This window comes from Scophthalmus maximus, chromosome 14 (genome assembly GCF_022379125.1).
Source record: "Scophthalmus maximus strain ysfricsl-2021 chromosome 14, ASM2237912v1, whole genome shotgun sequence".
In the NCBI taxonomy this organism is placed as follows: Eukaryota; Metazoa; Chordata; class Actinopteri; order Pleuronectiformes; family Scophthalmidae; genus Scophthalmus; species Scophthalmus maximus.
Window position 1 is genome coordinate 2231144 of NC_061528.1, and position 71725 is coordinate 2302868.

Genomic DNA, 71725 nt, shown 5'->3' on the forward strand with positions numbered 1-71725 from the left:
GTTGGAAGGTGTTGGAAGGTGTTGGAGGGTGTTGGAGGGTGTTGGAAGGTGTTGGAGGGTGTTGGAGGGTGTTGGAGGGTGTTGGAAGGTGTTGGAGGGTGTTGGAGGGTGTTGGAAGGTGTTGGAGGGTGTTGGAGGGTGTTGGAGGGTCGGTCATCAGCGGTTATATCTCCAGCTCGGAGATTGTTGCTCTCGTCCACCTGCTGTGTCTCAGACAAACTGAGGAGGATTCATTTGACGGCATCACGCTGCCGCACTTCCCTTCTTCCACTGTGCGGCCGTTTGATTGGCGATCTGATGCCGTAGATTGTAGAGTTTTGTTCCTGTTCACACAACGTCTCATGTTGTATCTCCTGCAGTTTGTTGGTTTTTTTATAAACTCGGGGGTAAAAGCCACAGGTCATTTCTGTCTAATGATTGTGACAGAATCGCACAGAAGTGCTTCTGCGTTTCAGCTTCCACCTACAAGCTTGCGTCATTCAGGCTCACGTTAGTGGGCGACCACTTCGCCAAAAGCACTGTTCTCACGATCGTGGGAATCGCCTGCAGATGAAACCTCGTCTGACGAGTTGACCATAGTGATTTTTCCTTTCCAGTGTCAAAGCTATTCGAGAGGCATGTTAACAAGATTATTGATCAGATTTGGGAGACAGACGGTAGGAGATGGACCTGAGACCTAGACAATATTACATATATATATGTATTTTTCTGCTCGAGTTGACAGGACGGAGGAAAAAGGGGACGAATGGCGATGATACAGAATTGGCAGATAAATGTGTCGTCTCAGCCGCAGGGTCAGAGTCCACAGAATCCCTTTTCTTTCCTTCAGCTTCCTGGTTTTCCCTTGTGGCTGCGTCTGGACCCTTCACGTGTGTGTGTTCACAGATTCAGTTCAAGTCTTCCCGACAAGAACTCACACTCCCAGAAACCCCCGGGCGCCTGTTGGGCGACATGACGCTCACTTTCTTGCGGGCGCCCTCCTCCGTGTTGACCTTTTCACTTGTCTTCCCTCCTGGATTCTTTGGCTCCTTGAAGCCACTTGAATCGTGTCGCCGCCGTGGAAGCATGACCTACTGAGGAGAGAACTTTGACTGTAAAATAAACCAAAATTTGTTTTCTAACTGAGCACATATTTCATATTAAGTGCTAAACAACAATGTGACCTATAACATTAAGTGATTGAGGACACTCCACCTGTTGATGTACATCCTCCTCTTCAATGCAGAGCTGTGAGCGTGACTGCGTTCAGGCACTTTGACGTGAAAGGGCTTCTGGGAAGAAATCCCTCCATGTCACCATGACAACTTATCCTCCGCCGAGCGACAGCACAAAGTGACCGTACGTGCATTTTTCGTTCATGTAAACCGGCAAAGTTGGACGCTGAGGAGCATCAGGATGTGAGGGTGTGAACGTGATCGGGTCCTGGCTTCGTTTCCACGGCAACGCGTGTCATCGGTTTGACATTCTGGCCACAGGAGGGTTTTTTTTCTTCCTGTGTGGGCGCCATCACGTCGTGGTGTGTCAGAGCTGCAGGTGTGTGTGTGTGTGTGTGTGTGTGTGTGTGTGTGTCGTGTATCACGAGACGTCACAGAACAACAAGCCTTCACTCTGAGAAAAACTCACTGACTGACTGTTCGACATTTGACTTATTTACTTTGTGCAAATGGAAAATCTATTAAAAAATGTTCCTTATTTGACTTGGTAAAAGTCTCAGTAACATTTTGTTGAAGATAAATCACGAGTCAGTCTCAGCTGTCAATCATAACGTTTGGCCCGTTTTTTTTTTATCATCAAAAAACTAATTAAAACCAAACCGATCACAAACATGAAAACTTGAACTTTGAAACTATTTATTTAACTTCTCTGATTTTTTTTTTCCAGCTTGGTCGATGTCTTATCTGCTTACATGGAGGGGGGCGGAGCTGTTGACCTATACTGCAGCCAGACACCAGGGGGCGCTCATGATGATTTGGCTTCACTTTTGTGGAGCTGTGGTGTCGTCCATTTTTTTCTCACACACACACACACGCACGCACGCACACACACACACACACACACACACACACACACACACACACACACACACACACACACCTTTAACTCCTGTAAGACGAGCAGATAAACGGATTTTCCTGAAATACAGAAATGAAACGACTCCTGTTTTCTCCTCTGGTCCTGAGAGGGTTTTTTTTTTTCCTGACATGTCACATTCTCAGGTATTTTCTTTGTGACTCATGTCGCACCACGATGCGACATGAGTCACAAAGGCGTTCAGCATATGAGTCATCGGAGTCGGTGTGAAGTCGGTGCACAAATGAATCAAATACATTATAAAACATCAGGTCCAGTTAATCTTAGGTATTTCTCTCCGCGCGTGTGTGTGTGTGTGTGTGTGTGTGTGTGTGTGTGTGTGTGTGTGTGTGTTCTTCCATGTAATGTTATTAGGTCAGCTGTAATGAAATTACCTGGAGCTCCCAGGACACAGCGGCTCCTTCAGCCCCATTACCGTGGCGACCCGAGCAGCTGTGACAGCATGACGGTAATTTGTGTTTTTTTATTCTTTAAGTCACAGAAAGAAAAAACAAATGAAAAGAAGAAAGACGAGTTTTCTCAACGTGCCCCAAAAAAATGATGTTGTGACAGCAAAGACCCAAACGGCCTCGACCCTGAACCGACAAAAAGGCCACGCCTGTGTCGTGACCGTCGCTTCCAGCGAGTGAACGCAGGTGAACGCAGGTGAACGCAGGTGAACAGCGCCTTTCTCTCCCGCTGTTTCACTGGAAACACAGCGTCGCCACGAGGGCGGTTTCATTGAAAAAAACCGAACCCTTCCTGTGGCTCGTGAGCCGTGGCGCTGCTGAGCGTCTGCCTCCAGCTGGGCCGACTCACGCTGGACGTCCGCGTCGGGAGCTTGGCTTTTTTCGCGCCACAAGCTCCCGAGTCCAAAAGAGGTCGGTCGACCTTTCAGCGGTCACATCGATTAGACGGCCGCGTGACGATTTGGGACAAAGCCAACCGGCCCTTTCGTGGCCCTGTCCTTTTGCCCGGCGACTCAATTGAAGGAGCTGACAGCGCTGACAGATCCACGTTCCAGGGGTTTATCCCTGCTGCGTGCTGGTATTTGGCTCTGTTGACTCCGGGGGCCCGAACTCCTGCATCACACCGTCTTCACCCACACTTCACGCAGCAAACACTTTTTTTCCCCCCCGTTCTTTAAATCTAAAGCAGGAGAATGTGAGGATTGCTCACGGCTACACCCGGGCGTCCAACGTGTTTGTTTGCTGAGCTTTTTAATGTGTGTGTGTGTGTATGTGTGTGTAATAATATGGACACATATTGTACACATTGTGCATCCTTCACTTGGCAATAACCTTTAACTTCAACATTTAAAAAAATAAAAAATAATAATTAAAAAATAAATAAAAATAAATGAAATATAATTATTAACTGTGGGACTGATTTATTTTGAATGTGAACTTTTCACATTGAACTTTTTAGGTTAAATATGATTTTTTTGGGGATATTGTTTGCAATTTTTAGCAATCAAGAAACTTTATTCTCAATTCAACGGCACATAGAGTAGTTGTCCACACGAAATAGAGACAAGACAAAACAAAAAAACCAAAGAAAAAAATGAAGGCAAACAACTGTATGAATTCAAATAAGGGCAAAAAACTGTACAAATTAAATGACGCCAGCATCGAAGAAGTGTCTTCTTCTTGAATTGTCAGCGCTGCCGGGGAACAGGAAACGGAATCACCAAAACGTGTCCCCTGTCGGTTGCTCACATGCCGCCGGAAAATGACAAAAATTACACACTGGGGCTTTAAAAGAAAGAGACTTCAAAATAAATCCTGAATCAGTGAATTGCTGCCACCAAGTTTTTGGCTTTTTGTTTCATCCTGCTGACTGAAAGAACAAGCTGACAGGGGAGAAAGAATGACCTCCTTGGCGTAGGTATACTGTAATTATTAACCGTTTTTACTTCCCTGTTTATCACCGGTGACCACAGTGTGACAGATTCATCACCAGACGCGTCTGTCATCTTTGCATTTAACCTTGCGCCGCTGCGGCGAGTATCGTTCACGCGCCGACTTTACTTCACGCTGAGGTCGACTTCATTTTCCAACACGAAGCAGACGCAGTGAAACTGTCGGCACATTAACCACGCCAGGTTTTATTTCTGGAAGTGTCGCCGCGGCCGCTGCTCGTTCTGATCGCGGGAAATCTGCGTCGTCCTCGTTGTGACATTTACTGCAGTAAGTGTGTGAGAGACGTCCTTCATTGAGCCGTTTGTCCTCCCTCGTGTGTGTGTGTGTGTGTGTGTGTGGGTCGAAATGGTGACATTTAACAAAACTTGTCAGACTTTTGTCTGAAGCTTTGGAGGGAGATGTAGATAGAGCGCTGACGGATGGACCCATCAGCGTCTGTGTTGACGACGGGAGCGTCTCTTCATTCATTTTAATCGTCTCGTGTTGGATTTTTTATCACGTCCATAAACTGATGTTGGTTTTTTATATCCAATGACTCAAAGACGCCGTTTACGTCCTCGGCGGTGAAGCTGCGTATCCGCCGACTGACCATCAATCTGCTCTAAAGGCCGTAAACAAATATAAATTCTTCTCAATGTGCCGCCTTGATCTTCAGGCCATTAAAGTATATGTGTTTGGGGGAAATAACACTGAGGCTGTGGATTTGGTATATAAATAAATATACACACAAATGTACCTCGGGATTTGTATCTGACTGTAAATCAAGAAGTCAGCAAGTATCAACCCACCACAACGTCACTCCTTTGGTTTGCGAGTTGCCTTTTTGAAGCCTCCACTTTGGCATTTTGCCCGACGCCATCTTGTTTTTTTAGTTTTTTCAAAACCAGAAGTAACCGCGTCGAGTCGCCCTCTGCTGGTCATGCGGGACAAATACGCAGAGTCTACGTCTGCGTCCATTTTCATGAACATTCTGATATTTTCACCGGACGGCTGCTTTGAAACACCGAGCGCTCCTGGTCGGCGAGTGACGCTGGACGACACGTGTCCACGTTGCCTTTGGACCCCCAACGATGGATGTTCTTACCGCGCCGGTAAACACATCCATCGTCACACAACCGCGCATGAGGCCCCGGAGACCTGATCCGTCATCGGAGCAGGGCATCCTGCACATATATCCGCTCGCCGCCTCGCACGACTCCCGACCAGAAGTCAAACACTCGATTCGTCACGATACACGAAAGGAAACGGAATCCGTGAAGGATGCGTCGCTCTCCTGCACACGGACGTGATGGATGGGCCGCGCTGTCGATGAAGAGGAAAGTGACCTTCCTCCAGGTTTTTATTACGCCCACCGGCTCCATGAATGCTAATCTGGGCCCGGCCCACACTTCTGACTGTAGCGTCTCTCCAAAGACTATTTCATGTGCTGTCATGAAATCTGGGGAAAGACATTTATGGTTTCCACGTGATCTATTTGATTGACCTACCGCCAGGGAGGTTACGTCTTCGTCCTTGTCCATTTGTTTCCTTTGTCAGCAGAATTGATCGCGCCCCAAAACCACTGAACAGATTTCCACGAAACTCGCAGACAATGACGGGACACGGGCCCAAAAGAACTCGTCGGATTTTGGCACGGATTCGTAAAAAAATGACGTTGATGAACGATGCGACATGGGACACGTTTTTACAGATTCCCCAGGGAATAACGTTGTTTTTTGCGTAATCCCGTTGACAGACAGACAAATAACGCATGATATATTTGATAAAAACAGAACCTCCTTGACGGAGTCAACGACGAGATTCATTCAGAATCCACTTCTCTACGCTCCGAACTTGTCCGACGCACCTTCACGTCCTCGCAGACGACGTGTTTGAGTTTCAATTAAATTTAGCTGCGCGTGAAATTTTAATGCGACCGATCCACACGGGAGCCATTCGGCAAGACTAAATCAAAAAAACCCCCTAATATAGAAGTCATTGAACAGTAAATGGGTCATTCCGTTTTTTCCCGGAAACTGCCCCGAGGGAACGCGGCGGAGAGATGAATCGCTGGAGCGGCAGCAGCCGCCGCTCCAGCTGCAGGCTGATAATCATAATCTGTAATCAATCGCCCGCCTCCTCTTCCCCCGTCTCACATTGGACTCTCGACCCCGAGGCGGACCCGTCATTAACAGAACCCTCCGTCATGCGGTGCGCTCCTTAAAATATTGAAGAACTTCCTGTGCCGTGTCCTTAAATGAGACTTTGGTTCAAATATAACTGCGCGTGTAAATCTAGACGTGCTTCTTCTGGAGCTCCCGAAGCTTTAATCTGGACGCTGCGCCACAAGATCCAGGTTTGTGTGGAGCAGAGTCACCGACCTCAAGACAGATGCTTGGATCCTCGTCTGATCCTCAAACCTCAAACCGTCCCACCGACCTCCTTCAATATATCGCGTCCTGGGCCGAGGCGACGGCCGCGGTCAAGTCTCTTCCTCGTTCTCTACCTTCTTCTCTTTTGTTGGGTGAGGAGGAGAAGTCAACTCGATGATCCCTACATCCTTATTCCCCCCCCGAAGGACGAGCGAGTCTGTTTGAACCCTCTATTAAAAAGGTGACGCCGTCTCTGATGTGTCATCCTTGGCAGGGTTCATCTCGCCCGGGCCCCAGGCGAATTCTAGATCTGGATCTTCTCCATCGAACAGTTACATCCCTCCGGCAGGAACCGTGCCAGTCCGATCACGACCTGATTATCTGACAATGGGCGGCGGGTGAAGCCACTTTTGTAAACAACCAAGATGGCCGCCGCTGACGAACGAGCATTTGACACAAAGTAGTTTGAGTCAGCAACACTGGTTCACAGACATGGTGGAATCATCACCACAGACATCACAGACATCGCAGACATCGCAGACATCACAGACATGGTGGAATCATCACCACAGACATCACAGACATCGCAGACATCGCAAACACCACAGACATCACAGACATCTCCTCTGTGCTGTCACCAGCAGCGAGAGCAACGAATCACGTGACGTCTGTTGAGCAACAGACGTCACGTGATTCGTTGCTCTCGCTGGTCGTACGTCTGTCCAATTGCGTCCGTCGGTAACGCCTCTCGGAAATCGATAAATGAACCGAGAGGTTCCAGACTCATACGCACGTGTTGATGAATCTGTTGCGGTACAAGTCAAACATGAATCAACTGACTAGTCGCTGTTTCTTCTTTATCAGTTTATTTCTTTAGTGAATCTCCTGATGTCGGTCGGCTTCGGTTTTATCTCCAGTCTGAAACATCGCAGGCGTCTTCTTCTTCTCTCCATGTCGTCGCCGTTTTTATCTGAATCTTAATCTTCTGCTGCCAACGATTTCCCCCACAAGCATCTTTTCCTATCTGCCTCCTCTCAGACTGTTTCTTCTTCTTCTTCTGTATCTTCATCTGCCCGAAACCAGAGCGAAGTCTGATTTGTATCAAGTTATGAAGGTTTTATTCTCACCCCCTGACCTGTTTGTTGGTTTGTCGGCAGGATTACAAGAACAGATCTCCAGGATACTTGGTGGAAGGACGGGACATGGAGCGAGAAAGGTCCCATTCAAATTTGGTGCGGATCCAGGATTTGTTTTGGGGTTTTTCTGTGAATACACGCACACACTCTCTAACACACACGCTCACACTCACACACACACGCACACACTCTCTAACACACACACACACATTCTTTAACACACACACACACACTCTCTCTAATACACACACATTATTTAATACACACACACACACCGGCCTCAGTCTTTAATGTGTGATGCCGAGAGCCACGTGTTGTTTACTGTAAACAATGATTCAGAATAATTTGAGCTGAACGTCAATGAACAAATGTTCATTAAAACAATCACACACCTGGTGCCCATGTTCCCACCCGCCTCATTACGCCTGTGAGTGTGTGTGTGTGTGTGTGTGTGTGTGTGTGTGTGTGAGTGTGTGTGTGTGTGTGTGTGTGTGTGTGTGTGTGTGTGTGTGTGTGTGAGTGTGTGTGTGTGTGAGTGTCTGTGTGTGTGTGTGTGTGTGTGTGTGTGTGAGTGTGTGTGTGTGTGTGTGTGAGTGTGTGTGTGTGTGTGTGTGTGTCTGTGTGTGTGTGTGTGTGTGTGTGTGTGAGTGTGTATGTGTGTGTGTCTGTGTGTGTGTGAGTTTGTGTGTGAGTGTGTGTGTGTGTGTGTGTGTCTGTGTGTGTGTGTGTGTGTGTGTGTCTGTGTGTGTGTGTGTGTGTGTGTGTGTGTGTGTGTGTGTGTTTGTGTGTGTGTGTGTGTGTGTGTCTGTGTGTGTGAGTGTGTGTGTGTGTGAGTGTTTGTGTGTGTGTGTGTAAGTGTGTGTGTGTGTGTGTGTGTGTGTGTGTGTGTGTGTCTGTGTGAGTGTGTGTGTGTGTGTGTGTGGTGTGTGTGTGAGAGTGTGTGTGTGTCTGTGTGTGAGTGTGTGTGAGTGTGTTTGTGTGTGTGTGTGTGTGTGTCTGTGTGTTTCTCTTGATTTGATTTGAAGTATTGTTTTGCTTCTCCTTTATTCACAGGACCAATTATCCCAGAGTTTCCCAGCAGCCACTGCAGCAGCAACAGATGTGAATGGAGTCGCCATGACGACGTCCCTCTCACCGTCGGCGGAGCGTCTCGCAGCAGTGAAGTGAGTCTGTGTTTAGATTGTTGTCGTCGTTGAACTGTTCCGATGAAAATCTCAGCTCGACTCGAAAACACTCGACTCGACACGGGAAAAAAAATAAAACATGATTTTACAAACTGAAATGAGACGAAGCGTTTGTCTCTCCGGATTAATCTTTTATCTGTATTTAATCTGTCCTTTTGTGTCATACGGAGGAATATTAGGGCATCAGGAAAATCCTTTTTTCTATTTCTGTTTTTGTATTAGAAGACTAAAGTTGAAATGTTGAGTGTGAACTGTTTCCTCTTCACAAGCTCGTGTGGTTTCTCCTTCTGACTCTTGTCAACGTCCAAACACTGATCAACAAACTGCAGAAAGAATAAAACTGATTCAGAAAAGCCATTTGACCAATGAATCCACACGAGGCAGAGATCGGAGCAACATCAGTAGTTTGCTATGTTTTAAAAAAAATTTTGTCATCAATCGTGAAATTTCAGGTTTATTCTCGACAGTTTGAATTTATTCTTAAATTGCAAAAAGGGAAAAAGAATTTTCCGCTATACTCATGTTTTTTTTTATGCGTGGCCCTAATACTCCTCTGTAGTTCCATCTCTTCCTCATTTCCTCATCTTCGTTTCCTTTCATACGTCTTTTCTTCATTATTTTCTTCCATCCTCTAGTTTCTTCCGTCTCAAACGTGACGCGGTGCTTTAATCCGTCATCCAGCAGCATGTGGCCCCCGCTGGACAGTTGTCCACGTGGACGCTGCTCGGAGGCGCTGTGAACTGGGAGTGAACACAGACTGAAGATGGGCAGGATTAATGTAATCTGGTGGTAAATGTCAGCGGGGGCTCTGCGAGGCGCGGTGAGCTGCTGACGACGGCGAGATGACGACGGTGAGATGACGAAGGTGAGATGACGAAGGTGAGATGATGAAGGTGAGATGATGAAGGTGAGATGAGGACGGTGAGATGACGAAGATGAGATGATGAAGGTGAGATGAGGACGGTGAGATGATGAAGGTGAGATGATGAAGGTGAGATGATGAAGGTGAGATGACGAAGGTGAGATGACGAAGGTGAGATGAGGACGGTGAGATGACGAAGATGAGATGATGAAGGTGAGATGAGGACGGTGAGATGACGAAGATGAGATGATGAAGGTGAGATGATGAAGGTGAGATGAGGACGGTGAGATGAGATGACCAAGGTGAGATGATGAAGGTGAGATGAGGACGGTGAGATGACGAAGATGAGATGTTGAAGGTGAGATGATGAAGGTGAGATGAGGACGGTGAGATGAGATGACCAAGGTGAGATGACGAAGGTGAGATGACGAAGGTGAGATGACGATGGCGAGATGACGAAGGTGAGATGAGATGACGAAGGTGAGATGATGAAGGTGAGATGACGAAGGTGAGATGACGAAGGTGAGATGATGAAGGTGAGATGAGGACGGTGAGATGACGAAGGTGAGATGAGGACGGTGTGAGTTCAGTGCTCACACACTCACACACACACACACTCACTCACACACACACACACACACACACACACACACACACACACACACACTCACACACACTCACTCACACTCACACACACAGACACACACTCACTCACACTCACACACACTCACTCACACTCACACACACACACACAGTGTCAGTTCCGACAGCAACCGACGTTCTGTTTAATTTTGACGACGCCACATATGGAGATGACGGTGGCGTGGATTCGACCGTGTGATCATTTCGCTGCTGTAAATCACAAAAAGACGTGGACCTCACTTGTTGATGAAGGCGATGTTGAAGAGGAAGAAGTTTTGTACAAAAACACACACACACGCACACATTGAAATGTTCTTTTTGATTGTGTGTGTTTGTGGTCGTGTGACCTCTTGTTTACTTGTGGACGTGTGAGATTCAGTTTAGTGAAGCTCTTTCTTTTTTGTGTTCATTAGTTGTTTTATTGAAGCATATGTCACTCAGTCCTCCTCCTCATCCTCCTCCTCCTCCTCCTCCTCCTCATCCTCCTCCTCCTCATCCTCCTCATCCTCAGACAATGAAAGCTGTGTGAAGAGGAGTTCTCTCCGGGGGGAAGCGTCTTCGAACGCGGAGACGTTCTGATGTAAAAATGTGATAATCAACACTTAAAAAATATCCTTGAGCCGCTTCCAGAAATGAGAATCAACAAGAGACCGTTCCCCCTGATTTTAACATTAAACAAATCGACTCGTCGGAAAATATTAAAAGTCAAGAGAAAACTTGCGGCGGTCGAGTTGTCGCGCGGGAAACTCCAGCGGGACTTCAGCAACCAGTTCACGATCAGATAAAGTTCAGAGATGATGATGTAAAACAATAATTGAATTACAACAACACATCTACAGCAAAGACAAAGTACACATCAGAAGGATCTGCATGTACTGCGAAAATGTCACATGTAGTACACTGTGTACTCACTACAGCCACATGTAGTACACTGTGTACTCACTACAGCCACATGTAGTACACTCACTGTGTACTAAGTACACTCACATGTAGTACACTCACTGTGTACTCTGTACACGCACATGTAGTACACTCACTGTGTACTAAGTACACTCACATGTAGTACACTCACTGTGTAGTCAGTACACCCACATGTAGTACACTCACTGTGTACTAAGTACACTCACATGTAGTACACTCACTGTGTAGTCAGTACACCCACATGTAGTACACTCACTGTGTACTAAGTACACTCACATGTAGTACACTCACTGTGTAGTCAGTACACTCAGTGTGTACTCAATACACCCACATGTAGTACACTCACTGTGTACTCAGTACACCCACATGTAGTACACTCAGTGTGTACTCAGTACACTCACAACGTCGTACACTCAATGTGTACTAAGTACACTAACTGTGTAATGCGGGATTTTCCCTGATCAAATATCTTCTGGCTGCTTGAGATAAAAGTCTTTCTTGCATGAGCCTCGTGTCACACGATGTCGAAATTATGCAGCCGCCTGCGCCAAACAGCGCGTCCTCCTCCTTCCTCGCTCTGACCCATTTTCACAGAGTTAAAAATAAACACCAGATCACGAATGCAAATAATAAAAAAAATGAATATGAATAAATTCATCCAAAAAGTCCAATAAACAAAAACAGCGGCAATAAATGTGGGTTATTATAATGGCTGCAACGAACGATTATTTTCATTATGGATTAATCCGTCCATCAAATAATCCATCAATCGATTATTCGTTTGGTTCATAAAATGTCGTAAAATGGTGAAACATGTCGATCGTGTTTCCCCCAAATCCTCGAGATGATGTTTTGTTTTGTCCACACACCAAAGATGTTCAGTTCACTGTCACAGACGAGCAAAGAAACCACAAACATATTCACATTGAAGAAGCTGAAATCAGAGATTTAAGACTTGAACCGATTAATCGGTTATCAAAATAGCCGGCGATTAATTTGGTAGTCGATAACTACGTGATTCATTTTCAAACAAGTCGCTCATCTAGTGTGAATCAGACTCAGTTGCAGCGGAGAGGAGCTGGAGAAACTTCCTCGCTCAGGGGAAACTTTGTGTTTGATTCGCGGATCAATTCGCCGAATCAAGGGGGGAAATCTCCTTCCTGCGAAGCTTAGACCTGGCGTGGAGGAGACGATGATCAATAAACCAGCAGAGCCTGAAACGCCGCGGCTCAGATGCCGGTTCTGTACAGTGACATAATCCCTGCGAGGTCTCGTCAGGGGAAAGAGACAGAGAAGGATCAGGAGGCAGCGAATGACTGAAATGTTTAGGATCTTTTCCCCCCCAGGATCTTCTGCTGCCAAGACGCCCCCTGTGGTTTATTTTTGATATCTGCTGCTTTTGTTATGTTGTTCACTCCTCAAAGTCAATATTTAACCACGATAAACTCATACCAGAGCAAAAAACCAATGTTCTCGTCCTAAAGGAGGGTTGAAAACAGAACAACAGTGGAACTCATCTTCATACAGACAAACATATTCGAGGGTTGTGTTCACCTGCAACGCGAAAATTCGCTTCGTGTTTGGTCTGAACGCATCTTAAAGGTGACGTACTATGCAAAAATCCATTTTTCAGTAACCACGCCGGAGATCTGAGAAATCTGCACTTTTCTGGCGAAGGGGCGTGACTTTATCGACACATTTTGGAATCGGTTGACCAATCACAGCAGACTGGGCCAGCAGGCGAATCACAGCAGACTGGAGTTAATCTGGAGGGGGCGGGGCTTAAATAAATCCAGGCGTTTTAGACAGAGATGGGCTGCAGGAATGGGCAGTGTGAAGACACTGAGGCCTTTTCTGAACATCAGCGCATGTGAACCTTTTCAAGTGGTAACGCAAATTAGAAGTATGAACCTGAATATGAGCATAATATGTCACCTTTAAGGTTTCCCACCTGCCTCCGTCCGTTGCTCCTGTGAGGGGGGAGGAGAGAGGAGTGATGCAAGGACGAGAGGTGAAGGGAGGGAGGAGAGAAGCCGTCAAAAACTGTCAGAACAGTCTTTGACAAATGTCGCGACGAGCCGTTCCTCCACCGCACTTGTCCGTCTCTCCTTCTCTCGTTCCGTCTTTGCAGTTTTTCCGAACACCTCTTTCCTTTTCGTCGCCTCCTTCCCTCCTCCCTTCCTTCCCCTCTGATTTGTAATTAATCCCCTCTTCTGCCTACGCCCGTCTCCTGAGGGATTTGTGAGGAATCCTTTAATTACCTTCTGCTTGCTAAAACCACTCAGAAACTTTTGACTGCCAACAACAGCCTCGCCCGAGACGACCGAGGAGAGTCTGCAAGGACGTTCACTTTGGACAAAAATGTGTCTTATTAACGTAATTAGTATGTTTCTCTTGTCGCACGTTGGGGGGGGGGGTCAGAGTCTCCCAGGAAGTGAAGTATTTACTGTGAGTCGCACCGAGAAATAAAACGTCCCTGTTGCTGATCTTCATCCCCTGTTCCTCTGGTGAGTCGAGAATATTCAATGATCCGCGGTTTGAATAACTTATGGCTCGATTGAAACACGCATATAAGAGGAAATGTGTGTGTATTTAAAGCGGAATGATTTGGTGTGTGTGTGTAGCAGGCTGGTGGATTATGACCCACCCAGAAGATTATAAACTCGCAGTTCAGACTCCCGGGAGGTTTCACAGGCGGAGGATTGAGATGATGGTGTGTGTGTGTGTGTGTGTGGGTGTGTGTGGGTGTGGGTAGTGTTCAGATCAGAAATATGTCAACCTTAAAATGTGTTATGAGGCTTCAGAACTCAAGGTTGTAGGGTTTAATAAGTCAAGATACAAGTGCCGTCTGTGAACGTGCCTCGTTTCCTTTAAATTAAGAAAGTGTTGGATAATAGACTGTATATATAAAGACGATCAGTGACTATATATTTTTAAATCTACAAACATGTTTTTTCATCAGCGGGATAAATAAAACTCTCACACACGAGTGTTATTATTTCTTTTTTTTTACTTTGATTTGAAAGCAAGGAGGAAAACCAAACTGTTCCCTACAGTCGACATAGAAAAGAAACGTGACTGTCACCATCAAACATTCAGACAGAAACTAGTGTAGTTGTAAAAAAACCCACAACAACAGGTCAGCGGAAAGTTGCTGACGGTCGTCACATCACCGCCAAACGGAACGACACAAAGACTGCGGCTACTGTACGTCATCGGAGAGCTGAGTCCTTTAAAGAAAAACAAAAACCAAACCAAGACGATCAAACCAAACTCCACTGGGGCCGGGCAGCGTCATCGCAACAGAATGTCAATTCTATGTTTGATTCATATTTAATGCCCAAGAAACATTTCCCCTAAAGGTTCATTCCTAATCGTAATCTGAATGCAGTGAACTGCCAATTTGTTCCAGTGGCCAAACACGGTACTGCAACAAAAAAATATCCTTTTACAGACAACACAAGTGGACCTCAATCCGCTCAAGTCTTACGGTTTGTTTTTCTTACGAATGTTTAACTCTGATACTGATTGCGAGAGTTATATTGTCGCCCCCTGCTGGCGGTGATGTGTAAATGATCCACGTCACACGTCTTCCACCCTCAGGCGCATCTGGTCTGGTTTGATTAAGAGGAAACAAAGGGGCAGGGACAGTTTGTGTTTTAGTGACCGAATGATTATATCCTTTTTTTTTTTATTTTTGATGGGTTCTGCGATGTCACGACTTCAGTTCTGTGAGGTTTCTGATGTTGGTTCAGGGTTCGAGTGGAGACACCAGATCCTACGACCCTTGGTGAAACCAAGTCTCTTTTGGTTATGTTGGACGTCTTTTCTGTGTAGAACCTTTTTTTTTTACTTTGGTCGTAATAGTAAAACTTTTCTCAGAGACTTCCAAAAAAAAAAATCTGTTTAACTGTGCTTGACATATCGTCAGTGTCATGACAAATGATTTTGATTTTGCTGTGTGCATTGGGACCTCGTACCTCGACGCGCTGTCCGCCTGTCGCAGCGTCGCCCGGCCGTTTGGACCAAGTCTCATGTCTGACACGCGTCTTGGTGATTCATCCGCGACACAAACCTTCGAGCATCAACAGAGCCCTCGTCCTTCCACCCAGATGATTCTCTCTTTAGTCTAACAGTGAGTCTACTGAATACTTGAACACGTGGCAACCAACTACCAGACCACTTGTTACAGCGAGTAAAGAGAACAACCTCGATATATTCAGAACAGTTCTTTTTGAAAACATGTGCGAATGTGCAAGAACACAACAAACGTTTCACAACAAACACGATTTGCACTTAAAATCCCATTTCACAATCTTCTCTGTGCACCAGGAACGATGACCGTCGCATACATTTATTCACATGTCTGCACAAAATACAAATATAGATTTTATTTACCGTTTGTCTCTCTGTGAGAAGACGTTACTTCCTCTCCGCCTGCTGTCAGACAATGTCGTTATTCCCAACAGAATAAAGTAGGAGTCTTTTTCGAGTCCCGGTGCGTCAAGCTCGTCAGAAAATCCAGTCTCATCGCCGCAGATCCGCCCAAAGTTGAGATGAACCTGAGTGAAACCAGGGAGTCTGAGGTCACTGCAGCCGAGCATCCGGGGAGAATTAAGATGATGTGAAGACTTTCGTCTGAAGAGTTTGTTATGAATGGCAGCGGCGATTTGCCTCTGTTGACTCTCTGTTCGCTTGATGATCAGACTGGAAGATGGTGATCGCTTCCACTTCTTTAAAAAACCTTCCAGGACTAATTTGATTTTGAGCAGAAGGGGTTTGACAAAGCACTGAGACCGAAACCCAGGACATGAAACGAGCTCTGATTGAAGTGACTCTGGGTATAGATGGTTATCAGAATGTCATTCTGTTTATTCGATTGATCCAGACCCGTATTACGAGGATCAGACGCTGATTGGGGTTAACTGGGGACAAAAACTCCTCGAGTGGCTCTGAAGGAGAAGCTTTATACTCTATTCCTAATTTAAATTCATTATAATCTCTGTATTTCTACAATCCTGACTGCGACTTTGGCACTTTAAGTTCAAAACCTTTGCTCCCGAGGATGAAGTGACCTCAGATGAAGATTTATCCGATCCATGATTCACTCAGGACCAACTCCTCAGGGAGGGTTTTATTTTACTGTCACACACAACTTTCATCTTTGTCTCCATGGCTTGTGTCCGACCTGCACGTCTCTGTTTCCCGCCCGGGTAAAGAGAATCCCTTTGCCTCCCCGTACGAGTGCGCAGCTCCGTTGCAGAACTTCCCCAGGTTGCCCAGGGGCAGTTGGGTGGAGTTGTACGCCAGCGGCGGGATGGTGTTCACCAGTATGAGCTGCAGAGGCTTCCTCTGCGGTTGGTACTGGCAGCGGACGTAGCGCTGGAACGCCGCGCGGTACGTCTTGTTGAACAGCGTGTAAACCAGCGGATTGACCGCGGAGGACAAGTACCCGACCCAGACGAAAACGTTCAGCAGACCGCCCATGAGTCCTGCGTCGCACACCGCCGGGTCGCACACCACCACCAGCACGTTGGTGATGAAGAATGGACACCACATGACCACGAAGAGGAAAAACACCACCCCGAGGACCTTGGAGGCCTTCTGCTCGTTGCTGATCGACTGCATGGTGCGCCGGCCGAACAGCGAGCCCGAGATGCTGCCGCGGGCGCCGGCCATGCCGCCGCCGCTCCCCCTGCCGCCGGCCTCGCGACTCAGCGAGCGCCTGAAGAGTTTCTCGGAGGACAGCGACGTTTGCGGCAAAAAGCTCAGGGTGAACGTGGCGCTCCACTTGGGCCGCGGGACCAGCTGGTCCAGGCAGAGGGTGGCCTCGTTCTGCAGGGCGCTGATGGTCAGGAAATAGGTGACGACCATGATGGTGAGGGGCACGAAGAACGCCACGAAGGAGCCGACCAGCACAAAGTTGTTATCTGTCAGCAGGCAGCTGCCGTCCTTGAAGACCTTGGAGTGGTCCCGGAGTCCCAGCACGGGAATCGGCATGGAGATCCCTGCAGAGAGGACGGAGACGGCAGAGAGATGAGAGGACGGATCACAGGCTGTGGTTCGTGTGTGTGTGGGGGTGTGTGTGGAGATTGAAGCAGCTTGGTGAGAGGAAAGCTTTTTGTCAAAGGATTTAGATCCTTTGCCTGAAAGTAACAGAATTCCTCATATATCAAAAGTTTTCTATCCGAACATTGGCGATAAACTCTGGTATTTATAGTCTTCTGAGTCCTTTTTACTGATCTACAGCTCCACTTCTTACTCTTGAACTTTCCGGACCTGATTATGACCGTTCGATCTGCGACTACCAGTCAGTTCCACACAGGAGATCGTACCTGCAGCTCGCCAAAGTTACGTCGAGCGAGAACCGATGTTCAGGATGACAAGTGGGAATCAAAGAGGCTCCATCCAAACTAGGCAGATTAATTCTCTTCCTTTTGAGGTGCATTTGTGTCCACAGGCGAGATCGTGACTGATGTCAAAACCAAAAAGTGTCAACCCACCGTGACGTCGGTTTGAGAGCATTTTGACCAGCGCCATCTTGGATTTATTGGAACCAGACGTGAATATATTTGGAGGTACGTCGGAGGCCGACAACACGGTGAGAATGAGGTCGTTCATTTGTTTCACCGCTTGCGCATGCATATTGTCACGTCTCCTGGAATTCCAAAGATGGCGGACGACGACGTCACATCTCGTGTATTTTCTTCCATTTTACACTTTTAAAGCGCTTAAATACTGAGTTTAACTTTAACCAAGTCAGGGCTCGCTGCCGAGTCGGAGAACTTTTGTCAAGACGTATCAAAGTGAAGAATATATTGGTTTCCAAAACAATAATATAACAATAAGTACATCTTTATAACGTCAACATAGGTTCCCCTCTTCTCTCGCTCTTCCGCCACATTTTGATATCTGCCACTGTCGGAGGACTGAACACAGTTTCTACATTAAAGACCCCAAAAAATTGAAGGATTCACAAGACGATGTCAACAATGTTTTTCAGAATTCAGCGCATTGAGCTGGAATTAAATGTTGGTTTGTTGCAGGATGTTTGGTTTAGAGAAACAGTGAAAACGCATGAATATTTTGGGCTTGATTATGTAATTTGGGACATGTGTACACACACACACACACACACACACACAGGATTCATTCATACGTGAACATAAACCCTCGCTCCTCTGTGCAACAATGCATAAGTCCAGATGTTGCGTCCAATCAGATCAGAGCGTAACCTCAACTCACCGCGGGAACATTAGCAGGCTTCACTTAACGCCTCCTCCTCTTCCTCCTCACGAGCCCGAGGAGAAACCAAAAAAAGTAAAAACATTAACCTGAATAAGTGAATGCTGCAATAATCTCATTGCGCTCGTGGGCGACGCAGCGTAGCGTGGCAGCGAGGCGCGTGGCAGCGAGGCGCGCCTGAGGGCGGGACCTGCTGCTCGCCACGCTGACATCACATTATTCGACTCATCCTCCTGTCGGCTCTGCGGAGCTTCAGCTGGGTTGCATCACACCAGAGTCTTTGGTTTTTTTTTCTTTCTCTAAGGTTTGGCCTGCAGTTATTTTCATGTGCATGTTAAAATGGGCAAAGCTCAGAAATCTGAGTGGGAGAGTGGAACCAAGCGAACCCTCACGTCTCAGAGGCAGGAAACTGAAATGAAGCATCTCAGAGGAACTCGAGCTCCTCTGTCAAAAACAACCACACAACATCCGAACGACACTAATTACAATCAGCTAATCATCAGCTGAACGCGTAGCTGCAGGAGACAACAGGTCTCAGAGAAATGACACAACTGCATGAGTTAATTGGGAGGAGAAGGTCAAACGACGAGCGAATCCCAGTTTATCACGCTGTGGATCTGCAGGAGACGGGAACGCTGCAGCTCCGACACGGCCGAACCCGGAGGCGTTTGGGCCGGCGACTTGTGCTTCAGTCTGCTGATACAGGTCGGTGGTGTTGCCCCGTGAAGTAGCAACGGTAGCACGGCACGTTCTGCACAACACCTGACGCCCTTTTTAAAACTGATGTGCTGTTCCTCTTCGAGACTAAAGTCTCCGACCGATCGGTCGAGCTTGAGGACATCGCGCAGCAGGTTAGTGCAGCGTGACTGATGCTTGTTCTTGGAACCGAGTGCGATATTATAGCAAATGCAATTAATCGTTCAGCCCTAGTTTGTGGTCAATAAAGTTTGTATAAAACACGATGTGTAGGCAAAGGGTTATATCATTAAATGAACAAATGGAGTTGAAAGAGAAGAGAAATCCTCCTCCTCCTCCTCCACACATCGCGCTCCACTCCACCTCGGACTCTGTCGCCAAACTTATTCACAGATGATTATTTCTTTGATCGTTTTTAATTGGGTTTATTATCACAATGTTCCTGTTTTTAATCGACAGACAAGAGTGGATTTGTTTGAATCCCACTGTTGGACTGTGGATTAATATAAACTGGTATATTTGTCATTTTAATATGATTTTTCCCCCATTCACAGCTCTAATTCCATCCTGTGCTGCTGAAGGAGGAACGATCTTTCTCACAAAACTAACTTTCTGCAAAGTTTGCTTCTTGTTTTGTTAAAAAAATATCAGGAACTGTTTCTGTTGTGGTTTGATAGGTCGGTAGGCAGAAAGGTAGGTAGGCATGTAGGTAGGTAGGTAGGGAGGTAGACAAGCAAGTAGGTATGTAGGTTGGTAGGCAAGCAGGTAGTTCGGTAGGTAGGTAGGCAGGAAGGCAGGTAGGTAGGCATGTAGGTAGGTAGGTAGGTAGGTAGGTAGACAAGCAGGTAGGCATGTAGGTAGGTAGGCAAGCAGGTAGGTAGGTAGGAAGGCAGGTAGGTAGGCATGCAGGTAGGTAGGTAGGCAGGTCGGTAGACAGGTAGGTATGTAGGTAGATCGTCAGGTAGGTAGGTAGGTGTACTTTATTGATCCCAAAAAAGGAAATTCCGGTGCAATTGACTCGTACACACATCAAACAGTAGAAAAACCTCAGCCTGGTTCTTACACCTAATAAATTACTAGAATCACTGACTCACGGTTGTAAACTTCCGCCAACAGGTCAGAATGCAGTTTACATCCATGTCCGTCCAAACATATTTTGTTTGTTATACTGTTATAAGACTTTGACGAATATCTATGAGTGTGTATCATTGGTGCGGCTTAATTGAATTGAAAGGACTCTTGAGCATCGTCGGAGTTATGGGCTCTACTGAGTCACCTTCTCTTCCCTGTGGGACTGTTGGACGTCCACGAGTCTCTGCAGAGCTGAAGTAGAAAAAAACTGTCCGATCACAGAGTCACATTAATGGAAAGTGTAATAGAATTAAATCCGTTCATTTTCTTTGAGAGTGTTTAAATGGAGGACGACGTGACGAGCACCCGAAAACTGCTTTACCTGCCAGCGGCTCGTTAAGACGTTCATGAATTTCTCTCTGTGTTTCGTCTGCAGAGGACAAACTACAGTGGAGTGCGAGTGCGGTGAGTTGTTGATGCCGGCAGATGCCTCATTATTCACACACAAAAACAAAGTTTATTTCCTCACAGCTGTTTTTTTAATGGAAAAACCGATCAAACCTTTATCCCCATTGTCGCACCTGTCCCTGGCTCGGGGGAGATTCTCCTCATGTGGGAGGAAACCAAACTGTGACACCTCCGGTGTTTGTGATGCAACAGTTTTTCCGGCTCACGATGAAATATTGATCATGTCTAAAGCCCGTCTCCCCTCCGTCCCCTTCTGATGGTTTCCAAATCCCAATCTTTACAACACCGCTCTGTGCCGTCTCCCATGACTCAGCTCTCTGCAAACATGACACGACAACGTTGACAGCATCAAAAGCAGATAAGGGACATTCTCTTCCTGCTCCTGTCGAGGATTCATTTCCATCACTGTGGATTCGGTCCCACTTTGTTATCCGGCAGCATCAGTTCAGTCATTTTTTTTCTGAAGGAGGATTTGATTTGACCAGGCTGCTCAGAGAGGCCCCTGGTCCTTTTGTCTCTTTGTTGTCATCTTGCATCTGTTTTTTTGTCTCTGTGTGCTCATGTCTCGTCCACTCGTAGCCGTCGTGTGTCTGAAGTTGTTTCGCATCTATTTGAACAATTCTGTTTTTCTTCTGAGGACCACTTTGGGACCGACTGAAGTCATTTTTTGTGTCTTTTGAAGTCACGTCTGATTCTGTTTTTGTGCCTTAAGCCTGTCTTCTCTCGAACGACCAGCAGAGGGCGACTCCACTGGTTGTTTCTTTAGAAGTGTATGAGAAAATGACTCTACGCTTGCGTTCCATTATACCTCGGAACTCTGGGATCGGAAGTTGGCGAGGTTCTTCTGACCTTCTTTGGCGTTCCAGATGCATCTTCCGACTCTGGAGGTCGGCAATTTCGAGTTCCAAGGTATGACGGAAAGCAGCGCTCTTCTCACTTGATTTTTAACGTCAGTAAACATTTTCCTGGGACACACACATCTTCCGAAACCAGAATAACTAAGTTATTCGTCTGCTGAAAACCAAAACAGCGCTGATGACGAGCTGTGATGTTCCGTCCGATCCATTAATCTGAATAAATCTCAGGACTGGGCAAAACTGCCACCCGTAGAAAAAAAACACAGCTTTTCTTGCATTTCATTCATCTGAATTATCTTGCGTGAGAGCATGTCGACTAATAACGAGAAAAACAAATTATTTTTGGGGGGAAATAATTCATCTTCAATCAGAAAATGACAGATGGTTAATGGTTTGATGTTGCAGATTGCTTTTCTGAAATGTTATCAGCCGAAACAGGATTACGTGACTTTCATGCTGTTCTCCGTTTCCCCCCCTGTTTTCACCCGGCGAGTGTAAATAACGTTCGGACAGAGCTAATTTGGTCCGAGCTCGTCTCCTCCCGCCTCCTCCGTCACCGCGGGGCTGCAGGCCTTTGTCTGCGGCACCGTCATTACATTTCCTGCTCATCTGGGTCCGCTGACCTGAGTCAGAGGCCAATTATCAGGAGCTGATTGTTCCCATGCCTCCACAAGAAATTATATATGGAGACATAAACGTCACTCGTGTCTTGAGGGGAAAATTGCGTCTCATGAGGATCTGACTGCTCTGGAGTTTTCTCCACACTTTGGTGAATTTAACTGTTGATAATCTGTGCTGCTATTAACTGGACCTAAAGGATTGTACTACGTCCACTAACCAAGGTTGATCTGTCCGTCTGTCAGTCAGTTGGTTTGTTAGTTTTTTTCCATTTGACGGTTTGTCGATTGGTTTGTCAGTTGGTTTGTCAGTTGGTTGGTCAGTTGGTTTGTCAGTTGGTTTGTCAGTTGGTTTGTCCGTTTGTCAGCTGTTTGGTTTGTTGTTTTTTCCTTTTGACGGTTGGTTGGTTGGTTTGTTTTCCATGAAACTTGATGGGACATGTGCCGAGAAAGAACCCAATTAATGTTCTTATGGATCCAAAAAATTTTCAACACTTTCTTTAACTTGGTGAGATTGTTGGAGAAGCATTTTTTGTCCCCATTTTCACAGATTTCCCAAGGAATAATTAATTAATGATGAAGAAAATTTAAAAAATGATGACGTGATCATGTGAAAACATGACACAGTTCCAAGTTACAACAACGCTCCCCACCGAGAAAGCTTTGAGTATTCACGGGTGGTGATACTCACCAAAAGACATATATCAGGTAAATATCCATGGATAAAAGATCATTAACGTGTGTGTGTGTGTGTGTGTGTGTGTGTGTGTGTGTCCTTACCCACTGAAATCGTCCACACCGCCATGATCTTGATGCGGGCCTTGGTGTGGGAGTTGAAGCGGCTGTGGTGGATCGGGTTTCGTATGCCGATGTATCGGTCCAGGGAGATGGCGCAGAGGTGCATGATGGACGCCGTGGAGAACAGGACGTCCAGGTATATCCAGATGGGACAGAGGTCAGACGGGAAGGGCCACCCATAATCTGCAGGAGGAGGGGGGGGGGGGGGGTCAAAAGTCAAATATCTGTAGAACCAGTGACGAGAGCTCAAAGTGACAGTTTCTGTTAATTTGGTAATTACTCCCATTTTCCTAACATGTCGCCTTTAATGAGGCTCAACAGCCTCCGGAGAGCGAATGACACGGTGATGAATCGGATGAGTCATACACATGAACACGGCCGAAGGCTTTGCTTTACAACAGGCCTCCAACTGAGCGCCCGCTGCAGATACACGCACATCCGCATGGACACACACACACACACATACACACACACACTCACATTTTCCCCAAGTGGGACAGTTAAAACTTGACCCTTGAACCTGTGAGGGATCTGACCTGGAGTCATTGAAGTGAATTATTCTTCACACACACACACACACACACACACACACACATGTCTCTAAATATAGTCGTGTAAAAAATGGGTCTTGAAAACAACTCAGCCGCCGCTGAAAATTAAAACTATTCCTTATTCTGAATGTTTTTATGTTCGGTGCATCAACGTGAGACAGGTTTATTTATTTCTCACATGACGCAGCTCAGAGACACTAACAGAGGAGCAGGGTTTTAAAAGGCCGACGTGAAACCAGAGGGGCGAAAGAACAGGAAGAATAAACGGATGAAGAACATTTTCTGTTCTTTTAATTAACGTGAAAAGACGTTTTCAAAAATGGATTCGACAGAAAAAATGGTACAGTTCAATGAGCTATCTCAAACCTAAAGACACAAGTCTGTTTGGTTTGTGTTTCATTAAACCCTGAACATTTGTAAGTCTAAAACAAAACACTGTAAGGCATCATATTAATGCCTCATAATTGATACCTGTTAGCAGCATCGGCTGATGAATCGAAATAGCCAAATAAGCCTCATCATCATCAGCAGCCCCAAAAGAAAAGGGGCGGGGCAGAGCCACGTGGCTACAAGGTAGGGATATGTAAAAGTATGTGGTAATGATATTAAAACGTCTGGACCAGTAGTCACAGATCACCACGGCCTGTCGACGAAGGCAAAAGCCAAATAGATGCACCCACGAATCATGGAGTATCAGCCGGTGTTGGGGAATTCTAACCGCCGCCTGCCACTGGGAGATATTTGGAGGCCGAGGTGTCGCCCGCCGCCTTCCAGGATCCCCCCGCGGGCGTCGCCAGAAATAGACTCTGAGTCGAGGGATTAGAGGCGGATCGTCACAGACGACTGAATCACACTCAGGGTGAGGATGGAGCAGTTCCTCCTCCTCCTCCTCCTCCTCCTCCTCCCGAGTCTTCATCGCTTCCCCCCATTCGCCAGGTGAGGGTCGACCTGATTCAGGAGTTTTATTATTTGGGAGGAGATGACTCATCTGTGTCGTACGATGTCACCATGGTCACCGCCAGACTATTGGCTCTTGCTCTCTTTGACCCCCCCCCCCCCCCGTCCTCGCTGTTTTTATTCTCAGTGCTTTTGATTTCTCTCTCTCTGTTCTCTTTTAGGCCCATTCGGCTCTGGTGGCAAACAGCCTTCCTCTTCGTCCTCCTCCTCCTCTTTTCATTCCCGCCACTTTGTCCTGCTCTCGGGTCTCTGCTCAGTCTGTGTTGAGTCGCCTGGGAAGTGAGAACCTGCGCGCTCCTCACACGTCCTGATGTTTTCCTCTCTCAGCTCCGTAAAAACCTTCTGGACGCAAACGCTCACGGTGTCGACACATTTGTCTTTTGAGTTTCATCCTGTTTTTCGGTGAAGTTGAATCACAGGAGCTGCGAGTAAAGAGTTCCACTGTAGACCTTAAACGTGTCCACCGTGATCGATGAGCTCATTGACTCTGCAGGGAGGAGGTGGAAAATCCATTTACGGTCAGTGAGCTGAAACGTGCATGGACACGGGTCCGGTGGCTGCGTTCGCTCTCCGTGCGGTTCTGCCCCAAAAAGATCCTCCACACGGAACGAGCAGATCATTCCCCTTCAGAGTCCGTTTAACTATCACACTATTAACAACTCCACAGAGTGTGAGAGTTGACGTCGTTCCCTCTGACCGGCTCCATTCGTCCTCTGGTTCTCCCTCCTCTCCACGTCTTGTACAGTAATGAGCATCGCGGCAGCTTTGATAAGGCGATAGGACACGAAGGGGAGCAGCAGGATCATGGGTGTTTACACTACGTCTTGAGGAAAAGCTGATTATTTTAAAGTCTCCACTAAGACCAGGACTCTGTTTCACAGGGGTTTTGTCGAATCTGCTTCCACTTTTGTTGCGTGGTGTGGAAACCTGAACGTGTCCAGTAGGAATAGACTTGGTAAGATCTCTAGGGGGGAAGTCGTACCAAGCTTCTGGACCTCAAGAGGGTTTATGGTATTCTGCACTGTCAGGACCATCCACTCAGGAGAGACTTTGACTTATTGCCCTCAGGTTGGCGTTCCAGAGGCTTCACGTCTCCTTTATCCAGAGGGCTTTTAAGATGAAGTGGCAGGAAAAGACCCATGTGAACCAAAGTTAACTCGCTAAGAGGCCAGGGGCTTAGTGGCAGATAGTACTTGAGACACGGCCTCGCACTTAAATTTGAAGTACAAGGAAACAACCGAGAAACACCCAGATGAGATGTGGTTTTCTTTGCTTCTCCACCTGCCGCCGCTGACGGAGTCGACATTACGAAAGCTAAAGTTTTACACTCCACATGTTCGTTTCCCTGCCGCCTCGTTTCTCTCGCGCCGGCGCTTCTGCCCCCTCAGCTCGCGAAACGTCGAAACCTCTTCAGACGAGTCCGACCGCAGGGAAACGGGCTGCGAGCGTGGCATCTCGGCACCTGACACCAATTAGACCCAGTCAGCTCTGCAGTTTCTTTCATTATTTATGTCTTGGTGAAAGTATTCATAAAAAGACATGCTCTGGCTATGATATTACCACGTGTGGCCCCCGGTCTCCAGCAGGATGTGTGGTGAGCTGCAGTGTTGGCTCCAACAATTAACTGTAAACAAAGATGGACGACGTGAAAGGCCGAATCATCTAGCTCGCCCCCTGGTGGCTGGCTGGGTCATAGACGCGTCTTCCATCTTCATATACAGTTTCATTTTCCAACATCTGGGCAGCCCTGCCACATCGAGGCAGTTGGTTAATCACTGTGTAACTGTTTTTTTCTAAAGAGCACTCCCATCACACGTCCCAAGTGACTGGAAGTGTTTTTCTTCTCCAACACCCTAATGCTGCGTTCACACCAAACAGGATGCCAATTTTCCGCGCGATGAAAGTCAACGCAAAAGACGACGGGCGGACAAATGCCCGACGTCACTGCCGCGTCTGATCGTGAACGGGCCGATATTCGCAGGTTGTGTTTACTCACGTCACCTGGGTGATTCATATTTACTCGCGCGAGTAATGCAACGCAAGAAAATTGCTTCGCGTTCGATGTGAATGCGGCTTTTAACAAATGATGATATGAAAATTTGTGGAAGGTGTCACATTTGCGACTTTTCTGCTCCATCAATGGCGGAAACTGAATTCGTCAGCTGTTATTTTGCAGTTTCAGCATTAACTGAATCTGTTCTGGAGACAGGAGACAGAGAAACCGCACCACCTCGGCGGAGGGAGCAACAAAGGGGCATATTAAATTCGGATCAATTCCTCGTGCAGTTAAAAGGTCGAAAGCGGTGGGAGCTGCAGGTCCAGCGAGGACAGCAGGAGGATTCTTACGTTTCCATTGTGCAACCGCCGAGGTGAACAGGGGGTCGGGCCTTTCAAGTCTTCCTCGCCATCGATTCGGCGTCTCCGGTGAGGCGAGCGCATCGATCGGCGGACGGACGTGGACGAGGAGCGGCGGGATCACTTTGGTCGTCCCTCGGGGAGGTTGACTGTTAATCACAACCGAGGCCTCTTTGGGTGTGTGACGTAGCCGCAACAGAGCGCGAGCGGCGGCAAGAAACAGGGACACGTTGAGCTCCGGGCTAACAGGACGTCTCTGGGTCTTTGACTCTTCAGTGTCTGAGTCACGGAGACGCAGCAGAATCGTAACGTGCACGGAAAACTGCCCTCGTGCATTTTCTAAAACCTGCATTACACAACAAAGCAAAGAGGAGCTTGACACACACACACACACACACACACACACACACATGGCAGTTTGACATATGTGGGAATAAATTGACTGTAATGCGAAGATAAATATTTTTTGCTCTACCCCTCTGAAGGTATCACCGGGACCATCATTCAGTGTTCAATGTAGAAGGAAATAAAGTTTAATATAATGTTGAAATGGCAAATTGATCGAAATGAAATGCTGACGTGAAGATGGAACCCCGGAGACGGAAAATGACTTTTAATGTTCCATCCTTTCTGCTTCGCTCCCACGCAGGTGGTTCTCACTGATTTGTCTGATCCAACAGACGGACGTCTCCTCTCTCACACCTGTTAGAGACAAGACACCTCGCAGCGGGGGGGGCGGCACTGGTCAGGTGGTCCAGTCCGGTGGGGGGCTGCGTGGGAACTGTGTGGGACGGCGTCACGCCGGCCTTGTTTGGTCGGAACCAAGACAAATGTCGTTTTAAAAGGTGTGAAAGGTTCCTATCCAAACTGTTGGTCCGACCAGAAGAGGTGGCGTCGGTCCGGATCAAACTGAACCGTGGATTGGTTTCGTTAGTGGTGTGAAAACTTGGTGTGGACTTTCGGACCAATTACAGGAAGTCGATGCAGTTAGCTAGAAAAAGAACCGGAAAGAAAAAGGCTTCCCGCCCGTCTACAACCCAATCAGAGTCAAGCGTAGGTTTGTCATGTAAAGTTCGTTAGCTGGGTGAAAAAGAAGAACATATCGTTGTTGTATCCTGCAGCTTTCAGGCAGTGAGAGGAAACAGCGGCTCGGAGCAAATGAAATATGGAAAATAATTGATAGAAGAAGAGCGGAGTGGAAACGGAGGGTGAGAAAATGAGCTCCCGGAGGAGAGAGAGAGAGAGAGAGGAGGGGATGGAGTGAGAGACTGTGGAACACGCACACACACACACACACACACACACACACACACACACACAGCGTGCCGTCCACATGCTTCACAGTGACTCACGTTAACGGAGTCTGAATCATCACGACATTAAGAGTCTGGATCTCAAACCGGACTCATTTGACTCGATCACCTCTCCACCAGCGCCTCCACTTGTCATCAGAGGCTCTGTCGCTTTAATGCCGACGTCACCTTCATGAGGACGTTTTGTTGAATCGGTCGTCACTTTGTCTCTTTCATCTGCCGGTACGAGTCTCACATCACATCACGATTGTAGTGACCAAAACTTTTATATATTTACTACGACTAAACCCAAAAATTAAAGATTAAATGACCTCAAACAAGTCAATCAAATGTTCATATAAAACAACTCGACCAGTAGCTTCGTGCCAACTGGAACCAGCGAGAGAAAAAGCTTCTTTTTTAATTGTTGTCAAAGCTTTAATTGACCCCTGACCCCCCGATACGTATCCGAGCTTTCCGCTCCCAGATGCTCGGACCAGATCCTCCTCGAGGCTGAAGGTCAAAGGTCGTGAGAGTTTACTGTCGCTGCTCCGAAGCTTCGGAACAATTTGACCTCGAGTTAAATCTCGAATATGTCTCTGGAGGAGGAACACTTAATGTTTGACCTGATCTTTTTTGAGTGTTGTCATATCCTTTAATTCTATTATATTAAATTTCTATCTCATTGCTTTTTTATTCCTGTACTTGATTCTGATTCGATATCTCAGAACACATCAATTTAGATCTTATTCGACGAGCACAGAGAACGTGTTTCTCACTGTTCCAGGAAGCTCAGCTGCAAAGATATTTTCTGATTGTTCGCTCGCACCGAGCCACAGCGGAGCTGGAAGACTCAAGCTGGGCGGGATGTGCCGGTTAAAACGCCGCCTCTGTACGTTTGCGGTGATAAAATACGTTTGTTTTTTCTCTTTTCTGGAGCGCTCGTTCTCCCGAGGCGCCGCCGTGACAGCGCTGGAGACGAGGAGGAGGAGGAGGAGGCAATGAAGCCGCGTGTGGTCGGCAAACTGCCAGGATGATGTCTTCACTGTGACTTCACATGCAGCCGGCGAGATGAAGTCAAAATCTACAACAACAACAACAACAATGTGATAACGCACAGTCGCAGAGGGAGGAAACAATGCAGAGGATTAAAAAATGAGAGGAAGACGGAGAGAGAGAGAGAGAGAGAGAAGGATGGGGATAGAGATATCGTGCAGAGCAGAGCAGCCGTTAAAAAACAGTCTGAAGTTTTAAAAAATAGCACCGGTCACGAAAAAAACGGATCATCGTGGCTTAGTCAATGACGTTAATGAAAGGAAGCGGCACCGAATCAACCCATGAGCCCTGAAGAACCGGGGAACACCGTCCTGTGCACACACGCTGACCTGAATCCAGTCTTTCACTCAGGGATTTGATTCCATTAGCGCTCGTCTCGGTCCTTTGGCCTTTAGCCCCGAGTCAGGAGTGGAGGCGCGACGAGAGTCGAGGGGAGAGAGAGACGACATATTTATTCCAAACAAAATGCCCCAGACTTGAACCCGACACGGGGGCGGATATCGGCCTCGAGGGGCCTCGGCTGCCTCCGCCTGACGGTGTTCGAAATCGAAGGTGAGGAAGCGACTCGGTAGGAAACTTTAAAACAGAGACCGACACCCGGGAGAGTTTTGTGCGTTTGTCAGCAGGTTCTCCACCTCCATCTCGCAGCAGATGTGTCATGGCATTCGAGTGTGTGCGCCTGAGTGTCATTTTTGATTAGTGTACTTCATTAACTGTGTGGGAAGTGACGCCTGCTTCTGCTGAACCCCGAGGTGGGATGTGCTCTGACCTGTCGGCCAGTGATGTGATATGTTTGTCATGTGGCTTTCAACGTACGCACAGTTTCAATATTTGGCATTTAGACTCATTCCCCTGAAGGAAGCAGCGAACTCTATGCGCAGCAGGGCGCAGGGGGCGCGGGGGGGTAGTCGGAGCCCGGGGGGCGGATGCTCGTGGAGGCGGGGCTTTCCAAAGGCTTCATGAACATCGACAGCAGCAGCGCGAGACCACAAGACTCTGTCCTCCACGACCAGATGGGTCGTTTGTTCAAGCAGCTTGTGACGACCTATGCGGTCCTTCTTCTAACGACCTCTAGCGGTCGTTACGTACACGGCCACTAGAGGTCAGCGGTAGACGTACCGTAAACCTGTCAGAAAAGAGCAGTAAGCGATTTTGGAGAGAGCTTGTTTCTCTCTTTGTCGAACCGCTGCGCACAACACCAGGCCCCGACCGCGGCGTTGCGGACGCCACCCGCCAAATCGGGTCTTAAGGTGCCGACGAGTGATGTTCACAAGCTGCACTCGCAGTGTTGCGTGTCGCGGTCCGCACCATTTTTATTTTATTGTCCGATTCACAGAGTCTGGGCTGAGAAGAAAACACACACGCAGGACCGACAGTTTGCAGACCGTGAGGAAATATTCAATCTCTTACTGTCCTGTCTTTAAGTCCGTCAAGTTGGCGTATTTCAATTGTTTTGCTTATAAGATACTTTTTTTCTCTCCCAAAAATACATTTGATTATATCGGGCTCAACGCCGGCTCACAAGCCAACAGGTGACATCATCACGGTGACTTGCCACTTGGTTGAAGAGCAGACAGGTTGAAGAAGACACTTTTTTTCCCCTTTTTAATCTGGCGGCCAACCACCAAAAACCTACACGACCCTTTCCCACTCAGAGTTCCGTGTCTCATCCGTCATTTCTTTCTCTCTTTGAATTTTTGAACTCGATGGCGGAACAAGTTCGCCGCCCACTCTCTCCTGAGTGTTAATGTTATTTGCACAGCTCTGATGACAGTCGAGGAGCGTCGCCCTCCCACGCCGACCACCTCGTGTACACAAAACCAACAAACCTTCATCCTCCTCCTCGTCCTCCTCCTCAGCTCTTCAAGTTATTAACACGTCACTGAGAACCAAGAGACGTCGTGTTAATCAAGTTCAAGCTGAGATCTATAAACTCTTTGGTCGCGGCTCTCGCTGCCAGATCGGCCAAGAGGCTGAACTTCTCCAAGAGAAAGATCTACTTTTGACGCCCAAGTGTTTTTCTGCTCGTGCTCACGTTTCTCTCTTTTGCCTGAAGAGAAGCGACCGGTTCCCGAGACGTCTCTTTGTTTCCTCCTCTTGGTTCCCTCCGCTCCTCTACCTATCGCCCATGGCAGCACCACTCACTTCTGTTGACCTCGGTGTCTTGCGACGCCCCGGACCATGTGACTTCTGCTTCTCAAACAGTGGATTCATCCCCGCGGTAACGAAAGCCTCGCAGCAGCTCGGACACCCAGCGGTCGACGTCACTCGTGTAAGACACGAATGTCCTTCTTTTGTTAACGTCTTCGTAATATGTAGAGCTGAACATCGTGCTGTATTGACGAAGACTCCAAACTGGAGATTGAACCATCAACTCAGCAGGAATGTTTTACTGACGTTTCATTTATGGAATGATTTTGTTTTATTTTAAAGCTGTTGAGAAGAATATTTTTCTTTTAAGGAGTGAAAAAAAACTAATATTCCAAATCCCCTCTGTACAAAACTTGGGCTAAAATATTTCAACACAATGACAAAATAATTCCGAGCCTGATTTTATATAATATTCAGAATTCTGTTTTGGAGATGAATGCAAATGAGTGCATATTCATTTAGAAAGAGTGCATCATTAGCATATCAAAAAAACAACAGTCTCACCGTGAGTAATCGTGATATTATACAGTTTATGAGTTTTCACCTGCAGCGACTGCGCCTGAAGCCAAACAGCAGCTCAGAGGAAATCAAAATCCAAAATGAGCTTGACGCGCCGTCAGGGAGGCGACGTAACGAAAAATATCGAAGACATAAACAAAACTCCAGTTACGTAAAAATAAAAAAAGGAGAATGAAGAATGTGATGGTGTAAGAGGTCGAACGCCGAAATAAACACGACACAAGGACAGTGAGCTGCCGCAGGCCTGAGCGAAGAGGAGGAGGAGGAGGAGGAAGAGGAGGAGGAGGAAGAGGAGGAGGAAGAGGAGGACGAGTAGACCAAGGCTGAATCCAGACGTCTCAACGAACCCACTCGCAGTAGTTCTTTTCTGCAGTGAACCTCTGAGACTGAGCCGAACGAGCTCGATCCAATTGACAGTGCGTCGGAGCAGAGTGTCATTGAAAGCCCTAATTGTTCAACATTAATTAGAAGCTGCTTTTAAAGACTGAGTGGAGACGTTTCAGGAGTGAACATCCTGAACTCTGGGAGCGTCTTGTGATTTTGTTCTATAGCAATCTTACGTTCAGAACAAATTTATGAATTATTATTTTTCGCGTGATGAGATCACATCAAGACTGGACTGACTCGGTGGAGGTTTGCGATCTACCGAGTGACAATCTGCTTTCAGTGATTTTTGTTCATTGCGTTCAAATTAGAACCTAAATCTGGTTTTATCAAATTGAATTCTCAAAAAAACCAAAAGAAACCCCTCATCTAATCTCTCTTTCTTTCTTTCTCTCTGTCTGTTCCACATCTTGACCTTCTCCCCTGCTGTCTCACATCTGGCCTGATAAGGTTCTCCTGCCCTTTTGTTTGCATCTGTTTCATTTTGTTCCGTCTGTTCCTGCGTGAGAGGAGGAGGACGCCTGATGAGCTGAATGACTGACGATGCTGCTCCTGTTTTCTTTTGTTTGTTTTAGCAGCTTTGTGCGTAAAGAAAAGAAAAACTCGATCTCATGCGGTTGGGCGCTAATGGATGAGCATGACGCTGGATATTTCTCTATCTCTTCTCTCTTTCACACGCTCTCTGCTCACATCGCGTCTTCTATCAGCAGAGGAATTAGAGATTATTCTTTCGCCTGGCATCAAGGCATCTGCGATCGAAACCAAACCGATACGAAACATCACGTGAACATACATCAGTGCGATATGAACTACAACTCGAATGACAGAAACCATCTTTGGAAACAGACTACAGTTTAGTCCATGAACCATCTGCGACGAGGAGGGGGCGGGGTTTATGACATATACTGCAGCCAGCCACCAGGGGGCGATCAGGTACTGTATGTCTGAGGCCGCCAACACATTGAGAATGAGCTCGTTCAATGGTTTCACCGTTTGCGCATGCGTGTTGTCACGTGTCCTGGAATCACAAAGATAACGACGTAACATCTCATATGTTTGCTTCAGTTTTACACCTTTGAAGCGTTTAAATGCTGCGTATAGCTTCGCTCGGGTCGGGGTGCGTTGTCGTTGCAGACGAAAGTGAACATTAAATGACAACTTTTTCAGAACCTATAAAAATGAACAACATATTGGTTTTAAAAACAAAAATTAGGGAGCTGTCATGCCGTCCATCTTTATATACAGTCAATGCTTTAGACTTGTTTGTTCAGGACTGACACATCTTTTTGTGTGAATCCCAGCTGTCGTGTGCAGGATATATCATTTCTATTTTCGTCCACTGATGCAGAACCAGAGGATAAGAAAGCACGAAACGGCTCTGTTGCGACGAATTCTACTCCGTATTCATCTGTTCTCCGCATGAATCACTCACTTTATTGCTTAAAACATTAGGGTGCGGAAATTGTATGAGCTGCAATATCACAGAATCAGGAGGGAAAACGGAGAACGGGAAAAACTGCAGCCATAACCTTTCCCTGAATGACGCCAACAGAGATTTCCTCTGGTATGAAAAAAACATTATCAGCTGCTTTGACTGTTTCCTGACAATTTTTTTTCTTCAGTTTTTTCCACCTTTCACTTCAGAAGCTTCTAAAGCGATTGTCTTTCTAGTAAAGTTTGAATTTGTCATGATTCCATGTTTGGCTGTTCTTCTTACACTAACATAGAAATGACAGGATCAGTATAAGCTCTGGCAGAAAGCTTGTTCATCCATAAAGTGTTGGGAACTTAAGCCTTACATCCATATGAGTGGCAGCGTACGTGGACACTTGACCCGTATGTGACGGTGTAATGTGACTGGGCATTAATGTGCTGCCTCTGCTGGGACTGGGTTTCTCCATTGGGACACTGTGATGTTGAAAGAGAAAACAGGACTTTGCTCTTCTCGCTTCACATTTCACTTAATGGATGAATTATTAACAGTCGTGGATTGGATTTTTTCACTGCTACGCCGACGATGCACCGCTGACGACTCCTCTCAGCTGTGAAAAGCTGGATGTCAGTTTTTACTTGATTCTTGTCTCCGCCAGAATCCTGGTTCAAGCCTCTGCCAAAGCTAACTTCCTATCTGTTAACGAAAGATGAACGAACGATCGAACGAACGAACGAACGAACGAACGAACGAACGAACGATTAATTCATGGATCTTGATGAAAATAATCTGATTTAGTGGACCGATATCTGTGAGTGTGTGAGCCTGATTGTATTGAAGGACTGTTGGGAATGAACTCTACAGATTGATGTTCTCTTTCTTTGTTAAAATATAGATTTTTCCCTTTTTCTTTGTTGTCTTTGTAGCTGGTATCGTATTTGTCTTTGTAGAAACCATTTGCCCCACTTAGATTATCTGCATCGTCCAGCTCTACAATCAATACATCAATATATAGATCAGGATCAGTATTTTGTTAGTGCAGGAGCAGTAATGCCCATGAAAGCTATAAGCAGAAAGGAGGCTGTCAGTACAGAGTCCAAAGAAAACAAAGACAGTGAATTAAAAACAGATCCGGGTAGAAAATAAATAACAGACTTCCTGTTTTTTGGGGGGGGACTTCCAGCTCCCACCTGTTTCTGAATAGAAAATAAAAAGAAGCTCATGGTTTGAAGTGGGCACTGGAGGAGATGTGGATTCAGTTTGAGAATGAATCACAGAGGGATATCCACAGAAGAAACAGAGACTATAAGCTTTTAAGTAAATCTGCTCCTGCACTGCTGCCCGTCCACAGAAGGACGACAAAACCTGAGGGCTGCGAAACAAAAGAGTTTGTTTACTGTCTGTCACAATACCCTCAGAGAGTAAAAGCTCACAGCAGGAGGAGAGGAAAGATGAAGGGGGAGGCAGGAGGGAATGGCCGGATGATGAGGTTAAAGTCCTCAAAGTATAACAGAGGAAAGACATTAACCGGCTGAGTGAAGCCCAGAGAGGGATGGGGGGGGGGGGGGGGGGGGGGGGGGGGGGGGGGGGGAGCAAAGGTTCCCAAAATTCACAAAGACAAAAAAAAGAAAAATCTAAATGTCTGTTAAGTCATTTATGGCTATGGAACAGAGATCAGAGCTGTTCCCTCAAGTCATTTCCTTCTCTTATTTTAAATGTCTCTAATATTGTCACGTACAGTGACAAAGAAATTGTAGAATTGGGACAAAAAGAAAGGATTTTCTTTTTCACTTTCTTCTTAGAAATCTGGCACATTTAGGGGACCGATATCCATGAGTGAGTGTAACGTTGGGCCTTGGCGGAGGGATGAGCTCCACTGAGAGACATTCCAGTTTTAGAGGTGAAAAGACAAACAAGTTGATCTGGAGCGTTGTTCCAAACGAGCCATTTGCTTGTTTAAACTGCTGCACTGTCCTTGTGTTTTTGGCGTAAAAGATCAAATACATTCTTTGATTAATTCGCTTGATCTGTGTAGAGGTTTGGATGGAAACCATCTACATGATGATGAATCTCTCCATTTGTTCCGGGGACACCATACGACCATGTCGGTGGCAGCGTCGACACCTTCTTGTTGTTGTTTTGCGACTCAGGTCAAAAAGGGGAAACTTTGCTGAGAAGAGCGTAGGTTCGGACTTTGGTCCGAGGAAAACCTTTCACACCTCTAACTTTGGTTTGGGACCCAACTGAAAATTCTGAAGGTCCAGACCGAACAAAGAAGTTGTGAAAGCGTCCTAACTCACCAACATGAGGATATGAAGGAATTATGGCGACATCGACCCTGCTGAGAAAAGATCTTCAACACCGGTTCTATTTGAAAGATTCCTTTTCTGACAATGTCGACACACGCCAATGACAATTGTGATAATCTCACAAAATCTGCATCTACATCTCAATCTACCTATGTCAAAGTCTAACAAAGTGCAGTTTGCCTTCACCTTAAAACAAACAGATGTATATCAAATCTCGCTAGGGGGAAACTTAACATAGACTCTGAATTTCTTAAACAAAATCTCCCAAATAAGCAGGAACCATCTTTTAAAGGAGGCGGCGACATTGTTTTCTCTAGTTTCCGATGATTCCAACAGGAGCCCTCGTCTGTACGTCTTCAACTATCCTGGGTGCAAACTCTAGTCAAGTGAAACCCAAAGTTATTCGAGCTCTTAAACGCAGCGGAAGCCGCCTCGGGAGGCTCGTGGAAGGTGAGAGAGTGCATCAGTCCGTCAAGTTTATTCTGACAGCTCGTCTCGTGGGGAACGCAAGAGGGAAAACAAAGGCAGGGATGAGGAGACAATCTAAAAAACACACGGCAGGGAAAAGATTTACCTGTGGTATTGTAATGTGTGATGGACACACTCTCCGTCCACAGTGTCCACTCAGCCTGGGTTAATCCCAAATTTCCCAAAACACCTGCAAGGTTTGTATTAGCCAAACAGATTTGTAGAATATATCTCTGAATCATCACGGGGGCCAGCTGCCCGGGTGGCCGGTCTAGACACACAACACATCCCACAAAACTTTTATCAGCCTCTGGCTGGTGAGTTGATACAAATCACATGCTGAACCTAGCCGCTCGTTTCAGATACATGAGTGGACCCAGGGTCTCCATCCCTATCTTTGTGGGCCCTCCAAGCAGCTCAACTTCTCTGTCCAGTCTTTGGACCACCTCTCTCTCCAGCCCCAGGACCATCTACCCACTGTCCTCACTGCCAGTGCTGCCACCACCAGATGTGAAACACTTCTTCAGTTTGGCAGACGACTCTAAATACTACAACACCCACAGGCCTCAGCTGCTGTTTAACGGAGACGACAGTCTTGTGATGTAAATCAGAGAGGCCGTAAACTCCAAAACGTTTGGTTGTTGCGGGTTATTGTTGTTTTCTCCTTTTGTCTTTGGCGATCTGCCCGAAGCTAGCAGAATTTGAAGCTCAGTGATTCGATGTTTCTTGCAGAAATGCATCCTGGGAGTTATAGTAACTTCAGTTAATCTGTTTATGAATGGATTTTGGGTCCAGCTGTCCTGCAGAACACGACGTCTCCCTAATGATTGAAAGAGCTGAAAAGACAAACAGTCGGAGGGGGACTGCTCTTATGAATGTCTTATGACTGATCCATAAAGATTGAAAATGATTTTTTAACATTAATAAATCAATTAATTACAGCTTTAGTCTTTATAAACTGTTTACACAAATCTTCAAAATGTTGCACAGATTAAATTTGCTAGTCCTGCAGCTTGTTTAAAGATAAAAATCACATGTCATTGAATATATGACCTGGGATTATTTCATGTTTAAGCATCAATTACCCCCATTGACGGGCCAATCATCACAAACACAAACTCGTTAATAACCGGCCACCACCTCAGTCCTCCTTCATATTCTCGGTGACATCTCATGACCACATCGTTAAGATCATCATCGTGCCCTCTCGCCCTGAAACGACGACGCATCCGTTCCCTCCGTGACTCAGTAAATGAATCTGAAAGTTCACGGCTATGTTAAAACACAAGATGATAATTACAGTGTGTGTGCGTGCGTGTGTGTGCAGTCGCAAATGAGTCCTTTTGTCTGCTCATTAGAGACGGGGAAGGTGACTAATAAGCACCGGAGGTCGTTCTTTTGGAGAGGCCCTTCCCATACCGATTAATTTACCGAGCTCGTTCTCATGCAAATTATTTTTTTCTTCCTTTGGCTTTAAAAGCTCCTTACGTGAGCAGCGACTCGTGACATTTACAGAGACAAAAAGGGAAACTCTGAGAGGCACGGGAGCAAGGATCAGCTGGAAAGGTGAAGGACAGTGAAGGTGTGTGGGTGTGTGACAATGAAGCATTAATCAACTGCCACCAGACTCACCAGTTCACATCCAGAGGTGTGACGCTGGTATTTCCCCCTGACTGTAATCCCACTTTGAAAGATTTATTGCCCACGCTCGTGGCCGTTCTCCAAGGACGCCGAAGCCAGCCGGTCGCTCCAGACTGAGATATCCCAGCGGTTGTTAAAATGGATTGCCAAGACATTTTGGTTACAATCACGTTCCCCCCCAGAGGACGAAAGCTACCGACTTGGGTGATCTCCTAACTTTTCCTCGAGCGACGACACAAGTGAAGGAAATGACCAAACTACGGTGGCTGAGAGAGCTCAACACACTGCAACTTAAGAGAAGACACCAAACTGGATAAAACACAAGTAAATTTAAGAAAAACATCCTCATCAATTTGTTTCAGCCTCCACTCTTAGGGTTTTTGGTTAAACGTGGCACTTCAGAAATATTGTTCCGGTCAATGTAAATGCCTGTTAATGGATGGGACATGGACCAAACTACCAAAATTCTGACTAAAAGATGAGATGCAATAAAAACAGGCTAAAATGTCATGTTTCACAGCTGAGACTAAGCATGTGTAAGGGCGGGATCCTGATACCAAGGCAGCTCCACTCTCATCATCAAGATGGCGGCACCTGACCTGAGAATTTGAACTTGATTTATGTAGAAAGGGAGGAAGTGGAGGGGCGTCGTCCATCTTTATTTACAGTCTACGGTGTAGCGTGACGGGGGTGGGGTCGGGGTTCTCATTCCACTCTGAAGTCGTATTGCCACAAGTCAAACATCAGACCTGACTCCCTGAGTGACCCCGTCCGGTGTCAAGTGATTTCTTCCCTTCATGCTGTCATTACAATTCTTTTTGGACTTTGATCAAACATTCAGGCAGAAGCAATTAAGTAATTTTTCAAGCGCCAATTCCTCCACCAAGTCAACAACACACCAACGGTAGGCTAAACGAAACGCCCCCGAAGCAAGTGTCACTCAATGCTTACCGTAGAGAATGGTCACCATGGACACCGGCATGACCAAGATGCCGAGGAGCATGTCGGCAACGGCCAGTGACATCAGGAAGTAGTTTGTGGCGTTCTGCAGCTTCTTCTCCAGGGAAACCGCCAGGATGACCAGGATGTTGCCCATGACCGTGACGGCGATGACGACCAGAATCAGCAGCGCCGCCCAGTTCTTCTCCACCACCATCTCTTGGGGTGGACACTGCGAGCCGTGGATCCTGCCCCACTCCTCGCCACGGGCTCCTCCTGCGTCGTGGTAAGACCAGTTCCCCAACTGAGCGTCAACGCCGTTATAGACCACGTCGCTTCCGCGACACCCCGAGTTTGTTGCGTTCTTGATTCGCAGGGCGTTTTCCTGGAATCCACGTGCAGGCCAGGGGTTGGACTCCAGGCTGGTCACGGCTCTGACGGCTTCGGAGATCAACTGTGACACGTTGCCACCACGAAGGTTCATGGTGTCAAGCTTGGTAACGCCGTCACAGCCACAGGAGACAGAATCGCCTCAGGACGGCAGCATGGGTGATGGACCAGAGTGGAGTAAGAAGGAGGAAAGTCATGTCTTCATTCATTCTTTACGCTTTGCTTCTTCTCTCCCCGGGTGAACTCTGATAATATAAGACCACCCAACACGTCAGTGATGAATAGTAATTCAATATGTTCCATTACTTATTAAATCCAGAGTCTCAGAGGAAACTCTCGATCCTCGAATTTGTCTGTCGGAGGAACAAGAGGATGATCACCTCCGCACGGGGAAACAAAAATAGACTCCTGGAGTCAGCTGTTGAGTCTCGGATAATGAATACACATCAATTAATATCCTCAGTTTGTGTGTGCAGTCTTCCAGTTGGGCCAAACCAAATGTCTTCAGTCATATAAAAGAAAAACAAATCTTCTCGTCTTCTGATTATAGATTCCATTTGAAGTCGGAGCGATGACAGTTGAGGTCCGTCGAAGCTGCACTCATGTTAAAAATATTAGATCCTTCTGAAGTCCGGGATGTTACAAATCCGAGTACCGCAGCACCTCACGTCCACACACGTCTCTTCAAAGAGACGAACCACCGTCTTTGATTTCCACAAAGCGAACGGCCAAAGAGGTTTTTTTCCTTTTCATCGCAGCAAAACTTTGATCTGTTTCGACGCAGATATCGGTGATGTAACATTTCCCGAGTTGGGAGGCATCGCGCGTGCGGGTGGGATTACCCTGAACTACATACCTGCACACGTGTGTGTGTGTGTGTGTGTGTGTGTCCTCATGAATGTGTGAAAATCCTTGAGTGTCCTTGTCGCCTTGTCTCAACTCATCCCTGCACCTGTGAGTCTGCAGCCGACAGAGATGGATGATGAACATGATGATATCTGACGTGTGTGTGTGCTGTGTTATCCTAACTTTCCCTTCTCTTCAAATCCCCCCCCAACACACACACACACACACACACATACACACACTCGGTGAGAAAGTTCTGACTCTTAATAGAAACATTCCTCTGTGCTCAGCCCTGCAGAGATCTTTTCTCACATCCCTTCAGTTTTTCCTCCTCCTGCCTCGTCGGTGGAAAATGTCAGTCACTCTTGGAATCCTCCACAGATCCGGCTCCGTTATTCCTTCCTTTTCTTTAGAAGCTTAATATTTTCCTCTCAGGATAATTCCACATCTCTTTTTGCCATCTAACTTTCCTGACGGTGGACAGATTAATTCATGGAGGAGAAGAAGAAGGAAGACGAGGAGGAGGAGGATGAGGGGGAAATGTCCTCAGCAGACGGACGAGCGTCCGGTTGGTTCCCAGGTTTCCAGAGTGTCGGTAAGTTGTTCGTCCTCAGTGAAGATCGGGAGCTCAATGATTCTCCCCTCACATGCAGCCTCCCCCTCTCTCTCTCCCCTTCTCTCTCTCTCTCTCTCTGCAGCTTTCTCATTGGAATCCCCTGAGCCTTCTCCCCCTCTCTCTCTCTCTCTGTCTACTCAGGGTCTCTCGCCCTCTTACCGTATTGGTTCGTTCTCCCTCTTCAGCATCCCCTCGTCTCGCTCTCTCTCTCATTCACTGTGCCCCTTTTTTCTTCTCTTGCTGGATCTGTGAAGTCCTGTTCTATACGACGGAGTGTTGGGGCCATATTGAAGGGGGCAAAAAAAATAATGGAGATTTCGAGAATAAGGTCATAATAAAGAATACATGATGTAATGAGAAAGTCATAATATTTTGAAGGCCGTCCTCCACAAAAGAGGCAGTTTCCTCCCGAGTCCACGTGGTTCTGTTTCTGATAATAAATTGGTGTAGGTATTTTATTATTTTTGAAATATATAAACTAAAGTATAACTCACCAAGATGCTCCATCTTCTTCATCTTGATCTTCTGATAGTCTCCCTCTAAATTGATGCATAGTCTAAAATTACAACATTATTCTTGTAACATTAGAACTTTATTCTCATACCATCCCGATTTTTTTTAGGGGAATATTATCTAAAAAATTATGATATTATCTTCAAAATATGACTTTTTCTAGTAAATCATATTTCTTATCGGAAGATTATGACTTCATCCCTCTAATATTCTTGTAAAATTATAACTTTATCTTTGTAATACTATATGAATTTTTGTCTTGTAATGACACAACTTTATTTGCGTAATGTTTTGACCTTATTCTTGTAATTACAGGTTAGCTAATGTTAATACATGTTAGCATTATCACAGGTTAACTAACGTCATCACAGGCTTGCTAACATTAGCACAGGTTAGCTAATGTTAGCACAGGTTAGCTAATTTCAAGCAGCTTGTTGATCTAACGTTTCATAATCAAAGTGTTGCTCAAGAAACACAGAAAGAATACTTGGCTCATTTAGAAGGAAATTGTTGGCACTTTAGCATAAAAAAAAAGATTTGCCAAATACATTTCTTAAAGTAGCCAAATTTGTTGCTAGTTGTTTTTGTTGCTAGTTGTTTTTTTTAAAGGGTCGTGGAAAAAGTTGCTAAGTCTAGCAGCATAGTTACTAAGTTTCCAACGAAGGATTCAGTTGTCTTACTGATCCATGTGTTTTATGCACAATGTGCATTTCTGTGTTTATGCATCTCCTGATATAATAAAATCTGCCATCTCTCTGAATGCGACTCAGCTGTTTCCTCTTCTGTTCAAAACTTCAACAATCGTCAAATGATTGGTTACATTTTTTCCGTCTATCTCAAATCACTGTAAAACCACTGGACATGGTCACAACATGAACGAGACACGTACAGCGTTGTCGTGTCTCCTCGGTTCAGGTTCGTTGCAAAACATTTTCTGTGAGATCGCGTCGGCTTTGTCCAGTTACCATGGTAATTTGGTCGTGAGGGGCAGCGAGGTTATAAATTCTTTCATAGAAATCTTGAAATGTTTCCATGTTATTGATGCGTGCTGCGATGTTTCTCTCTGAAAACACGCGAGGACGCTGAGTCTGCGACTCGGAGCGAATGAAAAGGTCTGACCAGGTCTCTTCCACGTCTGCCTCCTGATGCTCCCCCTCAGTCGGAGGGGTAATTACTGTCGCGCCCATCCACTTGCTGTGTCTCCGAGTGTCTCTCACGCTCTCCATCATCTACTCAGTCGCGCTCTCTGTCGATCAGCCCCTCTCAGGCTCCGTCTCTCTTCCACTCCCTTATTTGTTTCCCGCCTGCCTCTGCTTTCGCAGCAACAACAGGAAATACTCCATTAAAGAATCCTCTCGGAGCAGCTCTTTGCCGACGGATCAATCAGTGGAGGGCTTGACACAGTCTCATGTGTGTGTACACGACACGGAACACAAAGTCAATTTGCGTTCAAGTCCTCGGGCCGGATGAGTTCCCACGTCCCTGATCGGCTCCAGGTGGATCGCAGCCTTCCGCAGGACACCAGAGCTCCGAGTCTGTGAAGTTTTATGATGACTCGCGTTTCGCTTCCCCGAAGAGCGCGGCGGCCCGCAGGAAATCGGGGGAATGGGGGACGAAGCTCGGAGGCAATCGAAGAAAAGTTTGCGATGCTCCAGATTTGAAGAAAAACTTTGACTAGAAGCATCAGAGTCTGAAGGAGCACGTGCCTGACTGCCTCTCGTATCGGGCTGCATAGAAACAGATTTCACTGTTCAGCACAAATTACCGAACGATTTGTTCCTTTTTATTAAAATCAAGCAACATTTTTATTCAACTGCCTTCGGTGGTATTGTTTATTTTCTTCATTAGAGTCTGAAAAATCTTCTTATATTTGTGTTGTATTTTTATTTAGAGTTATTTCTGATCTGTTTCGTTCAAACACTCCTCAGCTCTCAGCAGGGGAACGAAGGACGTACCAGCGGAACCACCACCTGAACTGTCTTACACACACACACACGCACACACACACACACACACACACACACACACACAGTCAGATATATACTTGTTGCAGGGCTGTGATGCAGAAATCCTTCTTTTGTACTGTTTCACTTATGTAATGACAATATGAATAAATTGTTCATTTCTTCAAGTGTTTGGTAGAAATCAGCCGTCCTCACTTCCCTGCTGGACCAATAATAGCTCACGGCTGACACATCTGTCCATCGTTGTCTTATTGCACACACACACACACACACACACTAGAGTCGTCGCTTCGTGTCCACGTCCACTTGCGTCTTTGAGTCTGACCCGTCATCGGTCCTGCATCCTGCCTCTCTGGACTTTCCCTTTGTTTGCTTTGATGGTCGTCGTCATGTCGCGTTCCAGATCATCAGACCAACACAAAGTGGACCATTACGTCACACGAGGATGCCCCTCGCTATAGATCGCATGCCTCCACCAACTGGCCCAAGAGTCCCACACTCACGAAACCACATTTGAATCCGCTAGATCCAGAAGAAGTGAAGCCTTTCCCCCAGAGACGGTGGAGGACGGATGCACTCAAAGGGCAAATCTGTCCGTCGGTCTCTTCATTATTACTCAGAGGCACAGTCTTACCTGCACGCCCATGATTTAAGAGGAAAACCACTTGATCGTGAAGCTTCTTTCGAGAAGCTTGACGCTTCTGCCTGTCACAGCAGCTGGGGACATTACACTTCATCAGAAGTCACAGCTAATATTCGATCTACGTCACGTTCGACATTTGTGCATCAGATAGGCTACACAGAAATCACACTAAATGTTCTTCAATGTTACCAAGATTTTTTTACGGCCGCTTCAACGTCAACTGAGGTTCTACCGACATCTTGACTGTTGTCCTGATGACCGTCTGTCTGTGAAGCTGTTTCCATGAAGAGAGATCAAACGTGTGAAGAGACACGTGATGCCACCGGCTCCTCAAGATAGAACTCAAGTCAATAAAATATTGAAACGGGTCCAACTGGTGCTGCGTGTGATTTATTCATGCGGAGCGCGGAACAAAAAAAAAATCTGAACCTGCAAACAGCCCGAAACATGAAACACGCAGAGAACAAGACAGAAACACACACACACACACAAACGCTCAGCAGATATCTCACAACCATCACAGAGGTGGAAACACAAAAGCGTGAGACGCCGCGGGCGTCGTCTGCAGAAGGAGATAAGAGCGAGTGGTCATGCGTCGCTCTGCCTCCCAGACGCCTTCAAGTTCTTCCAGGAGGGTCTAACGATCCTCAGGGCTGCCTGTCACTTTTCTGGGACAACACACACACACACACACACACACACGCACGCACACACGCGCGCACACACACACACACACACACACTGTTTAAAGTGCTTACGTAACAAGGGGAGCTCGGTGGAAGCCTGTCAGCTCCTCTAAGAACTCACACATCTCCTGTTTTCTGGACAAAGTTCCTGAAGCACTGAATTATGGACGGTTAAGACGTGACGACACACACACACACACACACACACACACACACACAGCAAATGTAGACTAATCCGCCACTAAGAATAGTCCCCAACGAATGCACCGTTCCCTCCTGTGTGCTGTTTACTGCAGTGAGCCCCTGTTGCGACGCAGCTCGCTAGAGAGGCGATTAACATAAAACCAGATGCTTTTGCACAAAATAAGTTGATTATTTTGAGGGAGGGCAAATAAATACATGCAAACAAACAAATTGGGAAACTAAAAAAAGGGGGCGAGGGGACGCTGTTTAAATCCAATCCGGCCCAGTCCCCAGGTAGTCTACGCCAGGAAGTACCCCTCGATTACAAGAGGTCAGGAAACAAAGTTAATGTACAAAAATATGGACGCCGGAGAAAAGAGGCTGCCCTGAGCTACGGGCTGATCCGACTCTTCCTGTAACAACTTCCTGTTCTCCGACGGGTTCCTCCTGGAGAAGCCGGACCGGCACCAGGGAGCCGCTCGCCGCCAGGTTTTTCACATTCGGCTTTGAACATTTTACAGAAAACTATGCGAAGAAAGTGGGAGAGGGGGCGGAGCCTACAGCTGTAACAGCAAAACTCCAACGGGCCACAGAGAGACAATGACAAGGAGACGGAGTCACATCTTGTCGACGGACAACTACATCACTGTACTCGGATGATGGCGCCTGTTGTATTGTGGGTATGTTTGCATCGGGAGAGAGGATGTAAAAACCAAAAAATAAGTCCCATCAGGCCTCGGGGAGCGTTTGGACTCAGCCACAGTGCTTTGTGCAGAAGTGATGAGTCGGTGCTGACGGCTCAGGGTAACGGTTCACCGCAGCGTTAAAGCCCGACATAATGAAATACCTTTTTATTTGCTGCTGCTGCCGCTCTGACAGACTGAGCCAGAGCGCTCAGACTCAGGGAGGGAGCTGTGGTTTAAACACAAAGAGACAAAGTGTGTGTGTCCAAACCCAACAGCGGATCCCACACACGAGTCCCCACTGTCAGCTTAATATCTCATTCATATATATATATATGTATGTATATGTATATGTATGTATGTTGAATTTGAGCAAATAAAACCATCTGACAAGCCGCCTGACAATCTGTCTCCGTGTGGCGCACGGCTGCCATGGAAACAGCTGCTTGTCGCTCTGCCCATGACTGACATTGATTGGCCATGATTGGCCGCTCGCATGTGGTCAGACGACGGCTGTAATTGGCCGTGACGTGACAGCTGAGGGAGGGCAGGTCGCCAGTCTGTCGTCAGTGGCCAGCACAAAGGTCAGCCTGCTGATTGATTTTCTCATAGACTTCTATAGAAACAACCGGTGGAGTCGCCCTCTGCTGGTCAGTACAGAGAATACAGGCTTCAGACACTTCAGCGTTGTCTTCATATTTATCTATTTTCATGAACAGTCTATGATGGTGACGTACTGTATCTAATTTAGTTATTTCTTTCCTTGGGTCCTCCAGCTAGTTATAATTTGAACATCAGTGGTGCTAAAGCATTTAGGATTAGACGACGCTGCAGCAACCAAACCAAAGTTTTCTGAGGGAAGGAAGGAAGGACACGGACAGACAGAAATAGGTGGATGACTCCTGTAATTGCAGTTTTTCTTTCTCGCTGTCAGAAATCGTTTGAGTCAGACGCGACATGATGCTCTGTCTGAGAGCTCAAACTTCTCATCCACTCGACTTTTCAGACCTTTGCAGTGAGCGGGAAAAAAAGTGAGAGCAGACGTCAGAGGCAGACTGACGGGGACTTGAGTCAGATGATCCCAGAATTTATGAGAGGCTTATTCTTTTCCAATCCCACCTTGACAGTCGAAGCACGGAGCTGCCTGGAAGTTTGTCCCGTCTGCAAACCTCAACACCTACAGGGAATCTGGTTGTACTGGTTTTTACCTTTCTAATCTGCCTCTCACAGCTTCAAATGAGTTACAGTATCATATCAGTAATTTTGTGTTTGAGGATAATCATCTGGCCAAAAATAAAGAAGCAATTCCAGATCAGTGGCTTTCAAGTCACTCTGGGTTCAGCTTTGACACAAAGTACAGGAAAACTGTGCGAGGCGGATTATATCCTGCCGGAATTATTGATACACTCATATATATTCATCTTCTGCCTCGTTCAGACTCACCAGTGTGGGCTGATCCTGGTCCCTGTGTGTGTGTGTGTGTGTTGCATTTCCATACACAATAAAAAAAAAAAAAGCCCATACGCTGATTTGACAACGAGAACCAGCTGCATGCAAAAGTCATCAGTGACGTCACTTGTGGGGGATTCCCACAAATCCATGAATATGCAATTTAAAAAAAAGGTTATTTCCAAACTTTAGCAAAGCACAATATGGGTTCGCCTACAGCCCTGAAGAGTGTAGTCTCTCTGTGGCTTCACATTTCCACATCACACTGTCCTGTGCAAGTTTCCTGCCTTATCCCGATTGGCCCAAACCAGCTGCGATGTCGTAAAATCCTGCAGGTGAAGACAGGTTGTTAACCTGAGATTGAATGTGAGCGTAGACAAACTTTCACCCTTCAGCAGTGAGCACTTCCACATAAGACAGTGAACCGCTTGTTATTCTGCTACATGAATGAATGGTTATGAAAGTAATTAGAATAAACATACATTCTTTGATTTAACTATCTGCGGTACCAAGGTTAGAATCAAATTTAATACATGGCAAGAAAAAGAGAAGACTCTGAAGTTATGGGAAGCTATAATTTCAATCCGTCAACCCTAATCTCTGCTGACGGCGAGCGCGGTGATCCGTCGAGGCTCGTTCAGCGTGTCAGCTCGCTCCCGCCATCTGTCCCGATGAGGAATACAGTATAAACAAATGCTGTTGAGGTGTTGATCATCTCCTGACATCTTCAACGCCAGCGTGGCTCCAATGAATCCTGCTTGTCAGGCTGTTGACGGGGCTGTCATCAATCCAGCCAGAGTTTTCGGAGGATCCTCCTCATCTGCCCGACGGACGGGACACACTGTTGACGAATTGGTGACGCCTGGACATTGATTAGCACGGGCATGTCGCGCCCTCAAGGGTCTTAAGGAGATTTAGCGCTCTTCCATGGTCTGGTAGTTCGTCCTAGGTCTCCCTCTGGTGAGGCATACCGTATCCCGATTCGCTGAATGAGGAGCATGGTTTTATCACGGCTTTTTTGTTTCCTGGGTGTGTTGTTGCTCCATGGCAGAGGAATACACACTGAGAGTCGTGTGTAGGATTTTTTTTTTCTTGATTTTTTGTAAATTTTCCATTCCGTAAGGCATCAAGAGTAACTGTCTTTTCGAGCGACACAAGACCGCCATCCGAAGGAAAATGACACGTAACACTCAAAAAAAAAATGCTTGTTAACGTCCAAGTGACAGCGCCCTCTAGCGGCCGTAGAAAACATGACACGTGCCTGTGGACATGTTATAGGGTCAGGGTGGAAGGTTGGGACATCGACCAAGAGAGATCCCATTATATTTGGGAATCTGGACAACATTAGCTGTGCACCAATTGAGGGGCCGCCTCGTGGTGTACGTGGGCGTCAAAGGCGGCTGGCCTTTGAGACGACTCAACGGTCTGGTTTACAGTGGATTTCCTATTTGCCTTCACCAGCGTAATCCGCCCTTACCACTCTCGGCTAGCAACGGCGCTGCAGTTACCAATGGTTCGAAGAGTCGTCACCGGTGCGCAATGAATCCTGGGAAAGGTTGGGTCTTTGATAAATCACTGAAATGTACGAACTCCTGCGGTTAAGTGAAAGAACACATGCAGACAGGAATCAGGATGGTGAGAGCTGAAAACTGTTTGTCGTTGAATTGTTTCCTGTAATTGGCCTTTCTCTGACAAAGACTTCAATATAAGTGAGTGACTGACCTGAACGAAATTAATTCTTTGAACAGTCTAATAGTAGCATGAAAAAGCCCACAGGAATTTTAACAGGTGAGACACGTGACCATCTCTTGTCCGTGTCATATTTCTGAATCCAGTTACACGAGCGAATGACCCTGCGAATGTGAAACCCAGCGCTCCGCGTCTCTCGTGGCTCCTACCGGTGTGGTGATAGCGTCTTATTCGATTAACATAGTGGAACATGTAATTATCAGGTTGAGCTGAGCGCTCACACAGGAATCCTCAATCCATTTACCATTCTCTCCGATCTAATTAGCTCTGCATGCTGCCTCCAAGGCTTCAAGATGATAACATGGCAACGGGACATATACTGTTCCAGTGCAGTAACTTGTGTCACTGATGGAATAAGAGTCAAAACAGCAACACTGTTGCTGTCAAATCATCTTTGTTGAATTCAAAATTCTACTTTTCCACTGATCTGATTGCTCAGCAGTTTGGGCTGTTGAACCTCCGAGCCTCCTCCCAACCTGCTCCAGAGCAGGTCAGGGGAGCAGCATCAGTTACCATGGTGATTTACCTCCATGATTCATTATGCTGTGCAACCTGTGAGTCACACTGCCATCTGTTGGCAGCCTGTGCACACAACATACTGCCTTTTTACTTGTAGACTGCGGAGTGTGCTGCTGGAATATAATTAAAACCCTTATTAATAATAATAATAAAAATTAAAATAAAAGTAATTATGATAAATGTATTACATTTGCAAAAAAAAGCGCATTAAATTGTCAACATAAATTATGTAAAGATAAAAATAAGGAAACTATTGAATTACACTTAAAACAAAGAAGATATAATTTTCATGCAAACATTTGAAAAGCCAATAAATATTCCGTGGGCACAACTATAATACAATTTCAGTAGAATTAGTTAAAGCCTTTCATAGACAGACATCTCAATCTTTTTTTACTGATATGAAAACTTTTATTTTACAGACTAAACAATGCAGAAAAGATGCATTCATGTTTTTATTTTACACAAGAAATGTTTATTTTTAGTTGGTTTTAGTTGGTAAAACTATAAAATATCAAGCCTCAGTAATATTAAAGTTTTTGAGAAAAAAAAACAGAATCAAACAACATATCGTTTAAAATATAGGAATGAAAAATTATTGATTAAATCCTGGGCTTCTGTGAGTGTATGACATCCTCAGTTATCAATCTACCGAGACACGACTAGCGGAGCTAATCTTGGTTAAATTGGCCTACTGCTAAAAGCTAGGATATGAACATATGTTTATATAATTCTTCTTCTTACAGACCCTGTCACTGGCCCTTGTGGCCCAACAACTGGCCCGACCTACGAGGAATCTTACCGTCCTTACCGATTAGCCACACACCCACTGTTAGGACCGCCTGACCATGTCATAGATGACTTTTACACACTACACCCATAATTATATACAGTCTATGGTGCTCACGTGTACTGACTTCGGTATGATTTAGTTTTTTCTTCCCTTTGGTCTACAAAAAGTTGTCTTCTACCGACATGAAATCCGAGTGGGCCATGTTCAGAGCAGGAGCTGTGGTCAGACGGTCATTGGTGCCTGTCGAGACGGTAACCTGACAATTCAAAAAGAAAACTTTTTGGAGGTCCTACACGCCCTTTGTGGATGAGGCAGAGACTGAAAACTTGGGGAAAGTCTTGCCCATATCCCAGAGGTCGTTGAGGTAGTTAAGAAGCTCCTCAGTGGCAAGGCATCGCATGTGAATGAGATTCACCTACTGGGGGAATATGGTAGCCTGGTGTAGCCAGACAAATACTCAAATGTTTATTAGTCTGGGACCCCTAAGTTTATTTTTGATTTCCAAGAGGCGTTACCAACGGAAGCAAACCAAAATGCCTCCAGACGCACTTGTACAGACCTACAACCAGGGAGAGCGACAAATCATGTGACGTGTATGGGACCTCTAAGTTCTTTTTCGATTTTCCAAGAGGTGTTTCCAATGGACACGGTCCAAAATGCCTCCCGACGCAATTGGATAGACCAACAACCAGTGAGACAACAAATAATGTGACGTCTGTTGAGCGACGCAGAAATGTCAACAGACAAGAGCAGAGAGGAGATGTCTGTGATGATGATTCCTCAATGTCTGTGAACGAGTGTTGCCGTTTTCTGTTGTGAGTCGACCAGCAAGTTTTCTGCCGGTGAGAAATCACTTTCCAATGGAGAGGATCCAGACGTAGTCTAGCAGGACAAATGAGATGAGCGCCCAGAATTCATCAGGGTTCCAGGCTAGGAATATAGGGTACCGGCCATCCAGTCCTTATATATATGAGAGCTTTGTCTTTATTCACGGCACAAAGTGACATTTGTTCCCTGTGGTTTTGGGACTTTGTCAGGTTAGGCCCTTTTACCAATTCTGTTTGCAATCTTCATGGACAGGATTTCAAGATGCAGACAAGGTGTGGAGAGTGTCCAATTTTGAAAACGCAGAATTACCTCACTGCTTTTTGTGGATGATGTGGTTCTGTTGGCATCATCAAAACTCAAACTCCAGCGCCCACGGGGCGATTTGCAGCAGGATGTAAAGCGGCTGAGATGAGGATCAGCACCACCAAGTCCAAGGCCATGGTCCTCAGCTGGTGGATTGTTCTGTAAGGGTTGGGGGTGAGTTGCTACCTCTGACCCCAACCCCACTCGAAAAGTAACAAACAGTCAGTAACATAACCTTTGGGTTCTGGACTCTTGAGTTTTCCGAGGTTGTTTACATGTTAGCGGAGAGTTTAATGAGGTCTATGGGGGGAGAAGCAGTCTGATAAAAACAGGCAATAGAAGCAAACCCTTCACTTCCTGTAACTTTGGTATCGGTGAACAATGTTAGACGATCCTCTACCGTTACTGTAACCCTCAAAGTGAGACTTGTGTTGTGAGATGTTGTTGATGAATGTCTGTTTCCTGCATTACTGATTCTGTTTTGGTTTTCAGATCCCAGATGGACGGTGAATTAAATGTAACATATATAACTTTTGATGGATATGTGGAATTGCAGAAATATAGATATGTTTATTTTGTGATCATGTTTACAATATTTCTGCTTATAATCTGCTGTAATTCCACCATTGTGTGTCTTATTGTTGTTCACAAAAACCTCCATGAGCCTATGTACATTTTCATTGCAGCTTTGTTAATCAACTCTTTACTTTACAGCATTACAATCTACCCAAAGCTTTTGTTTGACTTTTTATCTGAAACACAGATCACAACTTTTCCACATTGTATCTTTCAAGCTTCTATGTTTTACACTCTGGTCACTTCAGAGTTTTTGTTGTTGTCAGCCATGGCCTATGACAGATATGTGTCTATATGTAAACCTCTGCAATATCCAACTATCATGAGAGGGGAAACTGTAAAAGTCTTTTTGGTTTCAGCTTGGCTTATACCTTCTTGTGCGCTTGCAGTGTCTGTTGTATGGTATGCTAATATAAAAATCTGTCACTTTAGTATCAAAGGACTCTTCTGTAACTCTTCAGTTTACACACTTCTGTGTGTGCGCACAGTGGCACTTTCCATGTATGGTGTGTTCATTTTGCTGAGTATTGTATTTCTCCCAGTGCTCTTTATTACTTTTACTTACACAAGGATATTCATAATATCTTTCAGTAGTTTTAAAACAGTCAGAACAAAAGCTGCACAGACCTGTTTACCTCACCTGCTGGTTTTAATCAGCCTTTCCTTTTTTGTTTCTTATGAGGTCATTGTAGTTCGTCTGGTATCAGATTTACCCAAACTTGCCCGTTTCATATTGACGTTACAAATGATTGGGTATCATCCTCTCCTTAACCCCTTTATTTATGGACTGAAAATGAAAGAAATTTACAAACACCTCAAGCGTTTGTTGTTTCAGGTCAAATCACACTAATATATTAACACTGTTAACTGAAGTAAAGTCATTTTTTCCTATGCTGTAAATGCAGTAATGTCTATTTTTGTTCAAGTATTTGTGATGTATGTTCATGACTGATGCACGGCATCTGTATAGAGTATGTTGGTGTCATTGTCTCCATTTGTACTGATGACTTTCATAAAGGTCATAATGACGACAAACATTTGAGATGAAACTTGAACAATTTAAACTGTCAATAGTTAATGTTTCAATTCTTGACATCTTCAAATAAAGTACAACATGGCTGCATTTCACTGATCTTTATTCTTTCTTTGACTGGTTGTTGCCTATTATGTCATTTAAAGTAAGAAAAGATCTCACTGGTAATGACTTGAATTAAACTTTAATTTACGTGTCATGTTAAGTCCTACTCCACCTTTGAAAACTGTTTAAAACTCCCTCCAGTAAACATGAGCATAGCTTTTATTTTGGCTTGACTGATGGATCATTTAACCAGGAAATGATAACTCACAGACATCCCATTGTGAGAAATAGAAATGAAGAAATAAATACATAAATCTTGAAAATACATTTTGTAGTAGAATATAAGGTGGCCTTAAAGTAACATAAATATGAGATGCCCTCTGGAGCTTGTGTTCTGTTTACTTATTGTGGGCGACTGTAGAAACAAGGTGGTGCAACTTGACAGACTCTATGGGAGAGAACATACTCCTGTTGTAGATATATAATTTAAAGACCTTGTTGAAAATACAACGATTATGTTACATTTGTGCCAATAGAGACCCTTGAATCCTATAAATTGGAGCTGTAAGTGCAGCCTCCATCTGACCTCAATGTACAGATGCTGATCAGTTTGGAGTAAACAAGGCTGTCAGTCTTATTAATGCAGAGACTGACTGAGTTAAGCAACACACAGGTGACATCCACACAAATACGTAGGGTTGGGTATCGCAACTGGTTTCCTGAATCGATTCGATTCCGTTTATATGGGATACCGGAGCCTTTGCTACAGGCCAAACAGTCTTTGTATAACCACAATGAGAGCCATGTTCATATTCAGGCCACAAAGTAAAATTTGCTCCCTGAGGTTGTTGGACTTCGCCAGGGTTTTCCCTTGTCACCAGTTCTGTTTGTGATCTTCATGGACAGGATTTCAAGATGCAGCCATAGTGCGAAGAGTTTCCCGTTTTGGAACCTCAGAATTATCTCCCTCCTTTTTGTGGATAATGTAGTTCTGTTGGCATCATTGAACCATGAACTCCGGTTCCCACAGAGTTTGTGGGGCTGAAGTAATTCTGAGGTTCCAAAACAGGACACACTCTGTACCATGTCCGCGTCTTGAAACCCTTGAAAACAGAATTGGTGACAAGGACCAACCCTGGCAAAGTCCAACAACTACAGGGAACAAATCTCACTTTGTGCCGTGGATACAAAACAACTCTCATATTTGCTAAACAAAAACTGGATGGCCTTTAGCAAAGGGTCCAGTACCCAATATTGCTAGCCTGCGACCCAGACGATTTCTGGGAGCTCATTTCATTTGCCCTGCTAGACTATGTCTGCATCTCCTCCATTGGAAAGAGACTTCCCACTGGCAGAAAACTTGTTTGTCGACTCACAACAGATTATCTGATAATCAGCGGGTTTCATACCATGACGCGGAGAGGTGACTTATGAAAACAACCAAGATGGCTGCTTCTGATGAACGAGCATTTGACTAAAAGTACTTAATAATTTTCTGAAAAGATACGACAACACTTGTTCACAGACATTGTGGAATCATCATCACAGACATCTCCTCTCTGCCCCAGTCTGTTGACATTTCTGCGTCGCTCAACAGACGTCACATTATTTGTTGTCTCACTGGTTGTTGGTCTATCCAATTGCGTCGGGAGGCATTTTGGACCGCGTCCATTGGAAACACCTCTTGGAAAATCGAAAAAGAACTTAGAGGTCCCATACACATTTGAATATTAGTCTGGCTATGCCAGGCTACCATATTTCCCCAGTAAGGGTAAATCTCATCCACACTTGGCGCCTTGCCGCTGAGGAGCTTCTTAACTATATCAAAGACCTCTGCCAGGGATATTGGCTAGACTTCCTTGAGTCTTCAGACTCTGCGTCTTCCACAGAGGGCAAGTAGCAGCTCTCAAAGTAGGAATCAATGGTCTCTAATTGCACAAATGTGATATAATCAAAGTAGGAATCAATGGTCTCTAATTGCACAAATGTGATATAATCATTGTATTTTCAACAAGGGCTTTAAATGAAAAATCTACATCAGGAGTATGTGAGTTATGGTTTCCTTGGGAAAATCATCCGTCAGTCAAGCCAAAATAAAAGTTGTGCTCATGTTTAGTGGAGGGAGATTCAGACATAGTTTTTAAACAGTTTTCAAAGATGGAGTAAGACTTAACATGACACGTAGATTAACGTTTATTCTACAAATTATTCAACCGATTTAACTGAAAATAGGTTAATAAATGTTCACAAAACGTCCACATTTTATTGTGCTTTTGCAGCAGTTGTTTGTAACCCAAGTCATTATCAGTGAGATGTAAATTAAACATTGCTTAATAATGATATGCAACAAGCCTGCATAGAAAGAACAAAGATCAATGAAATGCAGCCAGGTTCCACTTTTTTTTAAAGATGTCAAGACTTGAAACATTAACTATCAACAGTTTAAATTGTTTAGATTTTCAGCATCTAAAATGTTTATCCTTATTATGACCTTCATGAAAATCACGATTACAAATGGAAACATTGTCACTAACATACTCTGTACAGATGCTGTGCATCAGTCATACAGCAACATCACATAAATCACATTTACTTGAGCAAAAACACATCACTGCATTTACTGCATTGTAAAAAATGACTTTACTTCAGTTAACAGTGTTAATATATTAGTGTGATTTGACCTGAAACAACAAACGCTTGAGGTGTTTGTAAATTTCTTTCATTTTTAGTCCATAAATAAAGGGGTTAAGGAGAGGATGATACACAATCATTTGTAACGTCAATATGAAATAGGCAAGTTTTGGTAAATCTGATCCCAGTCGAACTACGATGACATCATAAGAAACAAAAAAGGAAAGGTTGATTAAAACCAGCAGGTGAGGTAAACAGGTCTGTGCAGCTTTTGTCCTGACTCTTTTACAACTTCTGAAGGATATTATGAATATCCTTGTGTAAGTAAAAATAATGAAGAACATGGGGAGAAATACAATATTCAGCAACAAGAACACACCATATATGGACAGTGCCACTGAGCGCACACACAGAAGTGTGTAAACTAAAGAGTTACAGAAGAGTCCTTTCAAACTAAAGTGACAGATTTTTATATTAGCATACAATGCAACTGACACTGCAAGCGCACAAGAAGGTATAAGCCAAGCCGAAACCAAAAAGACTTTTACAGTTTCCCCTCTCATGATAGTTGGATATTGCAGAGGTTTACATATAGACACATATCTGTCATAGGCCATGGCTGACAACAACAAAAACTCTGAAGTGGACAGAATGTAATACATAGAACCTTGAAAGACACAATTTGGAAAAGTTGTGATCTGTGTTTCAGATAAAAAGTCAATCAAAAGCTTCGGGTAGATTGTAATGCTGTAAAGTAAAGAGTTGATTAACAAAGCTGCAATGAAAATGTACATAGGCTCATGGAGGTTTTTGTGGATCACAATAAGAAACAAAATGGTGCAATTAGAGCAGATTATGAGCATGAATATTGTAAACATGATCACAAAATAAACATATCTGTATTTCTGCAATTCAACATATCCATCAAAAGTTATATATGTTACATTTAATTCACCATCCATCTGGGATCTGAAAACCAAAAAGTGAATCAGTAATGCAGGAAACAGACATTCAGGGTTACGGTAAAATAAGACCTGTAGAAGTTCGTCTTACTCGTTCACCGATACAGAAGTTACAGGAAGTGAAGTGTTTGCTTCTATGGCCTGTTTTTATCAGACTGCTTCTGCCCCCATAGATCTCATTAAACTCTCCGCTAACATGTAAACAACTTCAGAAAACTCAAGAGTCCTGAAACCACAGGTTATGTTACTGACCGTTTGTCACTCTTAAGGGTCGGTGTGGGGTGGGAGGTAGCAACTCATCCCCAACCTATAAAGAACAGCCGCTTTACGTTCGGCAGCAAATCGCCCCTGTGGGAACTGGAGTTCATGGTTTGATGATGCCAATAGAACCACATCATCCACAAAGCAGGGAGGTAATTCTGATGTTCCAAAACGGGACACTCTCCGCACCATGTCTGCATCTTGAAATCCTGTTCTCGAAGATTGCAAACAGAATTGGTGACAAGGGCCGACACTGGATAATTCCAACAACCACAGGGAACAACTGTCACTTTGTGTCGTGGATACAAAACAACTTTCATATTTGCTAAACAACGACTGGATGGCCTGTAGCAGAGGGTCCAGCACCCCATAATCCTTGCATGGGACCCGGATGAATTCTGGGAGCTCATTTCATTCGCCCTGCTAGAATATGTCTGCATCTCCTCCATTGGAAAGTGATTTCCCACTGGCAGAAAACTTGCTGGTCGACTCACAACAGATTATCTGATAATGAGCGGGGATCATACCATGACGTGGAGAGAAGCATCTTTTGTAAACAACCAAGATGGCTGCCGCTGATGAAAACGCATTTGACTAAAAGTACCCGATATTTTCAAATTTCTCCCACAAAAATTACAACACTTGTTCAAAGACATTGTGGAATCATCATCACAGACATCTCCTCTCTGCTCTTGTCTGTTGACATTTTCGCATCGCTCAACAGACGTTACATTATTTGTTGCTCTCACTGGTTGTAGGACTATCCAATTGCATCCGGAGGCATTTTGGTCTGTGTCCGTTGGTAACGCCTCTTGGATAATCGAAAAAGAGCATAGAGGTCCCAGACGCATTTGAATATTAGTTTCTGCCATATTCCCCGAGTAAGAGTGAATCTCATCCACACCTGGTGACTTGCCACTGAGAAGCTTCTTTACTACCTCAGCTTCCTATGTCAGGGATATGGGCTAGACTTTCCCCGAGTCTTCAGACTCTGCCTCTTCCACAGAGGGCGGGTAGCAGCTCCTGCAAAAAATGCTCTTTTTGAATTGTTAGGTTGCCTCCTCGACAGGAACCAATATCCTTCTGACCACAGCTCCTGCTCACTGCCTCCGCAATGGAGACCCAGAATGTAATGTAATACAATCATTGTATTTTCATCAAGGGCTTTACATTATATATCTACATCAGGAGTATGTCCTCTTCCATAGAGTCGTTCATCTTTCACGAGTATGTTTCGACAGTAGCCCAGAATTAATAAATAGAACAATAGCTCCAGAGGGCCTCTCATGATTATGTTACTTAAAGGCCACCATAGATTCTAGTACACAAATGTATTGTGAAGATTTATATATTTATTTCTTTATTTCTATTTCTCACATGTGATGGCTGTCAGTTATCGTTTCCTGGTTAAATTATCAATCAGTCAAGCCAAAAAAAACCTGTGCTCATGTTTAGTGGAGGGAGTTTCAAAGATAGGTTTTAAACAGTTTTCTAAGGTGGAGTTGGACTAAACATGAAACATAAATTAACATTTATTTATCAAAAACTTTCACAAAACGTTGAGGTTTTCAACATTTAAAATGTTTATCGTCATTATGACCTTCATGAAATTCATCAGTAAAAATGGAGACAATGACACTTACATACTCTGTACAGATGCTCTGCATCAGTCAGAAACATAAATAACATAAATACTTGAACAAAAACACACATCACTGCATTTACTGCACAATAAAATGACTTTACTTCAGTGAAGTCATTTTAGTGTGATTTGACCTGAAACAACAAACGCTTGAGGTGTTTGGAGATTTCTTTCATTTTCAGTCCATAAATAAAGGGGTTAAGGAGAGGATGATACACAATTATTTGTAACGTCATTATGAAACGGGCAAGTTTTGGTAAATCTGATCCCAGTCGAACTACAATGACGTCATAAGAAATAAAACAGGAAAGGTTGATTAAAACCAGCAGGTGAGGTAAACAGGTCTGCGCAGCTTTTGTCCTGACTCTTTTACCACTTCTGAAGGATATTATGAATATCCTTGTGTAAGTCAAAATAATGAAGAGCACAGGGATAAGTACAATATTCAGCAACAAGAACACGCCATACATGGAAAGTGCCACTGTGCGCACACACAGAAGTGTGTAAAGTGAAGTGTTACAGAAGAGTCCTTTGATACTAAAGTGACATACTTTAATATTCGCATACAATACAACTGACACTGCAAGCTCACAAGCAGGTATAAGCCAAGCTGAAACCAAAAAGACTTTTACAGTTTCCCCTCTCATGATAGTTGGATATTGCAGAGGTTTACATATAGACACATGTCTGTCATAGGCCATGGCTGACAACAACAAAAACTCTGAAGTGGACAGAACGTAATACATAGAACCTTGAAAGAGACATTTTGGAAAAGTTGTGATCTGTGTTTCAGATAAAAAGTCAATCAAAAGCTTCGGGTAGATTGTAATGCTGTAAAGTAAAGAGTTGATTAACAAAGCTGCAATGAAAATGTACATAGGCTCATGGAGGTTTTTGTGAATCACAATAAGACACACAATGGTGGAGTTAGAGCAGATTATAAGCAGAAATATTGTAAACATGATCACAAAATAAAAATATCTGTATTTCTGCAATTCAACATATCCATCAAAAGTTATAAATGTTACATTTAATTCACCGTCCATCTGGGATCTGAAAACCAAAAGTGAATCATTAATGCAGGAAACAGACATTCATCAATAACAAGTCTCACTTTGATCATTACACTAACGGAATACCTGTGGAAGATTGTCTTACTCATTCACCTATACCAAAGTTACCGATGCCAAGTAAAGGGTTTGCTTCTCTGCCATGTTTTTATCAGACCGCCTCTCCCCCCATAGATCTCATTAAACTCTCTGCTAACATGTAAACAACTTCGGAAAACTCAAAGGTCCTGAACCCAAAGTTTTTTTTAATCTACACGGCCTTTTTTTTCGCTTCAAGGTTTCACATAATAATGTAAATGGGTTTAATGTGAAATTCCCTTCACCAATCATTAGTAGGGTTGGGAATCGTTTCACTTTTATCATTTCAGATTTCTATTCAGCTTATTGAACATTATTATTGAATCTCGTTACCGATTCCAATATTTTTTGCTTAGAAAAGAAAGAACACTTGAACAAAAATTACCCTTTCTTTACTCTTGGCACATTCAGGCTATAATCAGTAAACTGTCAACTGTGACAGGTATTTTTTTTTCCTTCCTTCATAGAAATAAATATAACTACTTTATAAGGAATGATCAACAAAAACTATACAAAAACCAAACTATTGAAATAAATAATGGAAAAAATACAACAAAAATTATCAGAATATAACAACATATTTTACAGACAGTTGTCTGAACAAATGATGTCCAGCATCACATAGGGGCTCCATTTGTTTTGCATCGGTAGGAGCAGATTTGGAAATTAGAAAGTTATTAATAATTATCAAAGACAATTTTTAATAGTTATTAATATATTACTACAAAATACTAATTCAGGGCACCATCCTGTAAACAGGGAGTAATTAACCGTTTATGAAGTGAACACATTAAATGTGTGTTCACTTCATTTATGATATTGAGATTATTGAGAGTTAAACTTCAGTACTATTAATTCACAATCAATAGTACTTAAATAAAACAAACATTTGTCATCTCAATTCTAAACTGATAAACAAGAGAAGCTACAACTACAAACAAACTGTACCCAAGCATAAATTGACATAAGTGGGTGTGTATGTGTGTGTGTTTGTGTGTGCACTACATAGCATTGACTAGGTGATGTGAGCAACTGCTAATCCAATTTGATACTAGCTAATGCTAGACTGCAAACGTGTGCGTGCATGTGTGTGCATGAATGTGCGTGCAAGTGGTGCTTGTGTTATGCAAGCAGCAACAATGTAAAAGAAAGTGTATGTCTGCAACGGAAAGTCAGCAATTCTTCTGAAGCAAAATGTTTAGTTACTCTCATGATTCTTGCCCTTTTGGGTAATATCTTCATGGTTGAATGCACTTGTAGTTTGCGTTGGACAGAAGAGTCAGCTAAATGAATGTAATGTTAAAAAAAAAATCAGCTTATCAGCCTTCTCCGTAAGGATGCTTGATCTCTCTTTGCTCTCTGTACTAGTGGGGGGTCCTGGGGTTGGACTGGAGGTGGAGGGGTGCTCTACTTGCTATGCTGCGTAATGATGACATGATGTCATCTCCGTGTAGCAGATCTGCACTCGGGTCTGTATATTTAAAGATCTCACTGGTAATGACTTGTGGTGCACACCACTGCTGCATAAGCACAATACAATGTGAACATTTTGTGACTATTTTCAATTAAATGTGGCAAACATGGTGGAGTCTATGAGAGAGGACATACTCCTGATGTAGATATATATTTTAAAGCCCTTGTTGAAAATACAATAATTATATTAAATTTGTGCCAATAGAATCCTAGACACTGGAACGATAGGTGCAGCCTCCATCTAACCTCAAAGCTGCTGATCAGTGTGTAATCAACAAGGCTTACAGGCTTATTCATGCAGAGACAGGAAGAAAGGTTAAGCAACACACGCGACATCCAAGTACAAATTGTACAAAGATGGACCTCTCTAACCTGGTGCATTATTAAAAATATTAATGTTTACATAACAAATTGAGCCCAAAGCAGTTACATGAATGAACTGTTTACTTAACACACAACAAAATTCAAAAATGCAATTCCATATTACAGTCGTAGGTGTTAATTCAAGTAATGTAATGGGTATATTTAAGCAGTGGAAGGACACAACAATATCTGAACAGTTCCACCGGGTCACCAAAACAACCACGATGAAGGACAAACAATGACGTAAGTATAAATTAATAAATAAATGCCGAAATAAATAAATTCCGAAATAAACAACTATATGCACAAATAAAAGGAATAAATAAATACAATTTATCTTTTTTGATTTTCCAAGAGGCGTTACCAACGGACACAGACCAAAATGCCTCCGGATGCAATTGGACAGTCCTACAACCAGTGAGAGCAACAAATAATGTAACGTCTGTTGAGCGATGCGAAAATGTCAACAGACTAGAGCAGAGAGGAGATGTCTGTGATAATGATTCCACAATGTCTGTGAACAAGTGTTGTCGTTTTTGTTGGAGAAATTTGAAAATATCGGGTACTTTTAGTCAAATGCGTGTTCATCAGCGGCAGCCATCTTGGTTGTTTACAAAAGTCGCTTCTCTCCACGTCATGGTATGATCCCCGCTCATTATCAGATAATCTGTTGTGAGTCGACCAGCAAGTTTTCTGCCAGTGGGAAATCACTTTCCAATGGAGGAGATGCAGACGTAGTATAGCAGGGCAAATGAAATGAGCTCCCAGAATTCATCTGGGTCCCAGGCTAGGAATATAGGGTACCGGACCCTTTGCTACAGGCCATCCAGTCGTTGTATAGCAAATATGAAAGTTGTTTTGTATCCACGACACAAAGTGACAGTTGTTCCCTGTGGTTGTTGGAATTTGCCAGTGTTGGCCCTTGTCACCAATTCTGTTTGCAATCTACATGGAGAGGATTTCAAGATGCAGACATGGTGCGGAGAGTGTCCCGTTTTGGAACCTCAGAATTACCTCCCTGCTTTTTGTGGATGATGTGGTTCTGCTAGTATCATCAAACCATTAACTCCAGTGCCCACAGGGGCGATTTGCTGCCGAACGTAAAGCGGCTGTTCTTTATAGGTTGGGGATGAGTTACTACCTCCCACCCCACGCCGACCCGAAGAGTAACAAACGGTCAGTAACATAACCTGTGGTTTCAGGACTCCTGAGTTTTCTGAAGTTGTTTACATGTTAGCGGAGAGTTTAATGAGATCTATGGGGGGAGAAGCAGTCTGATAAAAACAGGCCATAGAAGCAAACTCCTTCACTTCCTGTAACTTCTGTATCGGTGAACAAGTGAGACGATCTTCTACAGGTTCAATGTTACTGTAACCCTTATTTTACTGTAACCCTGAATGTCTGTTTCCTGCATTACTGATTCACTTTTTGGTTTTCAGATCCCTGATGCATAGCGAATTAAATGTAACATATATATCTTTTGATGGATATGTGGAATTGCAGAAATATAGATGTTTATTTTGTGTTCATGTTTACTATATTCACGCTTATAATCTGCTCTAATTCCACCATTGTGTGTCTTATTGTTATTTACAAAAACCTCCATGAGCCTATGTACATTTTTATTGCAGCTTTGTTAATCAACTCTTTACTTTACAGCATTACAATCTACCCGAAGCTTTTGATTGACTTTTTATCTGAAACACAGATCACAACTTTTCCAAATTGTGTCTTTCAAGGTTCTATGTATTACGTTCTGTCCACTTCAGAGTTTTTGTTGTTGTCACCCATGGCCTATGACAGACGTGTCTATGTGTAAGCCTCTGCAAAATCCAACTATCATGAGAGGGGCAACTGTAAAAGTCTTCTTGGTTTCAGCTTGGCTTATACCTTCTTGTGCGCTTGCAGTGTCAGTTGCATTGTATGCTAATATAAAAATCTGTCACTTTAGTTTGAAAGGACTCTTCTGTAACTCTTTAGTTTACACACTTCTGTGTGTGCGCTCAATGGCACTTTCCATATATGGCGTGTTCTTGTTGCTGAATATTGTATTTCTCCCCATGTTCTTCATTATTTTTTCTTACACAAGCATATTCATAGTAACCTTCAGAAGTTGTAAAAGAGTCAGGACAAAAGCTGCACAGACCTGTTTACCTCACCTGCTGGTTTTAATCAACCTTTCCTTTTTTGTTTCTTATGACGTCATCGTAGTTCGACTGGGATCAGATTTACCAAAACTTGCCTATTTCATATTGACGTTACAAATGATTGTGTATCATCCTCTCCTTAACCCCTTTAGTTACGGACTAAAAATGAAAGAAATTTACCATCACCTCAAGCGTTTGTTGTTTCAGGTCAAATCACACTAATATATCATCACTGTTAACTGAAGTAAAGTCATTTTTTACAATGCAGTAAATGCAGTGATTTGTTTTTGTTCAAGTAAATGTGATTTATGTGCTGTTGCTGTATGACTGATGCACAGCATCTGTAGAGAATATGTTAGTGACAATGTTTCCATTTGTAATTGTGATTTTCATGAAGGTCGTAATAAGGATAAACATTTTAGATGCTGAAAACCTAAACAATTTAAACTGTCGGTAGTTAATGTTTCAAGTCTTGACATCTTTAAAAAAAAGTGGAACATGGCTGCATTTCATTGATCTTTATTCTTTCTATGCCGGCTTGTTGCATATCATTATTAAGCAATGTTTAATTTACATCTCACTGATAATGACTTGTGTTACAAACCACTGCTGCAAAAGCACAATAATTTGTAGAATAAAACGTTAATCTACGTGTCATGTTAAGTCTTACTCCATCTTTGAAAACTGTTTAAAAACTATGTCTGAATCTCCCTCCACTAAACATGAGCACAACTTTTATTTTGGCTTGACTGATGGATGATTTTCCCAAGGAAACCATAACTCACATACTCCTGATGTAGATATCATTTAAAGCCCTTGTTGAAAATACAATGATTATATCACATTTGTGCAATTAGAGACCATTGATTCCTACTTTGATTATATCACATTTGTGCAATTAGAGACCATTGATTCCTACTTTGAGAGCTGCTACTTGCCCTCTGTGGAAGACGCAGAGTCTGAAGACTCAAGGAAGTCTAGCCAATATCCCTGGCAGAGGTCCTTGATATAGCTAAGAAGCTCCTCAGCGGCAAGGCGCCAAGTGTGGATGAGATTCACCCTTACTGGGGAAATATGGTAGCCTGGCATAGCCAGACTAATATTCAAATGTGTCTGGGACCTCTAAGTTCTTTTTTCGATTTTCCAAGAGGTGTTTCCAACGTACGCGGACCAAAATGCCTCCCGACGCAATTGGATAGACCAACAACCAGTGATACAACAAATAATGTGACGTCTGTTGAGCGACGCGGAAATGTCAACAGACTGGGGCAGAGAGGAGATGTCTTTGATGATGATTCCACAATGTCTGTGAAAAAGTGTTGTCGTATCTTTTCAGAAAATTTTAAATCAGTCAAATGCTCGTTCATCAGCAGCAGCCATCTTGGTAGTTTTCATAAGTCACCTCTCTCCGCGTCATGGTATGAACCCCGCTGATTATCAGATAATCTGTTGTGAGTCGACCAACAAGTTTTCTGCCAGTGGGAAGTCTCTTTCCAATGGAGGAGATGCAGACATAGTCTAGCAGGGCAAATGAAATGAGCTCCCAGAAATCGTCTGGGTCGCAGGCTAGCAATATTGGGTACTGGACCCTTTGCTAAAGGCCATCCAGTTGTTGTTTAGCAAATATGAGAGTTGTTTTGTATCCACGGCACAAAGTGACATTTGTTCCCTGTAGTTGGTTGGACTTTGCCAGGGTTGGTCCTTGTCACCAATTCTGTTTTCAAGGGTTTCAAGACGCAGACATGGTACAGAGAGTGTCCTGTTTTGGAACCTCAGAATTACTTCAGCCCCACAAACTCTGTGGGCACCGAGGTTCATGGTTCGATGATACCAACAGAACCTCATTATCCACAAAAAGCAGGGAGGTAATTCTGAGGTTCCAAAACGGGAAACTCTTCGCACTATGGCTGCATCTTGAAATCCTGTCCATGAAGATCACAAACAGAACTGGTGACAAGGGAAAACCCTGGCGAAGTCCAACAATTTCAGGGAGCAAATTTTACTTTGTGGCCTGAATATGAACATGGCTCTCATTGTGGTTATACAAAGACTGTTTGGCCTGTAGCAAAGGCTCCGGTATCCCATGGAATCGAATTGATTCAGGAAACCAGTTGTGATACCCAACCCTACGTATTTGTGTGGATGTCACCTGTGTGTTGCTTAACTCAGTCAGTCTCTGCATTAATAATCCTGACAGCCTTGTTTACTCCAAACTGATCAGCATCTGTACATTGGGGTCAGATGGACGCTGCACTTACAGCTCCAATTTATAGGATTCAAGGGTCTCTATTGGCACAAATGTAACATAATCATTGTATTTTCAACAAGGTCTTTAAATTATATATCTACAACAGGAGTATGTTCTCTCCCATAGAGTCTGTCATGTTGCACCACCTTGTTTCTACAGTCGCCCAGAATAAGTAAAAAGAACACAAGCTCCAGAGGGCTTCTCATATTTATGTTACTTTAAGGGCATCTTATATTCTACTACACAAATGTATTTTCAAGATTTATGTATTTATTTCTTCATTTCTGTTTCTCACAATGGGATGTCTGTGAGTTATCGTTTCCTGGTTAAATGATCCATCAGTCAAGCCAAAATAAAAGCTATGCTCATGTTTACTGGAGGGAGTTTTAAACAGTTTTCAAAGGTGGAGTAGGACTTAACATGACACGTAAATTAAAGTTTATTCAACAATTGAAAACGTCAAAATTGTATTGTGCTTTTGCAGCAGTGGTTTGTAACACAAGTCATTACCAGTGAGATCTTTTCTTACTGTAAATGATACATTTCTAAATATTAATATGCAATAACCAGTCAAAGAAAGAATAAAGATCAGTGAAATGCAGCCATGTTCTACTTTATTTAAAGATGTAAAGACTTGAAACATTATCTAGCAACAGTTTAAAATGTTCAGGTTTTCAGCATCTAAAATGTTAATCCTTATTATGACCTTCATGAAAGTCATCAGTACAAATGGAGACAATGACACCAACATACTATATACAGATGCCGTGCATCAGTCATAAACATACATCACAAATACTTGAACAAAAACACACATTACTGCATTCACAGCATAGTAAAATGACTTTACTTATGTTAACAGTGTTGAGATATTAGACCTGAAACAACAAACGCTTGAGGTGTTTGTAAATTTCTTTCATTTTTAGTCCGTAAATAAAGGGGTTAAGGAGAGGATGATACACAATCATTTGTAACGTCAATATGAAACGGGCAAGTTTTGGTAAATCTGATCCCAGTCGAACTACAATGACGTCATAAGAAACAAAACAGGAAAGGTTGATTAAAACCAGCAGGTGAGGTAAACAGGTCTGTGCAGCTTTTGTCCTTACTGTTTTACCACTTCTGAAGGATATTATGAATATCCTCGTGTAAGTAAAAATAATGAAGAGCACGGGGAGAAATACAATAGTCAGCAAAATGAACACACCATACATGGAAAGTACCACTGTGTGCACACACACAAGTGTGTAAAGTGAAGTGTTACAGAAGAGTCCTTTCAAACTAAAGTGGCACATTTTTATATTAGCATACAAAGCAACTGACACTGCAAGCTCACAAGAAGGTATAAGCCAAGCTGAAACCAAGAAGACTTTTACAGTTTCCCCTCTCATGATAGTTGGATATTGCAGAGGTTTACATATAGACACATATCTGTCATAGGCCATGGCTGACAACAACAAAAACTCTGAAGTGGACAGAACGTAATACATAGAGGCTTGAAAGATACAATGTGGAAAAGTTGTGATCTGTGTTTCAGATAAAAAGTCAATCAAAAGCTTCGGGTAGATTGTAATGCTGTAAAGTAAAGAGTTGATTAACAAAGCTGCAATGAAAATGTACATAGGCTCATGGAGGTTTTTGTGTATTACAATAAGACACACAATGGTGGAATTAGAGCAGATTATAAGCATGAATATTGTAAACATGATCACAAAATAAAAATATCTGTATTTCTGCAATTCAACATATCCATCAAAAGTTATATATGTTACATTTAATTCACCGTCCATCTGGGATCTGAAAACCAACAGTGAATCATTAATGCAGGAAACAGACATTCATCAATAACAAGTCTCACTTTGATCATTACACTAACGGAATACCTGTGGAAGATTGTCTTACTCATTCACCGATACCAAAGTTACCGCTGCCAAGTGAAGGGTTTGCTTCTCTGCCATGTTTTTATCAGACCGCCTCTCCCCCCATAGATCTCATTAAACTCTCTGCTAACATGTAAACAACTTCGGAAAACTCAAAGGTCCTGAACCCAAAGTTTTTTTTAATCTACACTGCCTTTTTTTTCGCTTCAAGGTTTCACATAATAATGTAAATGGGTTTAATGTGAAATTTCCTTCACCAATCATTAGTAGGGTTGGGAATCGTTTCACTTTTATCATTTCAGATTTCTATTCTGCTTATTGAACATTATTATTGAATCTCGGTTCCGATTCCAATATTTTTTCCTTAGAAAAGAAAGAACATTTAGAACAAAAATTTAAAATTTAAAATTTAAAATTTAACTGTGACAGGTATTTTTTTTCCTTCCTTCATAGAAATAAATATTACTACTTTATCATGAATGATCAACAAAAACAATACAAAAACCAAACTATTGAAAGAAATAATGGAAAAATACAACAAAAATTATCAGAATATAACAACATATTTTGCAGACAGTTGTCTGAACAAATGATGTCCAGCATCACATAGGGGCTCCATTTGTTTTGCATCGGTAGGAGCAGATTTGGAAATTAGCAAGTTATTAATAATTATCAAAGACAATTTTTAATAGTTATTAATATATTACTACAAAATACTAATTCAGGGCACCATCCTGTAAACAGGGAGCAATTAACCAAACCTGTAAAATCAGTCTGAAAATGGGTGTTCACTTAAAATATCAATATTTATGATATTGAGATAGTAAGTTGAACAGTGAAGGTGAGAATCCGAGCACTGACCCTCGCAACCAGCAGTTAGTACAACACAATAAGCATAATATATCACAGACAACTTCTCTTTAAATATAATAGAGTATATTAAACTTCAGCACTATTAATTCACAATAGAGTCAATAGTACTTAAATAAAACAAACATTTTTCATCTTAATTCTATACTGATAAGCAAGAGAAGCTACAACTACAAACAAACTGTACCCAAGCATAAATTGACACACATGTAAAGATGTCACTGATAAAGACTTGTTGTGCACACCACTGCTGAATAAGCACAATACAATGTGAACATTTTGTGACTATTTTCAATTGAATATGGTAAACATGGTGGAGTCGATGAGAGAGGATATACTCCTGATGTAGATATTTGAAAATGCAATGTTTATATTACATTTGTGCCAATAGAGACGCATGAATCCTACACACTGGAGCTGAAAGCGCAGCCTCCATCTGACCTCAAAGTAGAGCTGCTGATCAGTTTTGTATTAACGTGAAGTTAAGCAACACACAGGCGACATCCACACAAATACGTATGTTTTAAAACGAAAAACACCTCTGTCTATGTCCATCTACTGGTCATGTGATGTATATGCTGCCAGACATCTGCCTTCAGACTTGACGGTGCTTTCAGTGGGGCAGCCTCTGACATGTTTTGGTGTACCCGTCTCTCATGTGGACAAATCTCATTGCGCAGTTGTGCGAGACTAAAGCTAATTATACAGGAAGTGGCATATATTAAAAGTTCGATCTCAGGATTTTATGAATCGATATTGGATGTTTGAAATTAAGATCGATATGCATTTTTTTTTTAACCCAGCCCTAGTCATTGGGTCCTGTCGAAGCAGCAACATAACAATTCCAAAAGAGCACTTTGAGGAGCGCCTACACGCCCTCTCTGGAAGAGGCAGAATCTGAAGCCTTGCCCATATCCCCGGCAGAGATCGTCGAGGTAGTTAAGAAGCTCCTCAGCGGCAAGGCACCAGGTGTGGATGAGATTCACCCTTACTGGGGGAATGTGGGCTACCGGAGCCTTTGCTACAGGCCATCCAATCCAAAAAGATGGAAAGGCGGATTGGAGCGGTATCCGCAGTAATGTAGGCATTGTAGTGGACAGTTGTGGTGAAGAGGGTGAGCCATAAGACAAAGCTTTAGATTTACTGGTCTATCTAATATCCAACCCTCGTCTATAGTCATGAACTCTGGTTAGTGACCCAAAAAATTAGATCAAGGATAGAAGCAGGCGAAATGAGCTTCTCCGTAGGGTGGCTGCCTCAGCCTTGGTGATAAGGTGAGGAGTTTGCACATCTGGAGGGAGCTCGGAATCAAGCAGCTGCTCCTTTCAGTCAGTTGATGTGGTTAGGGCATCTCATAAGGATACAACATGGGGAAGAATTCTCCTGTGCACCTTACACCCCCCACCCCCAACCCCACCCCATCCCGATAAGCTGTGGACAATAACACAACCTTTGGGTTTGGGACTCTTGAGTTTTCCGAAGTTATTTACATGTCAGCAGAGAGTTTAATGAGATCTATGGGGGGAGAAACAATCTGATAAAAACATGCCAGAGAAGCAAACCCTTCACTTCCCTGTAACTTTGATATCGGTGAACAATGTTAGACAATCTTCTACAGGTCGTATGTTACTGTAATCCTCAGAGTGAGACTTGTGTTGTGAGATGTTGTTGATGAATGTCTTGTTTCCTGCATTACTGATTCACTTTTTTTGGTTTCCAGAACCCTGATGGACAGTAAATTAAATGTAACATATATTACTCTTGATGGACATGTGGAATTGGAAAAATACAGATATGTTTACTTTGTGATCATGTTTACTATATTCATGCTTATAATCTGCTGTAATTCCACCATTGTGTGTCTTATTGTTATTCACAAAAACCTCCATGAGCCTATGTACATTTTCATTGCAGCTTTGTTAATCAACTCTTTACTTTACAGCATTACAATCTACCCGAAGCTTTTGATTGACTTTTTATCTGAAACACAGATCACAACTTTTCCACATTGTATCTTTCAATCTGCTATATTTTACACTCTGGCCACTTCAGAGTTTTTGTTGTTGTCAGCCATGGCCTATGACAGATATGTGTCTATATGTAAACCTCTGCACTATCCAACTATCATGAGAGGGGAAACTGTAAAAGTCTTTTTGGTTTCAGCTTGGCTTATACCTCTTTGTGAGCTTGCAGGGTCAGTTGTATTGTATGCTAATGTAAAGGTCTGTAACTTTAATTTGAAAGGACTCTTTTGTAACACTTCAGTTTATACACTTCCGTGTGTGCGCACAGTGGCACTTTCCATGTATGCTGTGTTCATTTTGCTGAGTATTGTATTTCTCCCCATGCTCTTCATTATTTTTACTTACACAAGGATATTCATAGTATCCTTCAGAAGTTGTAAAAGAGTCAGAACAAAAGCTGCACAGACCTGTTTACCTCACCTGCTGGTTTTAATCAACCTTTCCTGTTTTATTTCTTATGACGTCATCGTAGTTCGACTGGTACCAGATTTACCAAAACTTACGCGTTTCATATTGACGTTACAAATGATTGTGTATCATCCTCTCCTTAACCCCTTTATTTACGGACTCAAAATGAAAGAAATCTCCAAACACCTCAAGTGTTTGTTGTTTCGGATGAAATCACACTAATATATCAACACTGTTAACTGAAGTAAGGTCATTTTTTTAATATGCAGTAGATGCAGTGATGTGTTTTTGTTCAAGTAAATATGTGATATATGTTTGTGACTTATGGACTGCATCTGTACAGAGTATGTTGGTGTCATTGTCTTCATTTGAATGGATGAATTTCATAAATTTCATAATGACGACAAACATTTTTAGATGAAACCTGAACAATTTAAACTGTCAATAGTTAATGTTTCAATTCTTGACATCTTCAAATAAAGTAGAACATGGCTACATTCACTGATATTTATTCTTTCTTCGACTGGTTGTTGCATATTAATATTTAGCAATGTGTCATTTATTGTAAGAAAAGATCACACTGGTGGTTTGCTTTAAAAGCACAGCATATATTTTTGCACATTTTACAATGTGAACGTTTAGTGAAAGTTCTTTAACCTACTGTCAATTAAATCAGTCGATTAATTATGGAATAAATGTTAATTTACCTGTCATGATTAGTCCTACTCCACCTTTGAAAACTGTTAAAAAACTATCTTTGAAACTCCCTCCACTAAAAATGAGCAAAGCTTTTTTTTTGGCTTGACCGATTGATAATTTAAGCAGGAAACGAAAACTCACAGTCATCCCATTGTTAGAAATAGAAATAAAGAAATAGATATATAAATCTTCACAATACAATTGTGTAGTAGATTTTACGGTGGACTTTGAGTAACATAACTATGAGAGGCCCTCT

The 71725-nt window shown here is 43.9% G+C and overlaps 6 protein-coding genes and 1 pseudogene across 6 annotated transcripts; 3 read left to right on the forward strand and 4 right to left on the reverse strand.

Annotated features, from left to right (window-relative positions):
• Positions 1-14893: 14893 nt before the first annotated feature.
• htr2aa (5-hydroxytryptamine (serotonin) receptor 2A, genome duplicate a) lies at positions 14894-40832 on the reverse strand. The gene is made up of 3 exons (XM_035604879.2): positions 38907-40832; positions 22823-23023; positions 14894-17096 (listed from the first exon to the last, which is right to left on the reverse strand). Exons 1-3 carry the CDS (start codon positions 39376-39378, stop codon positions 16234-16236), a joined length of 1536 nt encoding a protein of 511 aa, XP_035460772.1. The 5' UTR covers positions 39379-40832; the 3' UTR covers positions 14894-16233.
• Positions 40833-51558: 10726 nt separating this feature from the next.
• Positions 51559-52485, forward strand: LOC118283022 (olfactory receptor 6N2-like). Its single transcript, XM_047337246.1, has one exon. It carries the CDS (start codon positions 51559-51561, stop codon positions 52483-52485), a length of 927 nt encoding a protein of 308 aa, XP_047193202.1.
• Positions 52486-55379: 2894 nt separating this feature from the next.
• Positions 55380-56306, reverse strand: LOC118282643 (olfactory receptor 6N2-like). The gene has a single exon (XM_035603913.1). The coding sequence runs from the start codon at positions 56304-56306 to the stop codon at positions 55380-55382; it is 927 nt and encodes a 308-aa protein (XP_035459806.1).
• A 2022-nt stretch (positions 56307-58328) lies between these two features.
• LOC118282646 (olfactory receptor 6N2-like) lies at positions 58329-60313 on the reverse strand. The gene is made up of 2 exons (XM_035603915.1): positions 60293-60313; positions 58329-59255 (listed from the first exon to the last, which is right to left on the reverse strand). The coding sequence occupies exons 1-2, from the start codon at positions 60311-60313 to the stop codon at positions 58329-58331; spliced, it is 948 nt and encodes a 315-aa protein (XP_035459808.1).
• Positions 60314-62322: 2009 nt separating this feature from the next.
• LOC118282645 lies at positions 62323-63562 on the forward strand (annotated as a pseudogene).
• Positions 63563-66460: 2898 nt separating this feature from the next.
• On the reverse strand, positions 66461-68533 carry LOC118282638 (olfactory receptor 6N2-like). Its single transcript, XM_035603907.1, has 2 exons — positions 68513-68533; positions 66461-67378 (listed from the first exon to the last, which is right to left on the reverse strand). The coding sequence occupies exons 1-2, from the start codon at positions 68531-68533 to the stop codon at positions 66461-66463; spliced, it is 939 nt and encodes a 312-aa protein (XP_035459800.1).
• Positions 68534-70065: 1532 nt separating this feature from the next.
• LOC118282641 (olfactory receptor 6N2-like) lies at positions 70066-70992 on the forward strand. Its single transcript, XM_035603912.2, has one exon. The coding sequence runs from the start codon at positions 70066-70068 to the stop codon at positions 70990-70992; it is 927 nt and encodes a 308-aa protein (XP_035459805.1).
• Positions 70993-71725: the final 733 nt, after the last annotated feature.

Coding starts and splice junctions, on each gene's coding strand:
- LOC118282646 (XM_035603915.1), bottom strand. CDS start 60,313: ATGCTTGGGTACAGTTTGTTT. Junction 59,256..60,292: donor TGCTTGGGTACAGTTTGTTT/GTAGTTGTAGCT, acceptor TTCAGATCCCAG/ATGGACGGTGAATTAAATGT.
- LOC118283022 (XM_047337246.1), top strand. CDS start 51,559: ATGGACGGTGAATTAAATGTAACATATATAACTTTTGATGGATATGTG.
- htr2aa (XM_035604879.2), bottom strand. CDS start 39,378: ATGAACCTTCGTGGTGGCAACGTGTCACAGTTGATCTCCGAAGCCGTC. Junction 23,024..38,906: donor CATGGTGACCATTCTCTACG/GTAAGCATTGAG, acceptor CTCCTCCTGCAG/ATTATGGGTGGCCCTTCCCG. Junction 17,097..22,822: donor GGTGTGGACGATTTCAGTGG/GTAAGGACACAC, acceptor TCCTCTCTGCAG/GGATCTCCATGCCGATTCCC.
- LOC118282641 (XM_035603912.2), top strand. CDS start 70,066: ATGGACAGTAAATTAAATGTAACATATATTACTCTTGATGGACATGTG.
- LOC118282638 (XM_035603907.1), bottom strand. CDS start 68,533: ATGCTTGGGTACAGTTTGTTT. Junction 67,379..68,512: donor TGCTTGGGTACAGTTTGTTT/GTAGTTGTAGCT, acceptor TTCAGATCCCAG/ATGGACGGTGAATTAAATGT.
- LOC118282643 (XM_035603913.1), bottom strand. CDS start 56,306: ATGGATGGTGAATTAAATGTAACATATATAACTTTTGATGGATATGTT.